General features: G+C 35.9%; 2 protein-coding genes across 2 annotated transcripts; one reads left to right on the top strand and one right to left on the bottom strand.

Annotated features, from left to right (window-relative positions):
• Window positions 1-39,329: 39,329 nt before the first annotated feature.
• LOC145678386 (uncharacterized) lies at window positions 39,330-50,786 on the bottom strand. The gene is made up of 4 exons (XM_081748467.1): window positions 50,110-50,786; window positions 43,532-43,703; window positions 41,756-41,852; window positions 39,330-39,474 (listed from the first exon to the last, which is right to left on the bottom strand). The coding sequence occupies exons 1-4, from the start codon at window positions 50,239-50,241 to the stop codon at window positions 39,429-39,431; spliced, it is 447 nt and encodes a 148-aa protein (XP_081604593.1). The 5' UTR covers window positions 50,242-50,786; the 3' UTR covers window positions 39,330-39,428.
• An 11,547-nt stretch (window positions 50,787-62,333) lies between these two features.
• On the top strand, window positions 62,334-71,493 carry LOC145678385 (uncharacterized). The gene is made up of 2 exons (XM_081748466.1): window positions 62,334-63,719; window positions 68,519-71,493. The coding sequence occupies exon 2, from the start codon at window positions 68,530-68,532 to the stop codon at window positions 70,510-70,512; it is 1,983 nt and encodes a 660-aa protein (XP_081604592.1). The 5' UTR covers window positions 62,334-63,719; window positions 68,519-68,529; the 3' UTR covers window positions 70,513-71,493.
• Window positions 71,494-72,089: the final 596 nt, after the last annotated feature.

Below are 72,089 nucleotides of genomic sequence, written 5' to 3'. Positions count from 1 at the left end.
AGACTTTTGTGTAAAGTGGTTTGCTGCTACACACTTTCTTTCTTATGTCGATATGACTATAAGTTTGTGGTGAATAGTTGGGCGGTACAGGTCTTGCAATGCGTAAAAGTCTTTTTCGTATAGACTACATTCAATTTTATGTCTTAATAACTTATATACAACAGGTTGAATCTGTGAAATGATTGGGGTTGGAGTTATCGTAAATGTTTTCATAGTTAGGAGCCTGGATATGCAAACCCGCTTAACCTGGGGATTTACTTCTGTGAAATTTGGTACGTCAACATACGAATGAACGTTACTAACCTATATATTGTTTAACTCAGTAAAGAAACAAGTATCATATTGTAATATGACTAACGTTAATTTGTAAAGGGCAAATGATATTTTATTAATTTTGATATTAATATTTTGTAAATTTTCATATTTTAAATGGAAATAAAAACTCAATTCCCACTCTGGTGCTTTTATGTCGTTCACATTTTCAGAACAATTAAAGAAGTCTCGTAACAACTCAAAACTATGTCTGGATAAAACATTCTTTTAGTAGAAAGTATAACTTACGTTATGCAGCAATGTGTCAAGTCAATAACAAACACTTCCGACTTCGAGTCATGAGGAAATTCTTGAAAATGTAATTGAGGGGGTGAGCGCAACAGTGCTCTAACACACATTTTTTTCTAAAAATGGAGAAAAATCAAGTTAAACACATCTGCTTTTTGTACACTCCGCATCAAAAAAATTGCGACAGCTAGGCCACCCAATATGCACCTTGTTATCCCATCATCGTGTCTGGTAAAGAGACCCCTCTCTCTCTCCTCCTTTCTTCTCTCCCCTACTAATATTAGCTAACAACATGGACGCAATTCTAATTTCAAACTACACATATATTAGTATCGATAAAATGAAATAACAAAACCGAGACGAAACAAGATTCATAAGTTGATTTAGGGAGAAACTGAAACACACACAATGAAAAATTAAAGCCAATGGATGTCTATTACACAGAGGTTCAGAAATGAGGCAGAGAGAGAGAGAGAGAGAAGGCGAGAGAAGAAGAAAAAGAAAAGGGAGAACAGATAAAAATGTGGAATTCTAAACTTAGTAAGAAAAGAACCTAACATTATAAAGTTCCGTTACCAGAAGTCCAACAGTAATATAGAAATAACGTTTGTTTTTATATATTTTTCAGGACTATTCGAATATATAGAGGATGCTTGAAACATTCATTAAGCCACTTTCAAAAAGGACAGCATACTCACTATTTTCATTATTATTACTATTGAACTTGCAGGGTGAAATTAGTTCATAGTGTGTTTTCTTTCTGTAATTTTTCCTGGATTGTATGTTGTTTCCTTTATTAGTGGGCACTAATTTCTCTCTACGTCGTCGAATAAATGAATTTCATTGTGCACTTAGGTGCAAATAACTTTACAGGAAGAAGCTTGATCGTTCCAAAGATTAAGGCGAAAGTAAGTAATATTTGGGTTCTGGTTTCAGGTGGCGTGATAGTGTAGCGGTAACGTAATGGAGTTCCGATTAATGAAGTTTTCTAGCATAGATTCAAGTCCTGTTCACGACAAAGTTGCATTTTTACAAACTGATAGTGAAGAATCGATTTCTCATATTCCACATGCAATGCTTAAGAATGTGGAAGCAAACGTCTTTATCATGATAGAGACGATTTAAGAATGTTTGTTGGGAAAGGGCAAGGGATTTACCAGGATATTCGAAACGCTTCATTGATCTGCAGTAAACACTTTTCGTGTTATCTTTCGCAGAAAGAAATATAACAGCATTTGTTGGACAAAGTTTCGGTAAAGCATCCGGTGGTGTAGTGGTTAAGTACCAGACTTCAGAGTGGTAATCTTTGAAAGAAATACAGTTTAAACGCAACGGAATATGCAAAATATCTTTTTTATCATCTGGGTTACCGAGTCTCAGTACAATTACCAGGTCACTACGTACTTGAAACCTCGAACTAGTGGTGGTTCATAAGCTAACCAAGATCATTCGACTGACACTATGATCCGTTTGAGCTCTAGTGTGTTCATTCTATTTGTGCAAATTACAACGTTATATCCGCAACAGATGAAATAATGCTGGATGTTTGGAACAGATAAATCTTCGGAAAAGACTAGAAAATGGTAACCTCTTTGGTTATTTGGAAACAAAATTTTATTTATACTAGTGCGACACAAATTTGTTTCCATCCTATAATTCAATATGACTTATTCACGTTGAAATTTGAAACATGCAAGGTCTGCTACATCTATAAGGAACATCCAATTTTCCATTTGAACATTTGTAATATTTCATTATGATACGGTTTGGACTTTTAATATAGGATATTTCTGATAAAAATTTACTAGTAAAATAGCACTCATTCAATTTTGTCTTTCTTTTTCCGTTTCTTTCTTCTTCTTTTTTTGTTCACTTTGCATTAGTAGTCTGGAATGGCAGATACGACCTACGCTACCTAGTGGGTTTATTAGAATGTAGTTTCCATCAGTACGTCCAATGAACAATACCGAATTTACAACCGAACTACGCGGAAAAAAAGCAAGTGTAATAAACTTTGGACATTACCTTAGATGTATCTAAGATCTACAGTTCTACTGGAAATTGAGTATGCTATCCTTTTTGAAAGGGACTTAATGAATATTTCAAGCATTCTCTATATATTCGAACAGTCCTATATATATATATATATATATATATATATATATATATATATATAAACAAACGTTATTTCTATATTACTGTTGGATTTCTGGTAACGGAACTTTATAATGTTAGGTTCTTTTTTTACTAAGTTTAAAATTCCACATTTTTATCTGTTCTCCCTTTTCTTTTTCTTCTTCTCTCGCCTTCTCTCTCTCTCTCTCTCTCTCTCTCTCTGCCTCATTTCTGAACCTCTGTGTAATAGGCTTCCATTGGTTTCAATTTTTTATTGTGTGTGTTTCAGTTTCTCCCTAAATCAACTTATGAATCTTGTTTCGTCTCGGTTTTGTTATTTCATTTTATTGATACTAATATATGTGTAGTTTGAAATTAGAATTGCGTTCATGTTGTTAGCTAATGTTAGTATGGGGGAGAAGAAAGAAGGGGGTCTCTTTACCAGACACGGTTATGGGATAAGAAGGCGTATATTGGGTGGCCTAGCTGCACGGCCTTAGCTGTCGCAATTTTTTGATGCGGAGTGTACAATATAGTTAAAGCAACCACAAGTGGTTGAATGTGTCATACATTTGCATATATATATTGTACAAAAAACCACATGTGTTTAAGTTTAACTTGATTTTTCTCCTTTTTTAAAAAAATGTGGGTTAAACCACTGTTGCGCTCAGCCCCTCAATTGTAAGCCGAAGAAATGACGCTACCAAAAACTAGGAAGAAAAGCCAGGTGGACAAAAAGAGTAGTGAACTCGAGAGAGTTTTGAAATGGACATCATAGAAGAAGTTTCGACCTCTTAAATCTTCTCCGATCAAAACATTGGTGAGTACATGTTTGTTACGAATTGATAACACACTTCTATTATTCGACTTCAGTACCAATTTCATTCCCATCAAAATCTAACTCCTAATTAAATATGACAGTCTTTATTAATTTTTGTTATAAGGCCACGGCTTCACTTTTGGGTAATTGTCTAATCTGATATCTCTAGTTTTATTTATCCAATTAAAAGATTACTATCTTAACAAATTATTAAATGGTTAAGTTTGCAATTAAGAGTGCAATTTAAATTGCCCCCATGCTAACATGGTTATTATTACATGAGCTAAGTGTAGATATAAATTGTGTATGTCGACGTCCGGATTTCGATCCAATAAGTTGGCATGTAGGAATTTAATGTTTTGTGATTCTTCAACTACCCCTTAACCTATATTGAGTAGCATCGTTTCAGACCTAACACTTCTTAATCTCCATATGCATACTAAATGTCACCTCGATCGGCTGAGTAATTTTTGCTGCAGCAAAACTACATTTGTCATTCCCTGGGAGGAGTCTCATTGCAGTAAAATCAATCAAGTTGTGTTGTAGTTATTAATGAAATATTTTCTTCTGAAGTAGAAGCAAAATTATAAGACGGTTTGGGAAAATTTTGCCCTAAGAAAACTCATCCCAAACGCACACTACTACTTGTGGATTTTTTTAAATAAGATAGGAGCTACTGCATATATTAGAGTTATTAATGGAAACGTTTATTTACGAAATATGAACAAAATCGTGTGAGACATTTTTGAAAAATCGTTAGAAAAAGTCACTCTCAAGAATAAGCTAACCCTCGTAGTTTTTTCAGGACAAATGACTTAATGCCATATTGTCAGAAAATATGTTCATCTATGAAATACGAACAAAATCGAATGAGTAGTATTGGAGAAATCGTTAAAAAAGAGGTCAGACCCGAGAATAAACTACCCGTCATGGAGTTCTCCAGGATAAATAAGTTGTGTCATACTGTCAAGTTATTAATAGAGTATTTATGTACCAAATCTCACAGAAGTAAATCCCCACGTTAAGCGGGTTTGCATATCCAGGCTCCTAACCATGAAAACATTTACAATCACTCCAACTCCAATCATTTCACAGATTCAACCTGTTGTATATAAGTTATTACGACGTAAAATTGAATGTAGTTTATACGAAAAAGACTTTTATGCATTGCAAGATCTGCAACGCCCAAATATTCACCACAAACTAATAGTCGTATCGACATAAAAAAAGTGTGGAGCAGCAAACCATATGACACAAAAGTCTAAAGAAGCTGAGTGAAGACGTAGGAACTGCTCGAGCGGTTTGGGTCAATAGACTCTCAATCAGAAGTTTATGTGTTTAAACCCTGTAGGAAGTGTTTGTTTTCTTTTCTTAAAAGTGTGTTCCTATTTTCATCAGAAGACTGAGAACATTTCTCTGAATAAATCTTTGGCAACTACTTTTCTCTCAAATTCAATTAGAAGAGAACATTATATGAATTGCAAATCTAAAATCCACAGCTGAAAACAAAATATTAAGTATGTTCAATATTTCATTATTATCCTTTGATTTGTCATGAAAAACTAATTACAGTGAAACCTCTACTAACGGACACCTCTATAAAGCGGACACCTCCCGTAACGGACATATTATGTAATCCCCAAACACTGTAATAGGAAAAAACATTGACAAACCTCTCTAAAGCGGACACTCTCTAGTACGGACACGGACAGTCTTTCCTCTCTTTTATAGGTATTATTTACCTCCGTATTACGGACACTTTCTCTAGAAACAAGTTGAAAAGTGCAGTAAAAATAATTTTTTAGTAATTCATATATGTGTCATCAAGAAGCATTGTGACAACGTTTTGCCTCCTCGACTGGCTGCTCAGCAACCCAGACGAAGTCTCTGTTTAACAACACTCTCATGTCCTTTGCTTGCATCCCACTCCCACCCAAGCTGTTTTAGGCACAAAAGTGATTGACAGTTACCCACCGTTTAGAATGACACGTTATGGTACTGTCCCGTTGGTTCTGTAACCAAGCAGAAGACAAGTTTGGTATTTTTGGCCTGCGGATACACATATTGTCTCAAAAAAGACACAACTGGACTGTAGTTAACTCACAAATTAAAACAACATACCGAAAATGTAGTTAGTAATAAGTGTAAAGAGCAGAGAACTATACCATCTTATTTCCATGTTGTGCCTTGAACATAGAGTATTGAGTGGCGGAAGACAATGCAGGCCTTTTGTAATATTCGTAAATACATGATTCCTGCAAAAATATTTTTTCTAATTGCATATTACGTTGTTTCCTAATTTACGTCATAAAATATTGAAACCTCTCTAACACGGACACCTCCCTATAGCGGACAATTTTTGATTCCCCATGGCTGTCCGCCTTATAGAGGTTTCACTGTATAAGCATTGATGACTTCAGAAGATTCTCCCTGGGTAATAGCCAATATATGAATGAGAGAAAACTGATAAAACATTATTGGTTCACTTTAAGCATGATCGAAGATATGGCTACGAAGGGGAAAATTTATATCGACAGGGTCTCATATTCTCCCACAGGTCATGCCTTGAATCATCACTGTTTGAAAGGTTTCCTTAACAAATAACTAGGTAGAATATTACATTTATTTCTCGTTCTACGTTTTGAAATTACAAAATCATAATTTTAAAGAGAATTATAATACGATAAGCATAAAGATTTATAGAACTAATGAAGTAAATATTATTGTGTAAGTTATTGATTTCTAATCGGATTAAAACTAGAATATTCGTTTGCATCGCGCATTAAAGTAAATCCTGCCTAGACATAATTCTTACTGGAAAGCATGTTTAACTCCAATTACTTAATCAATATTTTTAACAATATATTTCTATTGTAATATTTTTACTATTCAATGTCGCATACACTTTATTTCCCAAAGCAAAATCTCGCAAATGTATAGTGGGCTAGTGAATATTATCAAATAAATTATCATTTAGTTTACGTAAATACTGCTTCGCCTGATTTCAAACTTCGTACTTTAACTAATAATAATAATAATAATAATAATAATAATAATAATAATAATAATAATAATAATAATAATAATAATAAAATTCATAGCCATATCTTATAAGAATTTCAGGCTTACTCAAGAAATGAATTCGACGTGGTCTCTATTTGAAGTGTTATTTATTCGAATCCGATAGAATTATAAAGAGAAACTTCGAGAACAGTTAAAAGGAAAATGCTACTTTGTTGGGGCTGGAACTAACCTTTAAGAGTTCCTTACAATTTACAGACAAGTGCCTCAAACACTTTGTTTCTTTTCTTTAAGTTAACTGATTCACTGAAAGTATCCGAGTAACTTGTCTCTATTTTCTACTCGATTATACACGTTTTACAATCATTTCCTTTAAGGTTGAATGACAAGAACACTTATACAAAAACATCTACTACAATTAAAATTTCAAAGTTCATCCTTCGTGGCCATGCTCAAAGTGGACTAATAATGTTTTATCATTCATATATTGGCCATTACTCTGGGATAATCTTCTGAAATCATCAATGCTTATAATTAGTTTTTCATTACAAATCAAAGGATAATAATGAAATATTGAACATACTTAATATTTTGTTTTCAGCTGTGGCTTTAGATTTGCAATTCATATAATGTTCCCTTCTAATCGAATTTGAGAGAAAAGTAGTTGCCAAAGATTTATTCAGAGAAATGTTCTCAGTCCTCTGATGAAAAAGGAACACACTTTTAAGAAGAAAAAAACAAACACTTCCTACAGGGTTTGAACACATAAACTTCTCATTGAGAGACTATTGACCCAAACCGCTCGAGCAGTTTTTTTTTTTAATTCTTTATTAACAGTTCTATCACGTGTACATTGGACAGTTATAAGAAGAATGCAAGAGCCAGTTGATTTTTAAAAAGCTGGTTACAAATCTGAAAGGTTTACAGAATTGTTATGGAGCTAAGGCAACAAAATAATTTGCGAAGTGTTGTTTATACTGCACATTCATTTGCTGCAAATGGTACCTTAAAAAGGACTAATACACATTGACATGATATGGTCGATGTATGGTGAGCACATAAAGAAGCGTATATGCAACGAGCCAGACTACGCTGTTATTTTTTGCTTTAGGAAAATAATTAAAATCTGGATATATCAGAACATCAGTAGCAGTAATATGAGATGGTGAAGAATGACAAATCTTACTTATGAGTGTACTAAATTTGTCCCATATATGTTGAATCTCTGTACAATATTGTGAGCAATGCACAAGAGTATCTATATTGTGACAGTAGTCACACAGATTACAAGACACTATACCAAGCTGATATAGTCTGTCTCGCGTTTCGTATTTATTATTAACAATAAAATACCAAAGAGATCGTTGCTGGGTAGTTAAAAAGGGAGCATTAATATTTTGCCAAGTATAATTCCAATGAAGTTGTGGTTCTTTCAATTGAATGTGGGGCGTGACGATATGTTGCGTTCTGAGATAATGTCGGTAGAGTGCTTTGACAGGCATTAACTCAATTTGTGCTCATGCAATTAATGCATAAGCGATATCTAAGACGGGTTCACACAAGTGTGGGAATTTAAGTCCCCAAGGAAAAATATGAATCGGAGCTTCAAGGTCAATGCAACCTAAACATGCGGAGAAAACAGATGACGACACACTGATCCTATCGTTCCTAAACAATTCAATGATTCTTTTCAGCAGTAATGGTTTTGCCTGGAGGGCTATGTTTACATAAGCTACGCCACCCTGAGCTGGTAAAAGCACAAGTTGATCACGTGCAATTCTTAACAGCTTGTGTTTCCACAGAAAGAACAAAGCGTGACTATTGAGGAAGTTATATGCTTTTGTGGGAAGAGGGAAAATCTGACAGAAATACCACAAAAGACTCAATGCTTTTTGTTTGAGAAATGAATTCCTACTGATCAGGTTCATATTGCGAGGCTTATGCTGTATTAGAAGACCACGTATTTTGTTTGCAATTATGTCAGAATTTTAGTGAATGGTTTGTTTGGTATTATTGAATCATTCAATACCTAGGATTTTAACTGAGTCAGCAATCGTATAGTGCGAACTGTATGTAGTCCGGTATTTGGGGTGTATACATAGCAGTTTTGTTTTGCCTTTATTTAAAATTGCTCCAGAAATTTGTTGATTCCTGTATACAAGGCTCTAAATATCTTCTAAGGTAGAAATGCTATTAACATAGAAATTAACGTCATCAAGATAACTCGCGACAGAAATGGAAGCTTGATAAACTTGTATGCCAGTGAGTCTGGTTTGTGCCGCGTATATGAGAGGTGCAACCGAGAAACTGAATAAAAGGCTGGACATGCTATCACCTTGAAGAATACCATTACAGAAAGGAATGACACAACTGAGACCGCCATTGAGTTTTAATTTAGTTGTCCTGTTATGATATACTCCTTGGAGCATGGACAGAAAAGCATTCGAGAAATCTGTAGATAAAATAGCAACGGGCGTAGGAGAGGCAGTCTCATAATAGGCTATAAAATCTCTTATGTTAGCTAAGGCTTCATGAATTAAAGCTTGTTGCCCATGTCCATATTGACAGGAGCTTAATAACTCTCCCACATAGAGTTTCATACGAAGAGCTAGACACCGTGTTAAAATTTTTAAGTCCGCACTTAAAAGGCTGATAGGACGATAATTGTCTATGAAGTTAGAGTTAGGCAGTTTAGGGATTAGTACAGTAATACTCGTGGATAGAGATTCTCCTAAGGTACAGGTATCTCGATATTCATTGAAGAGATCCGTAAGAAACGGGGCAAGAATATCAATGAAAGTAATATAAAATTCTAATGGTAAAGAGTCAATACCAGTAGATTTACCACGTTTCCCTAAGTGAATTGATCTCTTGACTTCATCAAGTGTAAAGGGACTGTTGAGATACTCTTGAGCATTTACATCTAGGTTTAGAGGAATAAAGTCTAAAAGAGATTCATCTTCAGTATTTACATTAGGTTTTGCATACAATTGTTTATAATACTGAACAAATTGGGGAAGTACCTGCAAACCTTTATAAATGTGGCCATCCTTGCCCTTAATAGAAGAAATTAACTTTTGTTTGTCTCTGAGTCGTTCTTTTTGAATTTGTACGATGTTAGCTTGTTCCGTGTCATCGGTCTGGACAAGTTTGCTTCTAACAAAAAAAACCGCGCATGCGTTGTTTATGCAACGACAATAAATGCGCTTTGATTTCTTGAATTTGAGGCCTGACCGGACGGCCTCGCATTTGTTCTTGCATGTATTCTTTGAGAAGACTCGAGTAATAGTTGTATTGAGTATTGTATGCCTGGGTCCGTTTAATACAATATTGTTTACTTATGGATCGAAATCTAGGTTTAATTCGCTTGTCCCAAAAATACATAAGTTTGCCCTGATAGCGTGATATTAACGGAAACAAGATCCGCCATTCCTCTCGAATTAAATGCTGATACTCAGGGTCCATAAGTATAGAGCTGTTAAAATACCAAAGTGGACTACTTCTAAAAAAAATTGGATACTGGTAGGGTTATTCTCATAATTAGAGCATAGTGGTCACTGATACAAACAGGTTCGAGCTCAATATTGCTTACTTGTGCAACAAGTGAGCGGCTTATGTAAAAACGGTCCAAGCGACTAGATGATTGTGAAGTATGAAATGAGTGACCAGGTTCAGCGGGTCGAAAATGACGCTACACATCCACTAAATCACATGCATTTACTATGCGCTGCAGTTCGGGAGAAAAATTAAAGTTCGGAGTCTGATCAATGGGTTGTAAAACTGAATTAAAATCTCCACCTAATATACAAGGGTGAGTGCCATTAAATAGAGCCTGAGCAAGGTCAGTGTTGAAGAAATCTTGGCGCTTTCGCTTGTTATGGGAACCAGATGGGACATAAATATTATATAATTTGATACGTTCAAGCATACCAAGGGAGATTCGTTTATTTGGGTAATCATTAATTGTCTTAAAAGCTAGATCACTACTTATAGATAATAGCTGTACATAGCCCATTCTCTGTAAAACGAGAATAGCATGTATGATTGGAAACAGAACCATATTCTGGAAGGGCCACTTCTTGAGCGAACAACACATCAATATCTGCTTTGTAAATAAAATCTCTTAACGCTTCTTGTTTAACAGGAGAAGTAAATCCATTTAGGTTAATGGTGGCAAAACTAAAAGTATACATAAATAAAAAGAAAGTGAAACGAAGTGGTAAACACTGCATGAAGGACTGAAAATGATACCACAATAATACAAATAAGATAATTATAAGTCGTCCCCAACAGGGGTACCAGCTTTCAACTTTTTCAAGGTGGCCCGTGTTCGTGCACCTGAAACAGGTGTAACATCTGAAGAACGACCTCCTTTCGAAGTTTTTGAAACTCCAGTAACAGTTGCCTTTAATTTGGAAAGTTTATGTTTTTCATATACAGGGGTACTGAGATCAGATTCACCGGCGGAATCACTTGTGAGTGATTGCACATTCCGGTCACGGGTGGTATTCGAGTCGGCTACCAATTGCACAACAGACTGATTATCGCGGTCCATGGGAGCACTAGAATCCATTTGTAAATCCTTTACTGACTGTTGGTCACCTACCTGAGCTAGTTGTCCTTCCTGGAGAATTTCTTGGGCCTTGCATTCAGGAGTAGACTGGGGTACTGCAGTAGATTCCAGAGGAGCAATAACATCCGGGGCAGTAGTACGAACTTCTTCCATTGGTAGGTCGGGGCGAATGACGGGTTCGTGGGATGTTTCAGGTGCTGGAGCGTCATGACTTGAAGAAATACCAGGGTGATCTGAAGTGAGCAGAGGAAATTCCGTATAGTTATCAGTATGCAGAGACACCTTTTCATGTTGGAGATTATAAGGGGTACGAAGCGGTGGCGGTTGAGAACTTCGAACTGGAGGGTGAACTTTGAAGGGCGGACCTTTTTTTCGGGGGCATTCTTGAACAAAATGGTCCTGTGAATTGCACAACGCGCAAGTTTGGATTTGACCCGAATAACTACAAAAGAGGCGCAAACCACATACTGTAATAACTGAAGGAATATTTTGTTTAACCTTCATTTTAATTAATTTACGTCCAGTACGGGTGACATACACATGATCCGCAGAATACTGTTCGTCTGGGATTGACTGTATTTCACCATACTGAGAAAACACTCGTGTTAACTGTTGATTACTAAGTTCCATGGGGCACAAAGACACCTTAACGACGGTAACACTGTTCTCAGCGAGATCAATAGGAAGTAAATGTTCCTTGTCACTATCGGTGAATTTGACTTCACCATGAGTAGAAGAGAGAATTCGTTCGCACAGAACCTTATTGACTAACTTAATATACAGTTGTTTCTTGATATAATCCATTTCAATGCTGTGTATTTGATCTATTGTTAATTTGAACGTGTTTCGTATCCATTCATGGACAAAAATTGAAGTAGGCTTTTGACTTACTTGACCAACACATCTATTAGATTCAATTGTCACTTGTTGAATGACATTCGGCCTGACCCGGTGCGGCTCATATACCCTGAAATTTGGGATACAAACGCCATCTCGTTTCAAAAAAGGCTCGAAACTTTCGGGGCTACTGATATTACATTTAAAACAAGCATTTCTTTACGAAAGTTGTCGTGGTTATGAAAGTTGGGCAGGTAATGGAATATACATTTGCCTTTTTACTTTTGCTTTTGGCAGGTTTTAGTCTCAAGCAGTCTGAATGATTGAGAAGCCACAAAGAAATTAATTATACGCTATACTGTATTAAAATCTAATAATATTGGTGAAGATCGTCGGTAGAACTATTTTAGTATGGTGTTAATCAGGCATAAAAGTGGATCTGAAAGGGGGACTCATGACGTCAAGCCGTCCCCAGTGCCTATCTTTGCCCATTTATTTTTTTTAGAAAGCGGGGAAACGCGACAGATATTTTCTGGAAATGGGGGACGTCGTTCCCCGCGTTCCCCCTCACTTTTACCCCTGGTGTTAATTTAAAAAGTGAACTAAAGTTTAGAGGAACTTACTCCCTCAAATACCCTCCCTTATGTAATCGATTTTAACTACAACTCATAGTGATAATCGGAAAGCAATAAAATTATATTTTTGTATGTGTTAAAATCATGCTAAAATCAATTTTTTTTAAAGTTACACTGGAGAATTGTTTTTATCATATTATTTTGTATATAGAGACTTGCAATATGGACTGGAGTTTACGCACTTTCCTTCCCTTAGACTATTATTTATGGATTTCAACCCTAAGCAATAGGATATGGGGGAAAATCGTATAGCCCCGGACATCGGGTACCCCTTGACAGGGTTAGTTCAAACAATCATATCAATTAGCATCACTGTATCAGCAGAAAAAGAAAAGACTTTGTTCTCCAGTGCACGTGCAAGTAGTAGGAGTTGGTCTATCAAAAAGTATGGATGTGCTGCGATACGTTCTGTTTCTGTGTATGCGTTGTTCGTGCAGAGGTACATTTCGGAAGAACATTGCTATGATTAAGGAAAGTAAAATAAACAGAAATAGAAATAAGTGTACTGATGAGTGATCGTATGCGAAACCTCATGTATATATTTGACTGTGTTTGAGTGTAAGGTATGTTATTTTCAAATGGTATGTGTCGGGTAGCTTCGGACAGGCGACTGCCAGGTAACACTGGACTAATCATGCAGTTTGTGCATTATACTGTATAACAGAGCGTTCTAAGAAAACTTTCCTTCTTGGTTCCAGATAACATTAACAACTTTAACAACATGCCCAAATTCAAAACAAAGCAAGGACTTTGCAGGTTTTGGACAGATAATGAAATGAAAACTGCAATTGAATATGTTATTACCGAGAAAGTTTGCGAACAGACTTGGTATCCTTAAAAGTTTTTTGCAAGACAGACTGTCACAGCAAAATCAATGAATGGATTTTCGTATAGCACGTAAGTTAGGACGACTCGAAACTACTTTCCCCGATAGGTTTGAAGAAGAGCTGAAATGTCATGTGTAACAATTAGCTGATCACTTAATGCCATTATCTTGGAAAGAATTCCTGAAGCTAGCGTTTGATTCAGCTGAAGAACTAAAAATTAATCACAGGTTCAACAAAGAAAGACAGAGTGCTGGGAAAGATTTTTACTACAAGTTTATGAAGCGATATCCTGATTTGTCTCTTAGAACACCTAACACTACAAGCATATTGAGAACAACAGGTTTCAATAAGGAACAAGTTGTAAAATTCTTCATAAATTTATGCACATTGACGGAGAAACCATTCTTTTACACCATCACAAATATTCAACGCAATTGAGACTGGGGTATCATGTGTTCATGTTAACCCCAAAGTGATACGTGAGGAAAGGAAACGAGTTGTGGGCAAGATGACGTCGGATGCCTGCCCGTGAAGACCCACAACCTTTAACTTCGGCAGCGACTGAGGAAATGGGAGCAGCTTCTTGTTCGTCGTCTACAGCGGATTCACGTTTTCTACATGTCACCGAGGAATCAGAATCAGAATCAACTAGTAAAGGTTTTACCATTATTGAACAGTTATCACCATTGCCGGAAATTCGCAAGAAGCATATGGGGTCACAAAGCAGAACTGAAGTGTCTGCACATCTAACGTCTTCATTATGTAAGAAGCAACTTGAAATAAAAGTGACTTCAACACACGAAATACCAAAGGAAGGACGCAAGAAGCTAATGAACTACGACACGGTCAAAGAGGAAATACGACCAGACTAACAGGAAAGTACACTGAATGCATCATTTGCCGTGAAACGTTCAATGAAGGCTGGATGCAGCGTGAAACCTGCGATGGTTGGGTTCATGAAAACTGCATTCCTATCCAGTCAACAGATATTCATTACACATGTGATCATTGTCAGCTTCGTGGATAGCTGTTCCTATTATTCCTTCTAAGTGTAGAGTATGATGTATTGCAAATATACGTGTCCGGTGGTACCCGTCAGTATTCGAAATATGTAAAATGTTGTAATCTGTATTTTCATTTATTTATTTCATTATTTTTGCATTTATTTCGATATCTTTGGTTTGTCAATAAAGTTCGTATTCCAAATAAATATTTCAGGCTTATTTCGAAACAATTTTGCATTTTATTACCCTGAGGCGCCTCAATGTGTTAAAATATCCGGGGCCACCCCATTTTCCCCTATTTCCTAGGCCTGGAGGAAATTCGTAGTAAGTTAGGTTAAAATTCGATGTCTTAGGAGAGTTATCGTAGAATAGACGGATTGCTTGGATTTGAAGTACTTCAATAATGAGGAAGTGAAATATACCCCTTCCCGATTTCAGAAAAGGTGTTCGCGAAAATGTTAAAATTACTTAAAAACTTAATGAAATCACTCAGTGAGGAAAGGGTGAAATCATCTTATAAAAGCATTTCAACGAATACTTTTCGTAACTACATAGATTACTCATCTACAGTGGTCGAAGTCAGACGGTATGCGATGGTATGCCATACCACCTCTAGTTTTTTAATGATGAAGGCATACCGTCTCTGGTTTTTCAGTGATCAAGACATACTGTCACGAGAGTGTAGAGTGTATACTAAATACCTTTGATAAATCAATTTTTATACACAGTAATTGACGAATAGTTTTGCACGTAAAAAAATTTATCCTAAGACCAGTACAGATAGATAATAGTACGACATAATAATGAAATATACAACAACATACAACATACCGTTGTATATGGCGTCACGAACATGGATTTCATTTATTGATTAACAATAAATGAAAAGAATCCTGGACCGTAATACAATACACATTTTGAACGACCCTTGTATATATCTAAGATTACATTTTACATCAATATCACATATATTAATCTCATAATTAAGCATATTCTTTAGCCTAACGTCATAATATTGATAATAAGGTGTATCAACTGAAAAATGACAATAATGATACGGTCTACAATTATTTTTACATTCATTGGGATATATTTAATATAAGGTATATAGTTTAATGCATGAAATTGAGCATAATTACAAAGAGTTAAATATAAACATATTCTCTATTAAAATTGGTCCATTTTATCATTAGGATGTAAACACGGAATAAACATACTACACGAATATACATATAGAACGTATAGAATATACATATAGAACACATAAAGTGATTATGGAGTAATTATAGTTTTGTAAACGCAATAAAACAATATAGTATACATTAACATTGAAAGAAATAATTGCTATACTAGATAAATAGTTAAAGATAAAATAACATAAAGAAAAATACAATAACTAAGTTATATAACTATAAAATACTGCGTTTATCTCATTTGAGATTAAGTTCGCTCTTTTAGACATTATTTATATTAACTTTACTTATAATCTCAGGATACAAACATTTTAGTTTAGTTTCCTTATCAGATAATTGATTAGATAAACTTAACGCTGACATGGGTTTAACCCCTTCCATATCAGCACCATCTAGTTTAAATTATGATTATTAAATGGTTCTATTAAATCACATTGTACTCCGCATTCTTGAGTAGAATCGGATCGATTGCATGTAGACAGAATTTGGATTTCTGTCATTATAAATACTACCACCTATGAAACGGTTTTGTGCAAAATTACGATAATTATTATTTCGATTATAATTTCGGTGATTAATTCTGAAATTCCTATTACTATTTCTATCATTAGGTTCAGTTGAATTACCAGTACTATTTAGATTACTCGCTCGGTCATTAAAACGACGATTGCCATTTCCTTGTGTGGGAGCTATTTCCATTCTGTACACTTAGATTGTGAATATGAGCATAATTAATAGGATGGCGGCTAACATTACCCTGACCTCTATTGGGATTTTTATTGTTCTTCTGCATTAAATATTGGCTTTCAAAGTTCTGCACCAGCATGACCATATGACTAAAACTGACGCATTGTGCAGGCATCAGCATTTGTTGCAATCGGAACGGCAATAGGATGCGAATAGAAGCAATTATACGCGCTTCGGGATGATTAGGATTTAAAGCTTTTAATTCATTATACGTCGATACTACAAATTCAGTGACATTCTTATGGCTTCGCGGATCAAAGACCTTGGTACGTAATAAAGCATCTCTGTTGGCAAGCATAAAGTCATTTTCATAATTGGATAATAAAGCAGCTTTAAAATCCGAATAAGCATGAAGATTTTCTCGGATTGCTTTGAACCACGTTAAACATGGTGGCTGTAGGACGTGCGGAAGGATCTTCAAGAATTTTGACTCATTTATTCCTTTTAGTTCACATTCGTCCTCAAACTTTTCGATAAATACCCGTGCAGGAATATCATTGGGCCCACCACTAAATTTTGTCAATGATTTTACCTCGCTAAATCGCAAAGGTCGGTCAGTATTATGGGACTTTAAATGTTTATATTTACCATAATATTTTGGATTCCTACATGATGAATATTTCTTTCTTCTTCCATCTTCGGTACTTCCTTCGCTATATCCCGACGACTCACTGTCCTCAAAAACTCGATGAGGTGTTACTAGTTCTGGTTCCTTAAAAAGAGGCTGATTTCTATATCCACCATCGTGATGGGTTACTGGTTTTGATCCATTATGAGGGGACTGATGTCTATGTCCAACGTCGTGTTCTTCCTTAGTAGAATTGTACCACTCTTGAAAACAATTCATATTCTCTCGAAGTTCTTGGATGTGAAAGGTGTGTTTATCAATTACAGATTCCATTACTTTAACCACATTCTGTATCTCTATATATACTTTTGGGATACTTGTTCCATCTTTTGATCATAATGCTTAAATTTCGTAGAAATTTGCTCCTCCAATTGATCTTCTATTTTGCATTGTAACTGGTCCATTTTATCTTCAAGTCGTTCCTCGATTTTAAGTTGCAGTTGTTTTATTGAGTCCTCAAATTGTTGGTGAGTTGCCTGCTGGAATTCCTCAAACTGCTGATGAGTTACTATTTTCTGCTGGAATTCCTCAAATTGCTGATGAGTCACCATTTTTTGCTCGAGTTGATTCATTTGACAAGATATCTGCTTTAAGAGATCTGTCATACTTTCAGGAGCAGGAATCTCCCTTTGCATAAGTCTGTCTTGGACGCCTTCGGTTTCCGACATACCTCTGTGTATTTGTTTACAACTTCTTAGAACGGTAACATAAATATTGGGCTCAATTGTGTTCGTTGTTACTCTACTTCGAAACGATACATTAATTCCCGGTGTGAAGGCACCATTTAAATATGGAACAAAAATCTATAATTTCGTTCCTTTCCCGTGGTTCTTAATAAGTATTACTTGAGCCACAATATATGTAAAAGAACATTAGAACGTAAATATTATTTATTTTTACCTTCGATTAGTATCCAGGATACAAACTTTTAATCCCTTTAACATCAATTGTTCTGATGACTTCCTAATCTTATACCCATCCACTTTCTATTTATTTTATTCAATACCGTAACTAAAGAAAAAAATAATAATTAATAAATTACAATTTCCTTTTCTTCCTTTACAAAATCTGCTCCGTTATTGCACCTCTGATCTTATTCCTAAGACCAGTACAGATAGATAATAGTACAACATAATAATGAAATATACAACAACATACAACATATCGTTGTAATGCAATCTTTTAGGCAACATACCCTACTCGGTGTGTCGAGTCAAAATCGTAATAAAACATATCGCCTATGCTTTTTTCACACTTCGAACACTGCTCATATATAAATCATATATGGGTAAATAAGGGGAATATGGGCGGACGGGGTATACCGACAGAAAGAAAGTTTCCTCCTCGTAGCACAGCAATTACAAGATGAAATTTCTTGTTGCATGGGTTGGTAGCACTGTTAGAGTCTTGGTTGCGACTTAAGTTATGTGAAACGTGGAAGCAGAAATTTAAGAGAATATTAATGATTGGAAGATAAGTGATGTACAATTTTCTTGCCTCATAAAATGCCTATTGTTATTCCGCACCTACAAAACATAAGATTTGTCCGAATATATAAAAAAAAATTACGAAAAATTGGTTACTCACGTGTAGAGCTCAAGGTGTTTCCCTTTGTTCGTAAGGCACGGCGCACGTTGCAGAATCATGTACGAACAGTGTTGCAAGCTTAAATAAAATATTGCGTGATGGATTAATATGAGTTAAGTCATTCGGGGAAATATGGGCAAAACTATATTTAAATAGCTTATATAGTAAATGGAGGCAAAGAAGAGACATGTCACAGGGTATAATTGTCAATAATCAAACAAAATTTTTAAAGTATATTACATCGGCAAGGTATGAGATTCAGTGTAACACCCATCGATGATGATCATATCATAGTCACATATAAAGACTTATATGATTCTTAGGGAATAACAAATGACCCCTTTCCTTCTCTCTAGGTGAACTTGGAACACTATGTTGGCTACAAAATCTATGTACTCTGTGTGTTACTTGGATCTCCAGAAAGAAAAATCTTTCCTTGGTGCGCTCTTCATACTACATTCTTGCAAGTAAATTTCATGTTATAATTCCAATAAATGCCGTTACTTCCCCGCCCAAAGTATGAATACGTAGTTAACTAAGCAATGAATCCATATAAAAACATACTGCTATATTACAAAAAATAACAATATAATTTACCTTCTGAATAAGTACAGTCGTTGAAGTCAGACATTTATGTTATTTAAAGAATAAGAAAATTTAAACAATTATAGGGAAATTGCATTTGCATTTTGATATGCAGATATTCAGATATGATTGATATCTAGCTACATTGATATGCAAAATGCTATGTACACAAATCTGCACTTCACTTAGTACAATGGTTTCGAAAATGAATTCTGCTCACATAAAATATATTTAATTTGTGATTCCTGGTACAATGGCGTTTCTTTTCTATCGTTCGAGCAAATAGGAGAGAAGAAAATTTAATAATTGTAAAAACAAATCGAATTCGAGATTTCTATGGATTCACATGTTTCATGCCAAACGTTTTGTCTGTCTGTCTGTTCGTCCGTTCGTTCGTTTATCCCTATGAAAATATGTTCACTCTCCTAAAGGTCATACCGTTCAATGTATCGAGATCGAATTTTAAAATAAGGTTTTATTAGATTCAGTGGGATGTGTATCGAACTTCCTTTTTACTATCCCCGTAATGAGACCTTTTTTCTGAAGAGTGAAAATCAAAATTTGCGATTGTATCGAAAATAGCTCGAACAATGTATTCATATTTCATAAATTAATGTTTCAAATTATTTAAAAAAATACTCAAAATTATTTAACAACGTATTAATTTGCAATAAGTTTTCTTTTCTCGGAAAAATACAGAAGTTGTTTTTGAAAGACATAATTTAAAAAAGAACGAATTACACAAAAATGACAGGTTATTTTTATCATATTTTACTAATAATTTTCATTAAGACTTGACAATGTGGCACAATTTATTAATCTTAAAAGATCAACATAGAATTGGTTCTTTCCGGAACATTTTCTCAGAGAACTACACAGACGATTTTGTTCACATTCATAAGTAAATATTTACTGAATAATCTGATCATAGGACTCATTTCTGATTAATAAAAAATCCACAAGGCGTAGTTTCTTCTTGATGTGAATTTTTCCCGGACATTTTTTTTCAAAAACGACTCAGATGATTCTGTTCAAACTTCATAAACAAATGTTTCATTAAAACTCTAGATTACGGATAAAGGCATTTCTCATTAATAAATTCACAAGGGGTAGTTGCTCTTAGGAGTGATTTTTTCCGGATCGATCTTCTCAAAGAAGACTCAGGCGATTTTATTCATACTTCATAAATGTTTCATTACCAACCCTACAACATGGGTTAAGTAATTTCTTATGAATAAATTCACACTAGGTCTTCGGGATGAGTTTATATTTTTGGATGATTTTCTCAAAAATGACTCAGGCGATTTTCTTCATATTCCATTAATAACCCTATGATATTGCGCTAATCACTTCTAATGAAAATATCCGCAAGGTATAGTTTACTTCTTATTTTTAAAACTTTGCCAAACATGAGTGATGCAATTTTCTTTATATTGCACAAGCAAAAATTTTATTAATAATCCTAATATATGGATGAAGTCGTTTCTTATGAAAGAAGCCACAAAGGGTAGTTTACTTTTGTAGCAGCTTTCTTCGAACAAAGTTTTCGGAAAACATAATTTTGTTAGTATTTGATAAACAAATGTTTCAGTAATAATTCCAGTATAAAGTTATTTTCTTCAGGAAATTGGAGCAAGAAAGTTTAGTGCGATGTTTCATATTATTAAATTTATCACAACTAGCTGAGCCTGCGCTCTCTACACAGCACAGCATTCACATATGAGCATGAATCTCCTTGTCATTAGTCACAATATCTGTGCATGTCCCTTTAGAGGCACAAGTGAAAGACGTCTTGATAAAAATCGGCAAGGGGTAACATAAAAGGGAGATTTGTTAAAATTATTTTTTCAATATCTCGCACCGTTTGCAAAATTTGAGTCTACTTCCGATTGAAGTTTCTAATTCATGTATAACCAGTTTTTCTTCTTCTTGCATGCAGTACGTAATAAGCAAATACATTACACACACAATTAATCATCATGTCAGTGATATATGATGTTCATTGTTCAAAACACTCCTCTCAATAAAGATTCATCTTAGACTAGAGAAACGGTAATCCTTCGTTTTTCATTATCATTTGGCCATGAAACAAACGTCTGAAGAATATACAACCCCTGTATACACCTATGTGGTCTTGGAATATATAACTCGTAGGATATGATGCTTTACTTTTTTAAAATTTCAACACTTCCAGTGTACCCCTAAAAAATGTAATAAAGAAATAACGGTCATGTGTTTTATATATTCAATTAGAACTGGACAATCTACACAAAATTCGGAATCGAACAGTGAAAACGGCACGTTTCTAGCACTTGTGGTTTCCAAGATCTCATTGTCGAATGGATTGGAGACAAACATATAAACTTTTCTTTGGAGACAAACATATAAACCAAGCATTTTAATATATAGATAAATCAAGTACTATACAGTCACGTTCATGAAAACTTACTCCCGAGAAGCTCTATCCTTAGCTCTACGTAAGATTTCAGAGAAATAATTATATAGTGTATTTTAAATTTTTTAATACTTTTAATTTTTACTAGCTGAACCTGTGCTCTTTATACAGCGCCTCATTCATATATGAGCATGAATCTCCTTGTTATTCCTCACATCTGTACATGTCCCTTTGCAGACACAAGTGAAAGAAGTCTTGGTAAAAAATCGGCAAGAGATACCGTAAAGGGGATATTTTTTTTCGATTACTTTTTCAATATCTCGTGCCGTTTGCAAGATTTGAGCCTACTTCCGGTTGTAGTTTTTAATTCATGTATGATCTGTTTTCTTTCTTCTTGCATGTAGTATGTAATAAGCAAATACATAAACTAAGTAACTCTATGGCATATGGAACTCGGATGTTCAGTGCCGCGTTCACAAAAGCTCTCCACTGACTTTTATCCTTAGCCAATTGGATCCAGTTTCTATTTTGTATTCCTATTTCTGCGAGATTCATCTTAATATTGTCCTCCCATCTAGGTCCGAGGTCTTCCGAATGGTCGTTGTCCGGCTGGTCTTCCAGTTAAGATTTTGAAAGCGTTCGTTCTTTCTTCCATCCTGGCTACATGACCTCCTCCTAAATTTGATGACCCTAACAATGTTGGATAAACCGTATAAATTATGTAGTTCCTCGTTATGAAGATTCCGCTATTCCCTATTCCCGTTTCTCTTGGGTCCGAATATTCGTCTCACGATCTTGTTCTCAAATACTTTCAATCTATGTTCTTAGTTCCGAGTAAGAGACCATATTTCGCAACCATACAGAACAACAGGCATGATTATCGTTTTATACATTTTAAAATAAGCTAATACATTACACATACAATCAATTATAATGTCAGTGATATATGGTGTTCATTGGGCAAAACACTCCAAACAAAAAAAATTCAACTTAGATGGAGAAATGGTTATCCTTAGTTTTTGATTATAATTTAGCCATGAAACAAACACATGAGAGATATGCAACCCCTATATACAATTATATGGTGTTGGAATGTATATTAGCTAGTATATGATGCTTTAGTTTTTTTTTTTTTTTTTTTAATTTCAATACTTCCAGTGTAACCACAAAAATGTAATAAATAAATAATTACCAGTTTTTTTTTTTAATATTGAGTTAGGACTGGACAATCTACGCAAAATTTGCAATCGATCAGTAAAAACGTCATCGTTCTAGAGCCTGTAGTTTCCGAGATCTCATTGACGAAAGGATTTGCCAGAAACATATAAACGTCCACAAATGCATGGTTTTAAAAAAAAATTCAGAGATGGCAGGACAATTCATTTGCATTTATTTCCGAGAAGGCTTATTAAAATGCAAAGGCTTTGAACAATAATTTAAAAGGATAAACTTTCTGAAAAAGATCTCTTTAAGTAATTTATTTAAAGTACACTTTTTAAAAAATATTTGTCTTTGTTATAAACGTAAAATCACAAATAACCGTAAATCAAAGGTTTGAAAGCTAAAGTTATAGGTTGGAGCTCAGTCGCTCTTAACTGCTATTGTAGCATTTTAATGGATAGCTTCTTTTACCTGTTTCTCGTTAGCATATGCATCGCAATTTATCTGTGCATGTCAAAAGGAAGTATTAAAACAAGTTGATGTTTTGAGATTTTTTTAAAAAAATTATTACTGAGCTTGGCTTAGTGGACTTGTTAACACGCATCTTTAGTGTGCCAGGTTCCTTCTCCTGTTCCTAGTGGAAGCATTAACATTTTCTGGTGTTGACCCAGAACTATGAAGCAAATGGGGAGCTACCGAGTTAAGAAGTAGCGAAAGAATGGAGTCCAGAAAGCCAGAAACAATAGAGTCGGAGAGCCGATTGATTAACTACAAATCATTCAGTTGAATGAGCCCCAACGCCATCTAGCCGACAATAGTCCTTCAACGGCTGAAACGAATGGAAGAGTGGTTTAATACTTCCTTCTATTTGTTAGCTAACTTGATTAGTATTTTACCTTGTAACTTCGGAAAACTGGGGTTTGCATATATAATGCTACATAATTCTCGATAGTGAGGGGCGTAGTGGCTCAGTGGTGAGCGTTCACCTCTGGTGCGTGGGGTCCCTGGTTCGATCTCAGCTCGCACCAAGTGAACTTTGTGGTTTACAAACATCGTGTTCGTGGATTTTCTCGGGGTTTTCCCGTTTCCTCCCACTTTATTCTTTACACCATTCCATTCATTTCTCAATATTACCATCTCCTTTAGACTAGCCGGCATATCCGTGGGACGTAAAACTAAAACATTTCATTTTATTTTTTCTCGATAGTGGCACCTATTTAGTGTGTGTGCGTGGGATTGTACGACATGATCCCATCTGAGCCCACCTGAGCCTCCTGCCCACCAATTTCTTAAATCCACAGTGACGAATCGTTCTGTTTGTTTCTTATTAATACTGTTGTTCCCTTTAGTATTTCCCCCTCCTCTTGATGTGCTTCTGGCTACGGTACTGACTAGAAGTTACGTCTCATCGAAGTCTTTTTTTTTTTCTAACTTAGAAAATGAAATTTTAATCAAGGTTAACAACCAATGCCTAGAATCAGAGTGCTATTTTTGTAGTAGATCTTCCCAGCGAATACCAATATAAAGAACTTTGATGGCTAAAGAGAAAAAATCCTGATTATAAAAACTTTATTCTCCTCCCTCACTGTCTTCTTTATTTGGATGGGTCGTCAGTCAAACTCTAATTCTAGTCTTCATTTTATATGTATGTATACCCATCTACAGTTTCGTTCACTCTCGTCGCTGAAGAACTGGAGTGCTTGTATGCAAAACAAAGCAGTAAATCACTTTTAATGCGACGTTAATTAAGGAGAGTGCTAGAGATAATGAGACATAATCATTACCTATATTTCTGGAGAGAAATAGTTATATGGCTTGTTTATCAGATAGCTCACGAGATCTTATTTAGCCTGCATTTGTAAGTTGTTATTACATCATTTACTATCTCTGGTTCTTTCATTGGAGTTTAAAAAATGGATCAAAGGAAGTATATCAGCTTCTTTTCTTGCCAAACTGTGTGTTTTTCCGAAACTAAATCGTGCTCACAGAATGAAAGCTGTTCGAATTTCTTTAATATTGAAGTCGCTTCGTATCTATAGGTACTATATAAATTATCATATCATTCTTTTCTCTCATCTCTGAATGTAGACGCTCCTCATACATTTAAGCAGCTCAGGGGAAGATAATGATATATCATATTTCTAAGTTTCGAGTAAACTGGAAAAGAAGGCTCAACGTTCCCATGCAATTCAACGCAATAACACATACCAAATCAGCTTCCTCTGCTATCTGCAGGTACATTTTTGAAATTAAACTACCTACATACTGTTCTGTGTTTCGTTTTAGTGTTTCTCGCAGGTACACATTAAGGGGCCTTGTCTCCCAGGTGCTCGTCAACCACCCCCGGACAAAGCTGTAAACCAAAACAAACTAGAAACTTGTCTGGATGTCGTTGTTTCGTTGCATTCGACCGTATTACTTTGTGTGGCGAATATTTTTGATTTCCCTTTATAAATAACAACAACTACATTGAAAAGAACTATTGTTACTGAAGGAAAAGGTTGTCTTTTGCTAAAGAAAAACAACACCAACACTTGTCCAATCTTAAGGCCAGCATACACTGACATGATTTTCGGTACGTAATTTCAGTCCGTAAAATGATGTAAATTTTCGTCCGAAAGCTGGCCCATACATCTAACGTAAAAGTAAGCGCTTAAAAGAAAAGAAAAAAGAAGCAGTCACTGTTCGCTTTTGCTTTTGCCCGTTGTTTGAGCAGGCGGTCATTCTCCAGTTCACTCAAATTGTTTGAACAGGATGGATCAATCTAAAGCCATGCTTTTAAGTGGATATGCTAGATAATTTTGCTTGTCTCGTTGCACAATTCTAAAGAACATCCATTCTTTCTTTTTAAATATATCTCTATACGGAGAGACGTACAGAATCCCAACTTTTATCAAAATTTAGTTTAATTTTAGGGATAATTTTATGAATTTTAATATAATTTATCCTCATTGAATTTTCCCCTCGAAAAGCTTTATCCTCCCGAAATAAATTTCTGTGTGCGTCCCTGACTATACGAATTTACTTCTGATTAGCTTTCAAACGAAATTAATCATATTGAATTTGAGATGTTCTAATCTGACTCATAATTTGTCCCTATTTTAACGAATATAATCAGAAATCGAGTAAAGCTTCACCCATGATAACTCAACAAATATGTATATTTATAGTTTTTAGAATTTATATTATTAACAGAGCTAGGATTTTGTTGAACTATAAACTACTACAATAAATTACCTACAAGTTTTATAGAAATAATCTGTAAAAATACCACTAAAATAATATAGTTGGACAGAAATGATCTGCATTATAAGGGTTGCGGACATATTTTTACAGTAAAAATCTCACGACAAATAATACCGTTATTTTATAAACTAATTATTAAATAATAATAATAATAATAATAATAATAATAATAATAATAATTGCAATAATTAATACACTATTGATTACTGATAATTACACTAATAAATAATCAGCGATGGTGTTGCAAAGAAGTTGAAAAGCCTCTAAAATCCTTCATGGTGAGAAATTTCACCGCAGAGGCTGGACGAATCACATCGACAAGTTTTCTAGAAACTTTATACAAACGTAGCATATATTATGCACACAACAGCTTCCGAGACAAATACAAAGGTGTTTTGGTTTTCTCACTGTACATAGTAGATAAAGCACACAGTTCACAATAGGGTCTATATTTAAAACACGCAAAAAAAAAATAGGCCTATTCTACTCCAGGAAGACATGTATAAATGCAGAATATGTCACCTACATGGAGAATTTGTGCTACAAACAACAAAATCATTAAGGATTATGAAGATGTAGATATATTTCATTGTTCAGAAAAGTAATTCAAAAACCTAATATTGAGTGTTCTGTAAAAAAAAAAAAAAAAAAAAAAAAAAAAAAAGACGTAAAATGTATTATTTTAATTTAATATTCTATTCAAGGATCAGGTTCATTTTAATTTAATTTTTTGTATTCAAGTTGTACATTATGCTCTAAAATCATGTATTTAAGTTCAAATGTAGACACTGTAATTGGGCAGTAATGTCTGTTGTGTTGATAAATAAATAAATAAATAAAATTATTTGAATTAAATGTAGTTTGAAATACACTATTGCAGCGTAGCTTTGTCCAAATGGCATATCATAATATGCAATAAATAGATTGGGAGTCACACAGAAGAGGATTAAAAATTCACATTTTGCTTTATTACGTGCAAACAGCTCAATCCAATCGTCCTATTTTTGGCACAGTCTTAGATCGTTAGACACCAAGGGCCTTATGCAGAGTCTTCTGACGCGTGATTAGTGCCATTCTATAGAGTTCGACTAACATATATTTCCTGCAATAGTCATGCCTTTAGTATGATGCTAATCATACGTCAAAACGATTCTGCATAAGGCGGCAAGGGACTTATGCAGAGTCGTTTTCACGCGTGATTAGTACCCATACTAAAGAGGTCGACTAATATATTTCCTGCAGTAGTCAGGCATTTAGTATGACGCTAATCATACTTCAAAACGCCTCTGAATAAGGAGGCAAAAGTTTATAGGTTGGAGAAGGAGGAGACAGGACAAGGAAAAATATGTTATTCTTTTTTTTTAAAAAAAAAATGATTATAATGCTGGCATTTATGTTCATTACCGACGCGCTTTACTATTAAATTTAAAGTGAAGGAGGGTAAAATCTACCAGAACTTGCAAGTTTGCACATATACATACAAATCAAGTAAGGTGTAGTAAGGGCTAACTCAACATCAGATCATTGCCTTTAATTTCGAGTGACGATAGAAGATAAGTTTCTAAACTTAATACTTTTATAAGATTTTCCATCCTCAAAAATAAGGGTAATTTACTGAAGAGTGAAAATGAAAATAAAAATGTATTTTTTTTTTCTTTCGGAAACGACTCTAACGACTTCGTTCATACATCAATATTTCATTACCAGTCTTTTAATATGGTATAAGTCATTTTGTCCTGAAAAGATCCACAAAACGGGTAGTTTACTCTTGAGGATGAATTCTTTTCAAATTTCTGAAAAAATGCTCTAGATGATAGTTCGTATTTCATACATAACCGTTCAATTAATAACCCTACAATATAAAAAAATTCACACGGAGCAGTCTTAGGGATGAGTTTCTTCTGCGTTTCTTCTTCTGTAGTATATACTCTATATGAAAAATATACATTATTAAGTAGTAGACTGCGTCAAGCGATGATATACATATATACTACTTATAAACATATTCATGAAACATGTTCATGAAACAAACTATTTAAAAGACAAGTACTCAGTGTTATGCAATGCTTTATGGCAATATACTTTAAGTTAACATTTATCCGTAAAGAGCAGATAGTAGCCCCACAACGGAGATAGTGATGAGCAAATGCAAGACCAAGACCAAGACCGGGGTGGTCTTGGTCTTGGTCTTGGTCTTGGTCCTGGTCTTGCACACCCAGTCTTAGTCTTGGTCTTGCATGCAAGAGTCTTGCAAGTCTTGCATTTAAGAAATCTCAAGCTTTTCACAGGTAAATTTTACTATGGATATAAGGGATAATAAACTCTACAATGCTCCAATAATAACGGAAATATAATGCATGTTTCTAAATGTAATATAGATTAACTTTGTGTAAATATCATGATAGCGTACAACATAGGTGATGGCCTTTCCTTTTTTAATGGGTGCCCACGCTTCACTACTTGTAAGATATGCCTAAATCACAACGTTTCGTAATCTGTTTATATTTTTTAACAGATCCAACACTCCACTGGTTCCCAAACTGGGGAGGCTACCCCTGAGACGCATGCAAGAAAATCAAGACGGCACAGATTATTGAAATACCATGAATTGCAAAATTATTTTTACACTCTAAAGGCGCCAGATTTTTCTTTTCAACCACGATTAGCTAATCCTTGTATTAATCAAAATTCAAATATTGAGATTTTGTTTTACAGATTCCAATATGTACTCTATGGGGCAGAAATATTGACATTACGCAAAAGTGATGAAAAAATTGCAGACTTTCGATACATGGTATTGGAGAAAAAAGGAGAGAATTAACTGTGTTAATCGGACAACGAAAGAGAAAAAGTTAAAAAAATAGCAGTTGGGAAAAAAAGAGGAATTTTAGATATTGTTAAGAGGAGGAAGAGGAACTGGTTAGGATATTGGTTGAGGAGGAACTGTATTATGAGGGACGTGCTGGAGGGTATTGTGGAAGGAAAGAGAGGGACGGAGCGAAGGACTAGTTGAAGAAAGGTATTGAAACAGAAAATTGATATGTCAAGGCGAAGAGACTAGCTGAGGACCACTGAACGTCGAAGCTTCTCAGTTGCAACAAGTAACCTGCCAATAATGGCAGAATAGCTATTATGAAGATGATGATATATTTAGCAATATTGACTAAAAAAAGAGAGAGAAAATTAAAATAATATTTATTATAATCAAACCTCTTAATATTTTAGAATAATTTGAGTGAAAACTGAAAACGATTCAACTGTCTATGTCTTTTGTGTAAATTCAAGCTATATACAAGTACTTTTGACCTGTATTGGAAATACAAAATAACGGCATCAAACTCCAAGTTATTTGAAGTCTCACTTGTGAATATGGATTACTAGCATCAATTACCCACTTCGTTGGGTTAATCTTAATAATAATAATAATAATAATAATAATAATAATAATAATAATAATAATAATAATAATAATAATAATAATAATAATAATAATAATAATATATTTCGTTAGTCAGTCACTTTTTACTGTTAGTAAAGCGCTCTCTGATATCGGTCATTTTCGATTATTTTTATTTTTCTCTCTACTCCTCCTCCCCAAGTTGCGGGGCTGAATTTGAATTTAAACGGCATCAGAAATGCCGTTCGTCTAAGAGACCCCAAAAACTAAGGATTCGGCACAAATATCCGTCATTTTCAATAAACTTACAGTATATATCTAATTCACCCCCATGTTGCGAGGTATCCTCATCCGCAAAAAAAAGTTCGCATGTACTGTAACTTCCACATTTTCATTAATAACTCGCTTTTCTGACTATATTATCGCTTCTTTGTGCTTTCCTTAACAAAGCAGTGTAATAATGCATAATTATTTATTATTTTAGAGAAAAAATAAAGCAAAATAAGCAAATTATAAGCAAAAAACCTTTAATCTTATGAAACCTTAGTGTGTCAAATAATTACACGAAGAATATCCCGTGGGAAAAAAGAGGGAAAATGACACAGGTATTAGGAAACACTCACTAACATGTGAAGCTATTGAACAGAAACATGAACTGAAGAGTCAACTACGTATTTCTGCGTTTAATATGCAATTCACACTTCATGCACAGTTCCAATATGCAAAATCAGTCAATATCTTCAGTTGAAATTACTGATATAGGGAGAAAATGACTATTTAAAACTTCAGGTGTGAACGTGCGCTTGGAGCGATATATGAGCATTATTACAGCCTCGGTGTCTCGGTGGTCAAGCGTGTTTAGTAGTGTTCTTGAAAGTCTAGCATCGGAGGGCGGCGGTTCGAATCTGCCTCCCGGCAATTTTGATTTTTTTCAACATATGGAAACATTTCTTTAAATATAAAGTTCTGCTTTGAAGTGCTTGAAAAAAAAAATCAGATGAACTATCACGTTTCAAAGCCTATTACATTTGTTCACCCTGTCATCATTTATATACGAAGGCGCTAAAATGAGGAACGTTAACATTGTTATAATGGGAACAACTTTCTGATTTGAATACCAACCTTAAATCACACGTCCAAAATGAAAATTATTCATGTTCTGATACCTATTGTAATATACAGGTGTGTATATATAGAGAAAGAAAGAGAGAGAGAGAAAGTATGTGAGAGAGATAGAAAACAATATATGCTGTAATTTTAATTACAACGTAAAAAGTTATTGCAATTCATAATCTGGATTTTTACAAAGCGATTTGAACGCTTGAAGCGACTTAATATTCATAAAGCATCTTTTTCTTGAAGTGTCGCAAATAGTCCGATGCTTTGTAATATGTGCCAAAGAAATAAATGCATGTTTTTAACAGGATAGTATCGTCTACCTTTTGCTTCAATTGATGGTATAAAATAATGTTGAGTTGATTTTAACATCCCTTTCAGCATCGAGGCTATATGAGACGTTTACCTACTGATTAGCGTGAAATCCGAACCACATGAGCTCACACCGGGAATCGAACCGGGTCTCTTACGTCAAAGGTGCGTATGCTAACCGCTTAGCTACGAAGGAACTCGGTATGAAACTAGAATAGCACACAGTACCCCATATTATTTCACCGAAAGATTTCTGTTTTATGATCAGTTAAAATAGTATTTCTGGACACCGTAGCGAAAAATGTATTTGCTTTTTCAAGTAGTGTACGAAAAATAAACACAGTAGAAACGAAACCAAGAAATGAATTCAAAGTAAAGTGCTTTGCCTCTCTCGAATAAATCACTCAATGTATTACAAGTGCATATCTCGTGCATTTCCAGTAGAATTATTAAAACGCACTGGCTTCATAACTTGGCTGTGTGGTCTAGTGGCTAGCATGTGTGTCTGTGGTGTACAGGGTACCGGGTTTGATTTCCGGTGGGAGAACTTTTGGAATTTTAAATGTTCTCGACGTGTCTGTGTTTGTGTCCCTATCATTCAAGGTTACTGTAAAACGTGTATAACCGAGTAGGAAATATACAGAAAGTACTGATAAGGGGAAAGTAGACTTTGGTAAGTGAACTTCGGGGCCGCCTTTCGCGACGTAAATTATGAAGAAAATAAGTGGGTTTAGCGAGGCGCTTGAAATTACAGTAATATTTGACGGTTCGGTTCCTAGTCCGGTTTTCTTTCAATATAAGGATATTTTATTTTTTCTAAATACAACGTTACATTTTTAACATTTGAATTGGTTATAAAAACAAAATCAGATAAACTGTCAGCTTTCAAACCTCTGTCACTTTTATTCATCATCTGTTTGTATACGAAGATGACGCTATGGAAATGCTAGCACTACCAAAGTTCAAATAGATTTCTAAGTTAATATCAAATTGAAAACACACGCCGAAAATGAGAATATATGTTTCTGCTTTATATGTATAGTTCAATTATACCAAACAAAATCAGCTATCCCCATTCCCTTTGGCGGTAGGGGTAACTTTAAAATTTTAAAGTGGGACCCCCATTTCTTATTGGACATTTCGATTCTCCAGAAAAAAGTGACTGATTTCACCCAGAATTGAAAACAATTCCTTCACGGATGGCACTTTAATCGATACGGGAAAAGGAGGGGTAGCAAAACGTTATGAAAATGTTTTTTGTCAGATCCGTGCTCTGTGGTCATACAGTTAGCATACTGGACTGCACAGTCAGAGATCCTGATTTCAATTCCTAGTAACCCTAGGGGAACACCAAATGAGTACATAACAAGTAGTGACTATTTTCATGAATATATGCATCATATAAAAATCGCTTAAAGTTTGATACTAAGATATTATTATTATTATTATTATTATTATTATTATTATTATTATTATTATTATTATTATTATTATTATTATTATTATTATTATTATTATGTTACATATACTTGAGCTTATAATTAGGAAGACCTAGGCGCAGATGGGAGGACAATATTAAGATGGATCTCGCAGAAATAGGAATACAAAGTAGAAACTGGATCCAGTTAGCTAAGGATAGAAGTCAGTGGAGAGCTTTTGTGAATGCGGCATTGAACCTCCGGGTTCCATAGGCCATAGAATTAGTTAGTTAGTTAGGAGGGTAAGTGTGCCTAAAGTCAGCCGTCTCCAGTAGTCAGCCATTTTTCAGTAAAAAGCATATTAAATAAACATACAGTAGCTTGTTATCAAACAAATAATCAACTACAACTTAAATCAGAGCTCCAGTATTCAACCTCATTTGTTCTGGCCTGGTGTGACTCCTCGTGGCAGAAAAGAAAAATTATCATTTGAGGTCTGCTGATGCAAGTGAGCAAAGTGCGCATTTTGTTAATAAAAAAAATAAGGAAGAAGCTTTACTTCAAAGTTAAGTTAAAATTATATTATTGTAAAATAGTACGAGTTATTGCTTTCTTCTATGCATGAATGTATCGTAGCTTATCAAAAATTCGTGGTTTATGATACAAAACAAGATATTGCGTAGAAATAAGGGGGGGCTGACTACAAGTTGCATTTTTGATAACGTTTTCCGGTAGTCAGCCATTAGGGGCTGACTACTGGAAATGACTCTTCATTTCAATTTCCAATGGTCAGCCCCCCATTACTTTCAACAGACGACTACTGGATACATATACTCCAGTAGTCATCCAGTTATCATTCATTCAATTTAAATGACACATGACATACAACTAAGACACTTAACTAATACGTAGAAGACTTTTCTAACGATTTAATGAAAAAGTAACTGTTATGATGTCACTAATTGCATCATACAAGTATAATACAGTTATAAAGTACGGGACAAAATTAAACGATCGAAAATGCCATTAAAACTTATGACGATGTTGGTCGTTTATTTTTGTCCCGTACTTTAATATCAGTCTGGTATTGTAACCATTTCAATTCTTGTATTTTTCTAGAACTGAGGGAAAAAAGGTTAAGGATTTATGGCTGGTCTGAATTATTTCTCTAAAATTTAAAAAGGACAGGTAATGAGTATTTATTTTACCCTAAGCATACGCCCTACATAAGCTTTGGGGGCCCGGGCCCCCCAGCCCTAGCAGGATCGACGCCCTTGACCCTGATCATAGCTTAGTCTTTTAATCTAAGGTAGCTATGAGGAAGTAAGGGTTATCCATATCTAATTGATTTATTTTTTTAAATTACTCCGCACAATGTCGCGTTTCTGCACGTTTTTAATTCCAAGGCTGCAATTGCTCTTCAACTATTATTATTATTATTATTATTATTATTATTATTATTATTATTATTATTATTATTATTATTATTATTATTATTATTATTATTATTATTATTATTATTATCTGTTCTGTTCCTAGAGTTGCCTGATTGCCGAAACAATACAGAATAATCATAAATATTTACATTCTAACTCACTATGAGCGTGAGGAAAATATGTCTAACAGTTTAAGAACGCGTGATTTAGCGTTTCTTTCAACCAGTCCAAAGACATCTACTGGAATAGACTCAGTGTCAGATGTTTTTGCAATCAGGTGCGTTGAGGATACTCTATCCAAAGAGTCTTCTTATTCTACACTAATGAAAACATATAAGGCTATTGTTCTGTCCGAAGAGGATCGATCTGCTATCAGTAGATACTTGCTAGTGAAATGCTGGATATCTTAGTCCTGGAACATACCAAATTTTAGCAATTGGCCGTCTAGAGCCTACAAATATATTTTCGACTAGCAGCGTTCACCCCGCTTCGCTGCGGTCACCCCGGAACGCAATAAACTTTGTTACTTAGATAATTTTTACTTTTTCGCTTTCAAATTGCAGTAAATGTTAAAATTATAGCGCCTGTCATTTATGTTAACCCGCCGAGTCACATGGTCATGCGGGTTGCATATAAATACGTTTATTTTTACCTATGATGAACTAATAACAAAGGATTTGTACGTATGGACACTTGAATGGTCAATTATCTCAAGACACTGGTAATTAAAAATTAAAGTGATATGATAAAAACCATCTAGGGTCCAAATCCTAATAACCCCCCAAAAATGAAAGAAATTGGTTCAGCCGTATTAGCGTGATGAGTTCACAAAGGATTTGTGCGTTCTCTTTTATATATATAGATATCAGAAATAGACGTTACGTCTGACTCAAACCAGGAAAACAACATATCCGTTATGGCATCTTGCACTGAAGCGACGCAAGGTGAAAGGTCTGCTTCTGTTTCTACAGTCAGTAGAGCCAGAAATAACTCCATATGATCTCAGAAGAAATTCAAAGAAAACCTTCGTAAAATACTTCCATATCATCTGGCTTTGATTAGCATCTTTTCTGGCTAGCTCCAATCAAAAACAAAACTACCAAACATGTGCCCAGAGAAAATGTTCAAAGTGCAGTATCCTCCCAAGCATGGAGAAATTATCAGATGGTAAAGAATGAAAAGAAAAGAAAACTAGAAGAGGACTGTCTAAAATGAAAAAGGGAGAGAATATAAAAGAAAGGAAAAATTTTAAGTCAAACAAGAAGAAAAGGACTGTCAAGCCAAGTAGCACTAGTAGTTAAAAAGACGAGACGCAAGAAGTTGTTGAAATGCCGTCTAAGGCCTGAAGAAGAATTCATAAGTGATATTGAGAACGATACACTTAAATATATTGGGTGTCACTTTTGTGATCACTGGTACCACTTAAAATGCACGTGCCTCAGTGTATTATCGTACGAGGAACCTGCTAAACAAGTGCTTATGTGTCCTGAATGTGCTTAATGAACTTCATATAAAAGGGTTAATGTCATAGCTAAATATAAATATCAATGTAAATATAAATGTAAATATAAATAGGCCTATATATTAGTTTTAAATAGCCTAGTCTAGGCCGAGGCACATTTTTCTTAGTTTATGGTAAATATCATACAAGAAGTCTTTTTTCCTGTATCGCAATATATTTTCCACCAGACCTGCTTCTAGCCACAGAGGTTTGGGGGGGCATAGATATGTTAGGGGGGGCAAGTCATTAAAAATCTCTTACACATATCTAAATTGTGTTTTTTGTGTTGAGGTCTGGAGGGGCCACGAAAAGTTTAGGAGGACCAGGCCCCCTAGCTCCCTCTAGTTGCGGGCCTGCTTTCCACGTAGTTTTTCTTTGTAGGAACTCTGAGTGCAATATATTTGTCCCTTAATTTGTTACTGAGGAATTGATCTCTAAAATTCCATTAAAAAAGTCAATTCTATAATACCAGACAGCACAATGCACGTACAGTATCCGTATAGTACATGTACAATTGCACGGATGCAACATGTGCATCATCTGTATAAATGCACGCCTGTACATGTGATGCACATATACATCACAAGTCCTATTCAACATCTTCACGTGCACAGGACATGTGAAGTGCACATGTCCTGCACAAATGATTTCCACGTTCCGCACAGTTGATTTACACGTTACACGTATGCGATTTACATGTAGTGCACAGGTGATTTACATCTAGGACAGCGGTGATTTACACGTAGCACACAGGTGATTTACACGCAGTACCCAGATGATTTACATGTAGGAAAGAGGGGATTTACATGTAGCACATAGGTGATTTACATGTACGATAGAGGTGATTTACACGCAATACCCAGGTGATTTACATGTAGGACAGAGGTTATTTACATGTAGAACACAGGTGATTTACACGCAGTAAATGCACAATTGCACGGATGCAACATGTGCATTATCTGTATAAATGCACGCCTGTACATGTGATGCACATAAGCGTCACAGGTCCTATTCAACATCTTCACGTGCACAGTACATGTGTATTGGACACGTCCTGCACAAGTGATTTACGCCTTCCGCACAGTTGATTTACACGTAGCACGTATTTGATTTACATGTAGGACAGAGGTGATTTACATGTAGTACATGTACAATTGCACGGATGCAACATGTGCATCATCTGTATAAATGCACGCCTGTACATGTGATGCACATATACATCACAAGTCCTATTCAACATCTTCACGTGCACAGGACATGTGAAGTGCACACGTCCTGCACAAATGATTTCCACGTTCCGCACAGTTGATTTACACGTTACACGTCTGCGATTTACATGTAGTGCACAGGTGATTTACATCTAGGACAGCGGTGATTTACACGTAGCACACAGGTGATTTACACGCAGTACCCAGATGATTTACATGTAGGAAAGAGGGGATTTACATGTAGCACATAGGTGATTTACATGTACGATAGAGGTGATTTACACGCAATACCCAGGTGATTTACATGTAGGACAGATGTTATTTACATGTAGAACACAGGTGATTTACACGCAGTAAATGCACAATTGCACGGATGCAACATGTGCATTATCTGTATAAATGCACGCCTGTACATGTGATGCACATAAGCGTCACAGGTCCTATTCAACATCTTCACGTGCACAGTACATGTGTATTGTACACGTCCTGCACAAGTGATTTACGCCTTCCGCACAGTTGATTTACACGTAGCACGTATTTGATTTACATGTAGGACAGCGGTGATTTACATGTAGTACATGTACAATTGCACGGATGCAACATGTGCATCATCTGTATAAATGTACGCCTGTACATGTGATGCACATAAGCGTCACAGGTCCTATTCAACATCTTCACGTGCACAGTACATGTGCAGTGCACACGTCCTGCACAAGTGATTTACGCCTTCCGCACAGTTGATTTACACGTAGCACGTATTTGATTTACATGTAGGACAGAGGTGATTTACATGTAGTACATGTACAATTGCACGGATGCAACATGTGCATCATCTGTATAAATGTACGCCTGTACATGTGATGCACATAAGCGTCACAGGTCCTATTCAACATCTTCACGTGCACAGTACATGTGTATTGTACACGTCCTGCACAAGTGATTTACGCCTTCCGCACAGTTGATTTACACGTAGCACGTATTTGATTTACATGTAGGACAGAGGTGATTTACATGTAGTACATGTACAATTGCACGGATGCAACATGTGCATCATCTGTATAAATGTACGCCTGTACATGTGATGCACATAAGCGTCACAGGTTCTATTCAACATCTTCACGTGCACAGTACATGTGTAGTGTACACGTCCTGCACAAGTGATTTACGCCTTCCGCACAGTTGATTTACACGTAGCACGTATTTGATTTACATGTAGGACAGAGGTGATTTACATGTAGTACATGTACAATTGCACGGATGCTACATGTGCATCATCTGTATAAATGTACGCCTGTACATGTGATGCACATAAGCGTCACAGGTTCTATTCAACATCTTCGGATGCGCAATACCTACCATGCACACGTCCTGCACAAGTGATTTACGCCTTTCGCACAGTTGATTTACACGTAGCACGTATTTGATTTACATGAACGACAGAGGTGATTTACATGTAGTACATGTACAATTGCACGGATGCAACATGTGCATCATCTGTATAAATGTACGCCTGTACATGTGATGCACATAAGCGTCACAGGTTCTATTCAACATCTTCGGATGCGCAATACCTACCATGCACACGTCCTGCACAAGTGATTTACACCTTCCGCACATTTGATTTACACGCAGTACCGAGAGGATTTTCATGTAGGACACAGGTGATTTCCTCGTAGTGTAGAGGTGATGTAAAAGCATATTAGAGATACAACGAAAAAAAGGAGTTTATATATTTGGTGCCTTACGCAGTTCAATACAACATTGTAAACGTCTTCTTGAAAAGTAACAGAGTTACATGTAACGAAAAAGCAATTATATACTTACCCAAAATTACTGACTCGTGCACTACTCTACCGCACCATTAACGTTCCAGGTCAGTAATCCCAAAGTTCTATATTCCAATCCCCCCCCCCTCAAAAGGCAGCTACAGCATATTCTCGTCACCTGAAGACGAGACAATATGGTACTCTGACGAAACTTTGTTTATCAGTAGCGTATATATTAACAAACCACTGTCACGAGCATTTAGACAATATTTTTCTTTCTTCCTACACATATATCATTATAGACTTTTCATTTTGCTATGCAGCATATTGGGTATCGTACCATTAGGGCCTGGAAGTTGAAGACCTTACCTAAAAAAATTTTTAAAAAGCCTAAACATATTAAGAAAATGACCTAAATTTGGAAAAAAATACTTAAAATATGATAAAATCAATAATGATACACTTAATGTGTATAATATTTAAATAATACACAATTTTGGTGATATGTTGAACAGAAAAAAAAAATTGCAAATTTGCATTTTCGTCGCCCTGTTTCTGCTGTTCATTTTGAACTACTTGGAGGACAATCCTCACAAGCATCTACTGTCTGGTCATACCTACTATACCTGCTCCAGTCATTCAAGGGTTCCTATTGTCAGAGATTATTACAGAAAACTATGTTTAAGAGTTTCTAATTGAGAATGGGCAGCAAAACTGTAGTTGAAAAAAAGTCAAGTACCAAAACCAGCTGTTAAGACTTAAAGGGAAATGGGGACCAATAAGCCAAATATGACTTAAAACTAAGCATTTTCTGGCCTAAAATGACCCGAAATTAACATATATTATGGTGTTCCTCTTACCTTCGGGCACTTGGGAAAAACTATCTTTAACTTCCGACCCCTATATATGATACTGAAAATATTAAGAAAGAAAAAACTCATACTTGTCTGAATAATTAGGTTCTGAACTTATAAACAGTTGTGGTTTGCATATATATTTTTTTCTTTTAATACAGTGCTTGGTTTGTCAACATAGCTTTTACATAGTATGATTTCATCAAAAGCCATCATGGAGCTATTTCAGATTTAAAATATATGCTTGATAAAGCAAAGTGGCCTCAACTCAATCACAAGTGAAACTAGATTTTAAACAAAATCCAAGTGCAAAAATGTTTATATATTCTATTAACCGTAACTTGGTGCAACTCCGCTGTAATTTTATGGAAATAGTAGGTATTACAACATTGATAACAACTGATTATATATATATCTATACATTTATTTCTTATTAAATATAAAAAGTAATCTACAAGATGGTTGTAGTTTTTTTTTTCTTTCTTTTAATTTACTTTCTCCGATAAATCCTTGGCCTCAGTCCTCTGCATCCTGTAAAGAGAAGTTTTAAAAGTAATACAGTAAGTGCAGACACTAAATCAATCTATTTAAACTAAATCAGTCATATTCTTAGCATAGTTTGAGATTAAGAATTTAAATATGGTCCATCCAAATTATACATGCCATACCATTTTCTCCAGAAACAAAGCTAAAGACTACATTTAAGCTCAATAAATCACCACCATCAGCATCTCTGAAATAAGATTTCTTAGGGTATTGAATCAATTCCAGTAAGAGTATTTAAATTAGCAATTTGAAAACGAGGCTGGCTTTTTATCGACAGGTGGCAATCCTGTGCAAACGTGTGTTGAAAACACTGGTAGAACATCTCATGAGTAAATGGTACTAAATGCACTGACCTTGAATGACATTGACAAGTGTGGGTTTAAGTACACGTAAAACTGAGTTATTACAACAGGAGTAAATGTATGAGCATGCTTGTTCACCCCGTGCTCATTCGTACGGACAGTGAAGGATGAGAATAAACTCAAGACTGGATGCAGTAAGAACTATGAGAAGTGAATTTGGTAGAGAAATTGAGGTGAATGTTCACGGATGATCGAAACACTACACTTCGAATGCCTTCTGAAAAGTTCAAAATGAAGACGAAAGCTGTGAGGCAACGCATAACGAAGAAAAATCTAGCACAAATGGAAGTTTTATGTTACCTAAGCTACGGGAAGTGGGTTGAAAGTAAGAAACAATATTCAGAGAAGCAAGCAAGATGAAAAAGAGTTATTTTTGTGGCATGAACAACCAATAAAAACGTTGCCTTTTCCATATTATCAATTGTATATAACTGGCTGATCTCTACCACGTTATGCAAGATAGGCAGAAGTATATACAGTAGTGCGCTCTGTATTCCTCTCTGCGAGCGGCCGAGGATGGTTTAGAGTATGAAATGCAAATAAGTTACGTACCTGCCCTTGAAATTATATTCATTTTCATACAAATTAAACGTTATAGGGGTTCAGATCCGACGGACTTCCTGTCAGTGCGCCCCTGACTTATATGACTCACAGTGAAACAAATTTATAAATCTTATTGCTATCAAGTACAATGGCATTATTAATAAATTTTTTTAGATATTCATATTTCAAGTCATGTTACTAGATACTGAGACACTGGAAGACTAAGTACTGCTTAAAATTTAACCCAAAATATGCAAAAACACAGTGGCAAATTTGTGTAAGAAAAAAAGATCCTATATCCTAGATAAGCGATCGGCAAAATCCATATTCTCTGTCTGCGTGCCTGTAAATCGAATAGTGCAATGACGGGACATCGGATTATCCTCCTTCCTAACTCAGCCTTGCAATCCTGACGTAAAGGTTTCTTCTTTTTTTCAACTAATATAATGTACATTTTGAATTTAAACAATACTAGTAAGATTCTTAAGAAACATTTCTTTTACTATCAATGAGTCAATTTCTTTTTATCATCAGGTGGTACAGTGTTCCACATAAATATCGCAACTCTATAGTAGTACAATACTTTAATTTATGCATTTGAAATCAATATTTCGCTGGTTACCTGCCTATCAGGCGTTAGTTTAAGGTTAGATTGATTATGCAGCAACCTGCAGAACATTGATTTCAAATGTATTGCATAAGATAAAATCTTAAAACTGTAGTCGAGTTGCGATATTTATATTGAACACTGTACAAGACGTAAAAAAAAAAAATGAAATGTTCCTCTCTTTTCCGTCGATATTAACCTTTAAAAAAAAAGAAAAAGTTTGTTTGTGTCATATAAGTCTACAAATTTCTAATAGTTTGTAAAATACATAATCGTTCTCGCAGAATAAGAAAAAAGTCTTAAAGATCATGAAATCTCAAACACCCCCGAATCGCCCAGTTTTGTTCTAGTGTCCCCTTTGAAAATGAGAACGCCGCTGGAGAGCGTTAATATACACGTTGAGAATAGGTGCGTATAAATTATAGAGAATAAAGTTGAAAGAATGACTGCGTCAAAGGTTTTTTTTTTCTGCTTATAAATTACCTACGAGGGCAAACACATTTTATACTCCGTTAGCTACTCGCACATATTTCAAGGTAAAAGCACAGTTCCGCACCTCCTTGCCCGCTAGGTCCCAAGTATGCAAAAATGTCCGCCCTGTTGCCGACTTCTGATGTAGATTATAGTGACAATTTAAAGCTTGGAGACCACTTGTTAACCGTTCTTATTTTGAAAACTGCTGCAAAATTGCATGTAAATATTAAAATAAAGGCTTACGAATACATGAAAACCAAACATCAGAGGTGATACGTACCTTCGTGACCTCCTTGTTTTGGCGTGGTGCAGCCAATCACTTATCGCTTCCCTGATTTGCTCCTCCGAACACTCAGGATATAATTTCTTTGCAGATGCTAGAAAAAAATGTACATATGACTATGTTGATATATATGAAATTATACATTCATTAGTAAACTTAAATCCTAAAATAAGAACATCAAAAGTGAGAAAGAGAAACCCTAACAACAATTTTGGTATGCAATCCTTTTCCGTCTGAATGATACCTTGGTAATGAGATATTTGCTGTATTTACGAGAGTATAATACTTCACGCAATTTTTATACGGAACAGATAAAGAAAAACTATTTCGCATACAGCATACAGAGAAGTTTATGCTCCGATTTCCCCCCCCCTCCCACTGCCTCTCTGTATTGAAGATTGCTGAAATTGTCATTCCCAGCAGTGAGTCACTCACCACACCAATGACTCCCCTCTCAATCTAATTGACATTTTTATCATTTGCAGCAATTGTCAGTGACTTTTTAAGTAAATAAAAAAGTGCAGTCATTACAAAGCATATACGACGTATGATATTTTCGTCTTACAAGTTTAAATAATGTGGGGAGAGGATTGGAAATATTTTGTGTGATCTGGAATTGAACCAACGGCCATGTTTCACATGCCTTTCAAAATTATTGTTTATAATGAGAATCATTGTTTTAAGGTAAAAAAATTTGGAACAATTCAGCGGTATAATTGAGTAAATATAGTAGAATTTTATGGCTTCTACTAACGCCAGAAAAAGAACCTATCAAATTAAAAATTCCTCACTTATTGAAATAATTAAACATAACTGTACTCATCTCACTTTTCTTCTGTTTGTTTTGTTTTTGGTGGGGTCTGTGTTACTACAAACACTCAACTTACATTCTATTGCAAAACAGTATATTTTATATCAAAGAACAATTTGTTACTCAAAAAGAAACAATATACAGGGTGCTTCAGGAGGAAAGGTCAATAATTTGAGAGGCGGTCAGATTTGTCGACTACAACAATCAAGTTTACATAAACATATACGTTTTAAACCTTTGTTTCAGATATATCACTACATGAAGTTTAATGCATGGTGACAAGGGTACACTGCAATTATGTTGAAATGCGTACTGTGATACTATAAGACACGAGAATGGTAACTAATGTAAAGAGGACTGAGGAGGATACTACAGGATTAACACTACTCATAATTGGCACCAATGGTCTGCGGAAAACCAACATGCTTCATGCGAACAGTTACCAGATGGAACTTTCGTGTTGACAGTGCACCATACCTTCATCTTTTGCAAAATACTTTCCCTCCGTATTTGGAGGATAGTATTCTTTCTACGCATCATGTGATACCAAATGGACGGTGAACCGTTTTCACTCGACTATCACCCAGTGCCTTCACGCAAAATACTAGTCGTTGGATTGGATGTTTTGGGCTAGTCTAATGGCCACCTAGGCACCTGTTCTAACACCCTTGGGCTACTGTATGGGTGGTTGAAAGAAAAGGTGTACAGTGTTGGTAAATAACAGCGGGAACATAAAATTAATGAAACTGTTTCAACGTAACTCCAATGTACACATTTCCTTGTCCACATGTACCAAATTCATATAGTAATATCCCTGAAACAAAGTTTATATGGACTTCTTGTTCTGGACATGCTTGAGCACAACCTAATTATTGCCCTTTCCCAATAAACACCCTATAAACTATCAAGCATTGAAGACAATGCGATCACGATTTTAAAAAAAATGCACAAAAAAATCTTACCAACAATAAACTTGTAGGTTTGTGTCTCCACAAACGACAGCTTCCTCACACAATTTATTCCCGACTTTCCTGTGAGGCTATACAGCTCAGCAACTTCATCCACCACGACACGACGAAGAATATTCTGTGCTAGTTGTTTTGGAGTTTTTCCACCACTCGCCAACATTTGAAACTGAAAGTAACATTGTATCGATTGTGCTGTGTTAATGCAGCGAAAAAATTTCATGCATATAAATAATATTTTTCAATATTTAGTTAATGTTAGAGCAAATAATCACCATAAATTATTTCTTGTGATTAAGTTATCTGCCAAGGTTACATATCTTTTATATGATGTGAAATGTGGTGGCAAAAATAAATCAGCAAATCTGATGAAAACTAGGATCCAATTTGGATAGATTAATACATCTTACTTTTAAACAATCAATGTTATTGGTAGTTTTTTTTTTTTCAATGTTACTTTCGTTTGTTTGCTGAAGAAACCAACCTAGGAAATGCATTACATTTTTTGCCAACTCCACTGTTTTTACTTCATAGAGCATGTGGAGGAATGTAGTACTATCCGAGTTCCCATGATCGCTAAAGAAGATAATTCTTTAATGTGTGACTTTTTGAATGTGTCTTAATTCTGCAAATTTGATAAAATTATACATATACATAGTCAATATACACATACATTCTTAGTTGTTGAAAACTTTTTACACAATTTAACTTATAGAAAAAAACATGCATACGGATGAAACGTATTTAATAACTTCAAAATGTCAACTCTTACGACAATTTAGTATTCAGCACCAATGTTGTAAATGTCAAGTTTTTGTCTTACACATGAATATAGAAGCGAACAGTCAATATAAAAGTGAGCAGAAAGTGAAGTTTAATTTCAGAGCACAATAAGATAAATAACAGACACTCAATATTCTATTATTACAATGAAATAGTGAGAGTAGCAATATAAAAAGTATCATACAAACATCCCTTTCAAATTAATACAATTGCCATGACTTCAGAAAAATATGTATTTCGTAAATTCACAACCTTACTCATGCAAAGCGACGAATTTTTTTTTTTTTTTTTTTTTTTATTTATTTAATAAGTTAGAACACTGAAATAGAAGATTGACGGACTGTGCCATCAGTACTACTTTTAGTTGTTTATATTCACAATGAGGAGTATTAATGGTGCTATCTAGTAGGAAAAAAAAAAAATAACAATGGTAAATCTCATACAGGATGTACGCGAATCTGAACCTATAAAGTGGAGATAATCTATGTATCTCCGGAAAACTTAGGTCAAAGTTAGATCAAATTCAGTCACCAAAAATCGGGAGCATTCTGCTAGGGAGCGCTACATAACTAATTTCTGTGAAAACAATTTATTTTCTGAAATGTTATAAAGTCTATAAATGTCTACTCACGTAATATTGTCTTGGTTGCTCATTATAGGTAACTATTTCAGACTCCTGGATTTTTCACCTTTGTGCTCTAGAAAAGATACAACAGAGCTTCTAACAACATTGAGGATTTTCATTGACTTTCAATGGAAATCTTGAAGTTCCAGAAAGTTCTCGTCAGGACGTTTTCCGTGACCTTTTCAGGACGTTTTTACGAAACACTTTTATTTCCAGGGTTTCCAGGACGCGTGTGGACCTTGCATATTATGTACAGCAATATTGGAAGACGTTGGGATATGTTGGTGAATACCAACACACCTTAATGCCGAAACAATACTGCTGCACACACTGCTGAAAGAAAATGCTAACACAGCTTGCGTTACAAGAGTCTGGAGCACGGTAAGGTTCCTCAGCTAAGCTTCATTGAGGAAGAATAAGCACATAGGAAACAGAAAAAAAAAATGAACAGAGGAGGATAGTAAAGAGCAAATTTTTTTAAAAAAAGTAATAGTGAGAATTAGTGACTTGTCCCTTAAAAAATGCTATGACTTATTTAGCATATTGCTAATATGTAGCAACTTAAATCATCACTGGAACTGTCTTTGGCTTGTATTTTTAATAATGCAATCACTAAAAATATAGGAAATATAGGAGAAGATTAAAATATAGGACAAATATACACACATTTCCAAACAAATAAGAAAAAATAGGAAAAAGAGGACAGCTGGGAGCCCTGCATAACATCACTTAGGAACTAGTGTGTGCCTTATTCAAATATCCATGTTTCAGAATCGTGCGGCATTTGCGCATTAAAGCTTAGAGAGGCATTTCGGAAATGCTCCGGAAATTTGAAGTACTAATCAACTGCCTCTACAGAAATTGATGCGCAAATGCCGCACGATTCTGAAACGTGGATATTTGGATAGGACACATACTAGTTCCTATGTGACGCTTTGACCCGACCACGATTGGTCCCATAGTACTGGAGCCATGGATCCTTAAAGTTAATTTTCTCACGTTTTCGGTAGTGTAACACCTAACAGTTGTACAACGTATTTAGCGCCATACTAATATATATAAATTAACTGGCCCGTGTGGACAAATAATAAATATCTCATGGCGTTTGTCGTATACATAATTAAAAACTTCCTATTAGTTTCCAAAAATAGCGGAAAAATTATAGTATGTAGATACGACCTAGTTTCCCACATTTAAGAAAATGAAAGTATTATGAAAGAAAACACTTCAATTTTTACCATATCTTTCTTACATATTACTACACAGTTATTTCGCGTCAAATCACATTTGTAATATGCTCAAATTTAAATTTTGTGTGTTCTCAAAACAAGTTTTAAAGTCAAATCTAGCACACACAATCCATTTACATTATTGTGGACAATTTAGTTTCAATTCACTATTTGGGAGGCGCGGTGGCTCAGTGGTAGAGCGTTCACCTCTGGTGCTTGGGGTCCCGGGTTCGATCCCAGCCCCCGCCAAGTGAGCTTTGTGGTGGACAAACACCGTGCTCGTGGGTTTTCTCGGGGTACTCCCACTTTCTTCATTCCACCATTTTACTCATCTCTCATTATCACCGTCTCCTTTAGCCTAACCGGCATAACCGTGGGACGTAAAACTCAAAGATTTCATTTCATTTTTTTAATTCACTATTTACAAAGATTCATAAGTGACTATGAAAAATTTAATAGCAGTGAAGGAAAAAATATCCTAACTAGATAACACTCATAAATCATTCAAACTCAGCTCTTTTTTGATAAGATTGTGCTTTTTCTCGTACTACTTTATTTTTTGTAAGAATCTACATAACGGGTTAAAGACATGACTGAACAGAGCTTTGATTTTTTTGTGAAGTGCAAATTTCGTGCATTATTACAGAGAGAGAGAGAGAGAGAGAGAGAGAGAGAGAGAGAGAGAGAGAGAGAGAAAATGACAATAGCATAACAGACAACAGGGCGCAAAATTTCAAAGTCAGACTCACTTGCCAATACAAAAATGATGGTCGCCAGTATCTCTCACGTACAAATTATGAGAGGTCCCCCTCCCATGGTCCTTGGTTTGACAAAGAGATTGCATTCGGGCATAAAATTTGAAACCAAGTTATCTATTCTAGGCACTGGGCTATCCCCCAGCTGTTCTAGCTTCAAAGACATCCAAGAGAAATTGTCCATTTGGACACGAAACCGGGGTTAACTGGTCACAAATGTGATTGCCGACTCACTCACGAAGGACTCTTGATAAAAATACGTTGTACTGATCTTTACATAAGCTTGCTTGTTAATAGCTATAATTGTCAAGAGTAGGGATGGCCAGAACCGGTTCCTGTTGGAACAGTTTTTCGGGTCTGAACGGATCCGGTTCTAGAAGATCCGGTTCAACAACCGGTTTTTCGGATCCAGGTCCGGAACCGGTTCTTCGGATCCAGGTCTGTAACCGGTTCTGGAACTGGGTTTTCGGATCCAGGTATGGAACCGAAACTTTGTGACGATCCCTACACTAAACACGAGCTGCTGGAAGGCTGTGAACAGTGTGCTAGATGAAATGGTGGAAGCGACAGGCAGGCACCCAGGTGGCGGCCGCTTGTCTCATTTAGCTAAATTAACTGGGTAACTGGCAAACTTAATGGTTAAACAGGCAAATTGGCCAACTCATTTGGCTAAACACTCACTGGTGGACCAAAATAAAAACAAAAAACACTGGTGGACCAAAATAAAAACAAAAAAAACTGGTGGACCAAAATTTTTTTCTGGGGGCACAAGAGAGTTTGGGCGGGGAGAGCACAAGCGCATGGTCCTCTTTGCAGTGTTTTGAAGGTGAAATTTGTGGCTCCTTTACGGGTCTTTGGGGGCTTTCGGATCCAAGTCTGAAACCGGTTCCTAAGAACCGGTTCTGGAACCGGAACTTTGTGGCCATCCCTAGTCAAGAGTCATTTCAGAAGGACTAAAAGACAAACAGTTACACAAGTAAAAACATTATACAGAATTATATATATAAATCGGGAAACTCCATTGGGAAAATCCTGTTATTTAAATGTATTTGTGTGTAAAAGTTGAAGGTCAACATATCATAATCACTAGGCTAAAACTGAGGTATTAAATTAAAAATTGGGTATGTAGATATTCAATAAAATTAAAACAAAGTGAAATCCAAGCTGATGTTGGAAGCTACGTAGGCAGTTGATAAATTTTGCCAATTTCTATCAATATGTTTAAGCAGCCTTGGCTTCTTTATAAAACAAGTAGAAATATATAACTTGGTTTCATTTCGTATGTTTAGGCTTAAATTCCTTATGAAATACCAACGTTATCACGGAGAAGACTTTCGCTTAAAGAAACACCTCGAATTGCTACTTGCTTTACACCTGAAAGATGGACCGAGAATTGAACACGGGACCCCTCGATTAAAAGGTGAAAAGTAGATAAACGTAATGCGGATGGTTTGATATGTGGAAACGTCACCATAAAGTTCACACGATTTAAACATTTTTCTTTTTTTTTTTTTTTCTTGTTTAAACCATTTTTTTTTTTCTGAAAAACCAGCTGGTTTAAACCAACCCTGCCTCGCAGAGTTATCTTTTGTGAAGTAAGTCACAGTGGAGATGTTACATGTGAGACCTACAGTAAAGAGTTGCCCTTAAGCTATATCCTGAATCAATTCGATCTATATTCAGATATCCTTTTTAAATATTGCATGTTGCAGTAAGGTCTTCAAAAAAATGCTTGTATGGGTTCACTCGAGCAGGCGGTTCTACCGAAAACAAAATTTATAGGTAAAATACGATGTGAAACACTTTTCGTAAAAGAAGCAGAGTGTAAATATAAGTAATTTCTGTCAGTGGATATCATATTGAAATACATTTTCAATGGTAGTGAACGTATTCTACATGTAACTATTTACTGAAGCGGAAGAATACAAGAATGCGAAGAAGGTGAAAATAAACTGCGGGAAAGTTCCGTTCGTGTTAGCAATGGACGACTGCGATAGATATAATGTAAGCATACGATTAGAGAGCGTCGATACGTGTGATAAAGAGCGTCGTATTATAGTTTTTCAAGCGTCATGGTAAGTGTAGAAAAGTAAAAATTCAGAGCATACGAATTTCTCCTCGCAGCAGACCATTTGTACGCGGGAAAGCAGTGAAGCCATTTTGAAATTAAGAATTACTACTATTATATAAGTGCTTTTGAAGGTAAAAAGTATTGCAGATATTTAATGTATGTTTTCACTATCCTCGTTTATGCGTATGCCCTTGTTGCTGACCCGCCTGCTCCCTACGAACGCACCCCTTTGATCCGCTCGGGCCTCCTGCTGCGCTCCTGCCCTGATTCGGTTAGATAGCATTCGTGCTTTTTAGTGGCCACCTAGACATTTGGAAGGAAAGTTCGTGGAAAATTGTGGAAAGTTCGTGGTTTATGCATTAGCTCCTCATTTAGTGCATGTTCTGCAAAAAGAAACCGGAAAATGCAATAAATGCGTGTAAATTTCATAGAACCGTTTGCTCGAGTAATGCCTTTATACCTTTCTTAAAAGATGGCTCAAGAAAAATACATGCATACGATCAGGTTCTATTTTAACGGCAAGGTTCTTGATTACTGGTCCCTTCCCATTGAGCAGTAATAAAGACAGAAAACAACGTGCCCTGCGGGGTTCTAACCCGCCTTCACTCGCTAACGCTCGCTCGACAATACTGTATAAGTTAAATGCATAAACTTAGTACAGAAAGAAACCTACCCAGCTACTAATCTATATGGGGGACCAGTAATCTAGAACCTTCCCTATTTTAACTATTACCCCTAATTCCCATTCTGGATTTGGTAATGATACTAGCATACCTTGATTTGATTGTAAATTATCTCGGAGGTTCTGCCGTTGGAACACTACCTCCTTTCAAATGTAGGGTTATGTATGCATAATTTATTTCATGTTAAAAGGACTACGTGATAATGACTCTTGCAGATCTTTCTTTAAAGAGATGCAAATCATGACAGTGCCTTCAATGTATATCTATAGCTTCAATGTCCCCTCCAAAAACATAAAATGTCAACTAATAAATACTGCTTGAGAAGAACAGGATGCATGTGTATACGGCAACATTAACACCAGTTTTATTATTTAAACGGGTGCTTTATTAAATTTTACAAATTACAGTAAAATTAAGTTCATCACTCACCTGATTATAATATAATGTTGAATTCTTCGCCTTCAACAACATTGGACAAACACCACCACACCACAGCTCGTACCCGACCACACAAATAAGCGCGCCGTGCATGGCTAATACACAGCTCCAACCAGTGCGCATGCGTGATTCGAAATAAAAATTAAATTAATAACGAATAGAGAAAAATAATATTTTACTTCCAAACAATAATAATCTTATTAAGATTATTATATTTACATATCTTTTTGTATGTATATAATCAGACACATGTCTATTCGGTTCTCACGTCATTTATTACATCAAAGCGAACACTGCACATTTTTTATGCTACTGAGAGAGCCTATTTATAGCGTGTCGATTTATCTGATTGAATATTTATTCCAATGTACTTAAGCCTTCGAAAAATGCAGGTTACATTATATTGTTTATTTAGAATGAGTAATATAATAATTTTTAAAAAATTGAACTTTCAATTAAAAATACTATAGCCATATTTAATGTAAATATTAGCAGAATGAAACTAAATACACTTGCACGGTATTACGAATGTGTCATACACATGTGCAGTAGCTGTGCAAATGCACATGTGCACACAACGGCTTAAGCACGGGTTATATAAATGTGTACTGCATCCACGCAAATGCACATGTGTACATAACGGCTTAAGCACAGGTTATATAAATGTGTGCTTCATCCATGGTAATGCACATGTGCACATGCACTTCTTACTCACGGGTTATGTGCGTGTGCATCATCCACACAACTGCATATGTGCACATAACGGCTTAAGCACGAGATATACAAATCTGAGCTTCATCCATGATAATGCACATGTGCACGTGCACTTCTTAATCACGGGTTATGTACGTGTGCCTCATCTATGCAAATGCACATGTGCATATAACGGCTTAATGACGGGTTATATAAATGCGTTTTTCATCCATGCTAGTGCACATGTGCACGTGCACTTCTTAACCACTGGTTATGTACGTGTGCCTATTCTACGGAAATGCACATATGCACGAAACGGCTTAAACACGGGTTATATAAATGTGTGCTTCATCCATGCAAGTGAACATGTACACATACATAACTTAGTCACATGTTATGTGCGTGCGCTTCATCTACGCAAATGCACATGTGCATATCACGGCTTATTCACGGGTTATATAAATGTGTGTTTCATCCATGGTAATGCACATGTGCACATGCACTTCTCAATCACGGGTTATGTACGTGTGCATCATCCACACAATGCATATGTGCATATAACGGCTTAAGCACGTGATATACAAATCTGTGCTTCATCCATGATAATGCACATGTGCACGTGCACTTCTTAATCACGGGTTATGTACGTATGCCTCATCTACACAAATGCACATGTGCATATAACGGCTTAATGACGGGTTATATAAATGCGTTTTTCATCCATGCTAGTGCACATGTGCACGTGCACTTCTTAACCACTGGTTATGTACGTGTGCCTATTCTACGGAAATGCACATATGCACGAAACGGCTTAAACACGGGTTATATAAATGTGTGCTTCATCCATGCAAGTGAACATGTACACATACATAACTTAGTCACATGTTATGTGCGTGCGCTTCATCTACGCAAATGCACATGTGCATATCACGGCTTATTCACGGGTTATATAAATGTGTGTTTCATCCATGCTAATGCACATGTGCACATGCACTTCTCAATCACGGGTTATGTGCGTGTGCATCATCCACACAACTGCATATGTGCATATAACGGCTTAAGCACGTGATATACACATCTGTGCTTCATCCATGATAATGCACATGTGCACGTGCACTTCTTAATCACGGGTTATCTACGTATGCCTCATCTATACAAATGCACATGTGCATATAACGGCTTAAGGACGGGTTATATAAATGTTCGTTTCATCCATGCGAATGCATATTTGCACATGCACTTCTTAATCACGGGTTATGTGCGTGTGCTTCATCTAAGCAAACGCACATGTGCACATAGCGGCTTAAGCAGTGTTATATAAATGTGTGCTTCATCCATGCTAATGCACTTGTGCACATGCACTTCTTAATCACTGGTTATGTACGTGTGCCTCATCCACGAAAATGCACTTATGCACATAACGGCTTACGCACGTGTTATATTAATGCGTTTTACAACCATGCTAATGCACATGTGCACGTGCACTTCTTAATCACGGGTTATGTGCGTGTGCTTCATCTACGCAAACGCACATGTGCACGAAACAGCTTAAGCACGGGTTATATACATGTGTGCTTCATCCATGCAATTGCACATGTGCACATGCATGACTTAGTCACGGATTATGTGCGTGTGCTTCATCCACGCAAATGCACATGTGCATATCACGGCTTATGCACGGGTTATATAAATGTGTGTTTCATCCATGCTAATGCACATGTGCACGTGCACTTCTTAATCACGGGTTATGTGCGTGTGTTTCATCTACGCACATGCACATGTGTACATAACGGCTTAAGCACGTGTTATGTAAGTGTGTGCTTTATCCATGCAAGTGCACATGTGTACATGCACTTGTTAATCACTGGTTATGTACGTGTGCCTATTCTACACAAATGCACATATGCACGAAACAGCTTAAGCACGGGTTATATACATGTGTGCTTCATCCATGCAATTGCACATGTGCACATGCATGACTTAGTCACGGATTATGTGCGTGTGCTTCATCCACGCAAATGCACATGTGCATATCACGGCTTATGCACGGGTTATATAAATGTGTGTTTCATCCATGCTAATGCACATGTGCACGTGCACTTCTTAATCACGGGTTATGTGCGTGTGTTTCATCTACGCACATGCACATGTGTACATAACGGCTTAAGCACGGGTTATGTAAGTGTGTGCTTTATCCATGCAAGTGCACATGTGTACATGCACTTGTTAATCACTGGTTATGTACGTGTGCCTATTCTACACAAATGCACATATGCACGAAAGAGCTTAAGCACGAGTTATATACATGTGTGCTTCATCCATGCAATTGCACATGTGCACATGCATGACTTAGTCACGGATTATGTGCGTGTGCTTCATCCACGCAAATGCACATGTGCATATCACGGCTTATGCACGGGTTATATAAATGTGTGTTTCATCCATGCTAATGCACATGTGCACGTGCACTTCTTAATCACGGGTTATGTGCGTGTGTTTCATCTACGCACATGCACATGTGTACATAACGGCTTAAGCACGGGTTATGTAAGTGTGTGCTTTATCCATGCAAGTGCACATGTGTACATGCACTTGTTAATCACTGGTTATGTACGTGTGCCTATTCTACACAAATGCACACGTGCATATAGCGGCTTAAGCGCGTGTTATATAATGTTTTTCATCCATGGAAATGCACATGTGCACGTGCACTTCTTAATCTCGGGTTATGTACGTGTGCAGCATCCACACAAATGCACATGTGCATATAACGGCTTAGGCACGGATTATATAAATGTGTGTTTCATCCATGCAAGTGCACATGTGCACATGCACGACTTAATCACGGGTTATGTGGGTGTGTTTCATCTACGCAAATGTACATGTGCACATAACGGCTTAAGCACGGGTTATATAAATGTGTGTTTCATCCATGCAGGTGCACATGTATACATGCACGACTTAATCACGGGTTATGTGCGTGTGCTTCATCCACGCAAATGCACATGTGTGTTTGCCCGGGTTCTGTATGTGTGCTTCATCCACGCAAATTCACATGTGCGGCTTAAGCACGGGTTATGTATGTATGCATCATCCACACAAATGAACATGTGCATATGTACGGCTTATGCATGGAAAGTGCACATGTGCCGTACAGGTACGTGTTGTCTGGGGTTATATAAATGTGTGCTTCATCCATGCTAATGCACTTGTGCACATGCACTTCTTAATCACTGGTTATGTACGTGTGCCTCATCCACGCAAATGCACTTATGCACATAACGGCTTACGCACGTGTTATATTAATGCGTTTTACATCCATGCTAATGCACATGTGCACGTGCACTTCTTAATCACGGGTTATGTGCGTGTGCTTCATCTACGCAAACGCACATGTGCCCATAGCGGCTTTAGCACGGGTTATATAAATGTGCGTTTCATCCATGCGAATGCATATGTGCACATGCACTTCTTAATCACGGGTTATGTGCGTGTGCTTCATCCACGCAAATGCACATGTGCACATAACGGCTTAAGCACGTCTTATAAAAATGCGTTTTAAATCCATGCAAATGCACATGTGCACGTGCACTTCTTAATCACGGGATATGTGCGTGTGTTTCATCTACGCAAATGCATATGTGCACATAGCGGCTTAGGTACGGGTGATATAAATGTGTGCTTCATCCATGCAAGTGCACATGTGCACGTGCACTTCTTAATCACTGGTTATGCGCGTGTGTCTATTCTACGCAAATGCACATATGCACGAAACAGCTTAAGCACGGGTTATATACATGTGTGCTTCATCCATGCAATTGCACATGTGCACATGCATGACTTAGTCACGGATTATGTGCGTGTGCTTCATCCACGCAAATGCACATGTGCATATCACGGCTTATGCACGGGTTATATAAATGTGTGTTTCATCCATGCTAATGCACATGTGCACGTGCACTTCTTAATCACGGGTTATGTGCGTGTGTTTCATCTACGCACATGCACATGTGTACATAACGGCTTAAGCACGGGTTATGTAAGTGTGTGCTTTATCCATGCAAGTGCACATGTGTACATGCACTTGTTAATCACTGGTTATGTACGTGTGCCTATTCTACACAAATGCACATATGCACGAAACAGCTTAAGCACGGGTTATATACATGTGTGCTTCATCCATGCAATTGCACATGTGCACATGCATGACTTAGTCACGGAGTATGTGCGTGTGCTTCATCCACGCAAATGCACATGTGCATATCACGGCTTATGCACGGGTTATATAAATGTGTGTTTCATCCATGCTAATGCACATGTGCACGTGCACTTCTTAATCACGGGTTACGTGCGTGTGTTTCATCTACGCACATGCACATGTGTACATAACGGCTTAAGCACGGGTTATGTAAGTGTGTGCTTTATCCATGCAAGTGCACATGTGTACATGCACTTGTTAATCACTGGTTATGTACGTGTGCCTATTCTACACAAATGCACACGTGCATATAGCGGCTTAAGCGCGTGTTATATAATGTTTTTCATCCATGGAAATGCACATGTGCACGTGCACTTCTTAATCACGGGTTATGTACGTGTGCAGCATCCACACAAATGCACATGTGCATATAACGGCTTAGGCACGGATTATATAAATGTGTGTTTCATCCATGCAAGTGCACATGTGCACATGCACGACTTAATCACGGGTTATGTGGGTGTGTTTCATCTACGCAAATGTACATGTGCACATAACGGCTTAAGCACGGGTTATATAAATGTGTGTTTCATCCATGCAGGTGCACATGTATACATGCACGACTTAATCACGGGTTATGTGCGTGTGCTTCATCCACGCAAATGCACATGTGTGTTTGCCCGGGTTCTGTATGTGTGCTTCATCCACGCAAATTCACATGTACGGCTTAAGCACGGGTTATGTATGTATGCATCATCCACACAAATGAACATGTGCATATGTACGGCTTATGCATGGAAAGTGCACATGTGCCGTACAGGTACGTGTTGTCTGGGATGTGGCTGAGTACTGGTTAAAGTAATGGCTGACCTTTGGTTTTCATAGGCCGACTACTGTTTTTTTCAGGGTTTCTGGTATTTTCTTTTTCCTGTGTAATTATGTATAAAAGATTTCCTATGCGAGCTACACAAACGTAAAATTTAAACACTGTTCTTTCTAATGACATATGCAGTAAAATTTATTAGTAAAAAATGATTTTTTTATACTTTAACAAAGTTGAAAATCTCCTTAAATGGTCGACTACTGGCACATTTACCCTATTACTTGAGATGCAAACTATAGTTGCAATTTTTTGAAGGAATGTTGCCTAACTGGAAAGTAGAACTTTACATATTGTTTTGTCTGTGAAACATATGCTTGTTTAGCTTTATTTGAAAGTGTTAATTTTGCCAAAAATATTGAACGTTGGAAAACCGCAATAGCATTTCCTTATACGGGCCAAAAAAAAGAGAGCTGATATTTCTAAAGGAGGCAATCGTAACAAAAACGGATAGGAGATAAACATAAATCGAAAATGTTATGTTGAAAAACATTTTCATTGATTTTGTCTTCTGCCTCAGGCACTGACAAGGTCAGACAAATATTGTCTATTACGTTTAAAATTGCCTAAAGGAAAGTTGAACAGAATACCACAGATCTTATCACTCAGTAATCAGTTGTGAAGTGCTCCCTTGTAGTCAAACAACATATATCGAAATAACGTGTTTTCTGCCTTTTAGCAAATAAAAACTACGATCTTTCTAGCTCTTGGAGTAACCAACTGCGCATGTCGTTTTATAGCTTCAACTAAAAGGGGTGCTCATTCAACGTGCAACTCTTGAAAAGGGTAGAAGTCAGAAATGGCTGAGAATAGAAAAGAGCGTGTTCTTGCTTTAGTGCAAGAAGGCTATTGCGCTGCACAAGCCGCTGAAAGGTGTGGAGTTTTACCAAGAACAGCACAGAAGTGGATAAAGCGTTTTCGAGAGACTGGAAAAACTATGCGGCGCCGAGGTAGTGGTAGGCGTCGTGTGACAACACCTGAGCAGGATGCCCAGCTTGTTGTTACTGCGCAACTTAATCCCAACATGACCGCCAGACAACTTCGGCACGCATCATCTTTTCCAGGCTCTCGAGATACTGCTGTACGGCGTCTTAGGGAAGCTAATCTTCACGCCCGTCGTGCTGCGGTGAAAGAATTCCTCTCGGAAGAGCATATAAGACGACGGCTTCAGTTTGCGGAAGAAAATGTGAACCGTGATTGGAGACATGTTGTCTTCACAGACGAATGCACATTTTCTTCCTCAAATAATGGCCCAGTAGTCGTGTATCGTCCGAGAGGCTCCAGGCATGATCCCAGATACGTTTTCCACAAACGTCACTGTGGACGCGTATCTGTATCTGCTTGGGGTTTCATGACATCACAGTGTCTTGGAGTACTCCATAGGGTAGAGGGGCGTCTTACAGGTGAGCAATATTTACATATCCTTCGGGATGTTAAGTTGCCATCTGTGCGTTTTATCTACCCCGATGGAGTAATCCAGTTTCAGCACGACAGGTCTCCGGTTCATATGTGTCAATTAGTTCAGAATTGGCTCTCGCAGCAGGCTGATTTAGAGGTCCTAGATTGGCCACCGCGTGGAGCCGATATGAATATAATTGAGACAGTATGGGCAGAGGTCAAAAGGGTGATTAAAGAGAACTGGCCTAACCCGCCTCCATCCACAAAAAATCAACTATGGAAAATCGTTGAAAACAGCTGGGAGGAAGTCTCCCGTAGTGAACGCTTTCTCCGCAGACTTACCGAAAGCATATCCAGAAGGCTCCAGGCAGTCATCGATGTAGAATGTCATTGGACCTCCTATTAGACACTTATATATAAACAGCCCTTTTCAGGGCTACGTATTCCCTTTCATTCTTTTTTTTTTTTTTTTTTTTTTTTGAATGTCAATGAAAATGTATCTACGTCACTTTCACCGTTAAACAATGAAAATGAAAAAAAAAACATAATAGCAGTGGACAAGACTCGATCGTGCAAACTTGTGTTTTGTAGTCTCTCACTTATCCCCTGAGCTACGAAGTAACACGTAGATTTTTTGAAAAAGATATTAGTAGTTCATAACAACACACTCCCTTTTTATGTAATTCATGTGCCCCTTGCTGCTATCGATGGCTTGAAAACAAAATGCTACACATTATCCCATATCATTTCACCAGTAGATTGCTGTTTTCTGATCAGTTAAAACAGGATTCCTGGATATCTAAGCGAAAAATGTATTTCTTTTTCATGTATTCTACGAAAAACCTAAAGAGTAAACAAAATCGAGACAAGCAACTTTCTCGAACAAACCACTCAATGTATCAGTGTCATTGCAAACAACGTCTCGCTGATGTAATGAATAACAACATGTAGTAAAGATCATGGGGTCTTCAGATCAAATACAGCTTCTCATATGGTTTTGTTTTCTACAGCACAATAGAATTTTTTAAAAAAAATATCCAGTCATGTGAGAAAAACAAATTTTGCAGAAATATAACATTTCGTTTTGAGAGGCGTATTAGCACGAAGAAATAGTTTTATTTCTTGCAATCCAAACCGTGAAGAATGAGCTAATGAATAGCGTTTATGGATCTTCCAATAAGCACCATCCAGTGTGTTGTCGTCGGCAACGTTATGTTTTTCCTTTTCTTTTTTTTTCTCGTTTTCGCGCATCACATTCTGTTTTTCAATGACTTCTAATGCTAAATTTTAATCCGCTGTTACTTCGTTCGTCGTTTTCACTTCCACCTACAATATTAGATTTAGGCATAGCTGACTATCCTCTAATTTGTATCGAAGTTTTGTCAAGTTTCTAGTGAACGTCAGCTAACCATTTTCTTCCAAGTACTAAATGTATTCAAATATTTATTTCAAACGACTGATTTGATTTCCCGTGATGATCGGACAGACAAACACTACGTCACTTTTACATATTGACCGCCTTATTTGGAACTTGCCCCATTTCCTCCTCAAAAGTGGATTTTTAAGGACAACGGAAGGTGGGCTCACATATTTTAAAATAAGGTGTTTATATCCATCTGTTCCTCTTACCAGATATGTGTTAATGAATCCGACTGGACCAAATGCTAAATACCGTATATTTAAAAGATAATTTCAAGTGCTTCATCCGTTTTGCTGTGAAGACAAGACACAATCTCGATGTCATCATTCTTAAATATTGAGCAAAAACGATACAAATTGCCCCTCTTCTCCATTTAGTACCGAAATTTCTAAACACGGTCGGACACGTGCACACTCGTTTTAAATAAGGAATTTATGTATCATATTTCATCTCACAAACGTGAGAGATTCTATTTTTGGCATACATTTTAACCCCCTCTCTTCTGTTTGGATCCGCATTTCAATAAAAATGGCGTGACAACAACCCAGTCCGAGGTAGGTGTTAACTTTGTTAATAAAATTCATTTCAAACGGTTCAGCCATTTTTCGTTATGATAAACAACGTGTTTTTAATTTATATACTATGCAAATATAGGTTAATAGTATTGTTCTGTCTTGTTATTTATTTATTTAAGTTATTTATTGATATAAAATTGAGGTGTTACGTTTAATGTTTAACAATACCTAGCATTTACCATGTTATCAACCGTGAAGTAGCGAATTTTGTGTCTAATATTTATATTATATTCAATTTAATATGTCACGCTAGTAGCAAATTAAGCATAAATGCGAAAACATTGTTCACTTTCAGTTCTCAAGAGAATTTCTTTCCTGTCTTTCTATTATTTTGTCAATAGCTTACAAAACACTGGCATCAGACTTTTGGAATTATATTTTTTAACGTTTTTCCCATAAACTCCCCTGAAAATTTAACCTGAATCGACCCTTACCGGGAATCGAACCCGAGACTACAAGAACCAAAAACACTCGCGCTAGCCACTAGACTTTTTTTATTTTTATTCCACGTTAATTAGTAAGCCCACGTTTCATATAGCCTCGCTGTTGAAAGTGTTACGTGAATATAGACTAGACCAAAATTAATTATTGGTGTCCATTTCAGGATCACTCAGTATTATGTTTTTAAGTGTTAGAGTGTTACAAAATCCAACACTTTTCAGTGCCTTATTAAACAACTTATTTTTTAAAAAAAGTCTTGAATGTGTATTCACGGATACATTAAGAATAAAAATCACTATTAGAAACAAACATTTGCAGTAAAAGGAAAAGCAGAAACTATTTGTGTAATAAAAATGTATATCTTTGTCAAAATATTTGTGACTTGGTGTAATCCATATTCACGTAACATTCCTCCACTAAAAACATGCTACCGAGTGATCTTGAAATGAACATCAGTAAAAAATTTTGGTCTAGTCTCTATTCACATAACAAAAGGAGCAAGAAACTAAAAATCAACTCAACACTACTTTTATACCACCAATAGCAGCAAGGGGCAGACGATACTATCCCGAAAAAATGCATTTATTCCTTTGACCCGCATTGCAAAGCATCGGACAATTTGCAACATCAATTACAAAAGCTTGAAGAGAAAGAATCTTTATGGACAATAAGTTTCTTACATACAATATTCAATTATAAAATGCCTACTACTTATCTTTCTTATTTAATTTATGGGGCGCGATGGTTCACTGGTAGAGCGCTTACCTTTGGTGCATGCGGTCTCTGGTTTTATTCCGTTCAAGTAAGCTTGTGGTGGACAACATTATGTCCGTGACTTTTCTCAAAGCATTTCCTTTTCCTTCCACTTTCTCATTCCACCAATTCTTATATCATTTTCTTACTTTAATTATCTTCTCCCTTAGCCTAAAATAGCAGGATTCTAGAACACTGGTCCGTATACCAATTGAGTGGTGATGAAGAAAGCAATCAACCTGGTTAATCTGCCTTCACTCGCTATCGCTTGCTCGACATTACTATATGAATTGTGTATTGAGATTTGATAAAGAAAAGAACCAAACTGGTTACTAATCCAAATTCTCCTCTATGTGAGGACCAGCAATCTAGAACCTTCCCGCCTAAAGGGCGTAATAGTGGAATGTTAAATATTTCATTTCATTTTCTAATTTAATTTAGCTCTTCCACATAATATTTTATCTGAAATAATAATAAGATATTATCAAGTGCTCGCAAAGCTGGGAGCGATCTCGGAATCTACCGTAATGTGCGGTAATCTTATTAAATATGTTTCACTACTAGATCAGTTGTTGAATGTTTCATAATGCTATACTAAATTCCATAAACATTCAAGCGAAATAAGTAAAATTGATGAGATTGACAATTTAAACCGCACAGTATTGCAAAGCTGGCGGTGTAAATATTTACTCCATTACGCAAACTCTGTTTCAAATACAACCATTATTATACAGTTCATTTTCATAAACTTGTTCTTATAGCAACTATATCATTTCTTATTTAAATTCAATTTATAGATAATTTTGTGTTACATATCAGCTGATACTCATGCTATAAACTATACAATAAGTTAACATTCGATGTAAATAAATAAGAAATGTATAATGTTACAGATTCTGGAATTGCAATTTAATTCAATTTTAAACTGTATACATTTTCTATATGATTGTTTCATTTACTTTATAAAAATCCAGATTATGATTTACACTAACTGTTTTAATTAAAAATACAAGCTTATACAGGGTGCGAGGAAAGTCACGGAACGGTCGAATATCTCGCGAAATATACAGATCAGCAAAACAAAAATAACACGTGTTAAACAGTTTTGAAAAATCTATCCAATGATACCAAACGCAACCCTCCATTCCCACACGGGGGGTAACTTTAAAATTTTAAATGGAAATCCCAATATTTTGTTGCACATTTTGTGTTCAGAATAAGTAACAGTGATTTGATCCAAAATTGAAAACAGTGCCTTCACGGATAGCACTTGAATCGACACATAAAAAATGGAGGCGGCAAATCTTTATGAAAATGTGGCCTCTCAGTGTCGAGCTCTGGGCCATGCGGTTAGCGCACGGGACTGCGGCATGAAAGGTCATGAGTTCGATTTCCACGCAGAGTAAAATTTTCATGTGATTTTTTTACCCACATAACGAATTCATACATTTTAACTTCCATAAAATAATGCATTTGTCCATATTTATTAATTTGCAAGAAAATACAAATGGTGACAAAAATGGCTTATTTTTGTTGTAAAGAACCCTACTACTAAGAACTACTTCATAAAGCTACTTTGCAAAACAATTATCGATATTGTATTCCATGTAACTTCATCTTCGCACACACTGTTTTCAATTTTTGATCAAATCACTATCACTTTTTCTGGAGAATCCACATATGAAATAAAAAATAGGGGTTCCCATTTAAAATTTTAAAGTTATCCCCCTTAGTCCCCAAGGAGGTAGGGATAGGTGATTGTGTTTTCTATCATTGGATAGCTTCTTTAAAACTATTTAACATGTGTTATTTTTGTTTTGGTGATATTTATACTTCGCGAGATATTGGACCTGTTGTATGAACATATATTTACTGTTATTTTTTTTCTTTTTCTTTTTCTTATTTTGTTTATCACCTTCGATGCACCTCCCCTCTTAGCAGTACTTACCTGGAATGTCACTGTATATAGTGTATATAAAGGATCGGGGTTCGATTATAAGTTAGTGTATTTCATAGTTGTTATATTATTATTTTTGAAGTCAATGTTAATATTGTATAAAAGACGAATCTTTGTTCTTTAAGCTATTGATAATGTGCCAGCCAAGAACAGGATGTAGGGTCACTGAAGGGTCACACATATGTGATGATAGTGTATGTACTTTCAAAATACTCTCTTTTGTAATGGTTTCTTTTTCAAGGAAGTAAGATAATGTACGCGTGTGTACATCACGCAGTGAGAGCATGGATTACTAAGTCCAGTTTCAAAGTCTGTATGATAGGTCTCCACGTGCATCCACGTGTCGACCTAAACTCATGTGATTATTCGATCTTTGTGCTTACGATAGTTTTATATACTAGTTGCTATACAAGGCTCGGCACATTCCGGGGAAGCACTTCGATATTGTTACTAAATTCTTCGCGGTCTGTATCGGCGACTTCTGTATCTAGCGTTACTGTATCTGAGACTACTGTATCTAGAATTACTGTATCTTGATTCGTCACAGTAACTTGTTTTATAACATCTTGTATTTTCGTCTATCTTATTAACGACATTTTTACATCGTATATTCTTATATTTTATCGTATCTGGTGTCTTGTTTTCTATCTGAAGTGGAACTTTAATAATTTTACTGAAAGAACAGTCAGTGAGATTTTGTAGTTGTTTGTTGTGGAATTTGTAACTTCTGTTTTTCTCATTAACTTCAATAAACTTATCACGCCTACCAAAAAGAGATCCTATTTTATTTGAAGAAAAAGAAGAACCTGCGCGAAACGCAAACGTTAATCATACAACAGGAAAATAAAGTGGTGGCAGCTAGGCAGGATCTCAACCGAAGTACACGAAGTTCGATTCCAGTGCACGTTCCACAGTTACCAAGTTGAACATTCATCATTGTAGTCAGAGTTCGTTCTTCGACACGAAGCTGATACGTTTTAAAATATCGTTACGTCCAGATACAGACCGCACTTCGTCGAGAATACCCTTTTTACTGTGAGTGCAAGAAGCTTGCCTGTTCAAGGTGTAGCGGATACCTCGGCGTACACACCGTTCCAGTGTTCCAGTTTTATTGCAACCAGTTCCAGAGATCCAGTAAGCAGTACCATTCTCAAGTGTGGCTGGTCCCAGTTGAGCAACATTCCAAGCCGAGATCTTGTGGAAATCCAGAGGCCTCATCTTTAAACCAACATCAGGAAAGTACCAGGATCGACGCCAGCAGCACCCCCCATCACAGGAAATTCAAGGTGGGTTACAATTTTCATTGCTTGTTTGAACTTCCAAAATTTGAAAGTGTTACGCCTGGAGATAGAAAAGATTTGTTCTTTGGTCACCGCGGTTGTTGTTTACTTGTGAAGTGAATAACGTAAAATCAAGACAAGAACAGTCTAGGATAGAAGGCTTTAGTATTCACCGTTCCTCTAGGGAAGGATTAAAATATTTCATTCGTTTAATCTTGGGAATACTTGGCAAAACAGAAGGTGTAAGAAAGGTATTGTCGCTAACAAAATTTTTGTAAATTTAAATTGTATAGTTTAACGTAAGTACTAGTTGCCAATGGCTACCACTGGTAGTGCTGATTCTTCTGATACAGAAGTAGAGTATTGTAGTGTTTCGGAGGCACTAAAGTTAATTTCAGTACCATTTTCGGGAAAAAGAGAAGCATTAGAAGAATTTCTGTCTAATGTAGATGCTGCTTTTGAATTGGTTGACCCAGCTAAGCATAGTACCCTTTTGAAATTTGTTAAAGCAAAAATAACTGGGGATGCTAGATCTAAATTGTTAGTTAGAAAAACCACTACTACGTGGGAAGCTGTTAAACAAATATTAATAGAAAATTATTCCATTAGACGAACTATTGATTTTATGCATGCCAGCTTTTTAGTGCTAGACAAACCAAAGCTGATTCAATTGCATCATGGGCAAGTAAAGTAGATACTCTTCAAAGTCAATTACGCGAAGCCGTTGCTCGTGTCATAGATGCATCTAAATTGCCAGGAGCTATAGCACTTGTTGAAATTTTAGCTAAAGCAAGTTTTATTCAGGGGCTAACAAATGACAGAATTCAGATGATTGTAAGATCCAAAAGCGATGATGATACATCCTTAGGATATATTATCGAACTCGCTCTAGAAGAAGAAACACAGATCACTTCCCACACTTCTCTCCCCTTTCCAAATGTAAATAGTAAGAAAGCTCAAAAGAAAGAATTAGTATGTTACCTATGCCATAAGCCTGGTCACACCAAAGCTCAATGCAAATTACAGAAAAGAAAGGAAAGAGGAAATTCTTCTAATCAGTTTATGAAAACGGTACATGTTTGTGAAATTTGTCCTGAGATCGCCGCGAGAGGCACAGGATGTAATAATGGTAATTCTCCTGAGATCGCCGCGAGAGGCACGGAAGGTTATAGCAATTGTTTGCAGGTTGCTAGTAAGGTAAATACTAGTGGAAATACTAGTAGGGTAAATACTAGTGGAAATGAGAGAATTTGTGATAAAGAACAAAGTTCTCTGCATTTTAATGAAGTAAAAGCCTGCAGTAGTCAGATGTGCTCAAGTTGTAATGGTCAGGGAAACCGCAAATGGATGTAAATAAGCAACCTGTTTGCATCTCAGATAACACGAAGGGTTGCATAGTAACAAATCAAGAAGAAGGTACTATTACGGCATTCATTAAAGAATTGCATGCTGATGCAACTTTTCTCTTAGATACAGGCAGTGATTTAAGTCTTTGGCAAATCCATGCACTTCCATGCAGTTTTAGAAAGAATATCGATACAACACAAACTGTGACATTGAAAGGATTAAACAATGTTAAAACTAGGTCACTAGGTACTATTTATCTAACGTTAGTGATAAAAGGAGTAGAATTCTCACATAAATTTCACATTATTTCGGAAGGATGCTTATCAAAAGGCAGACACATTCTTGGACGTGATTTCTTGAAACAAAAAAATTGTTTGTTAGAATTCCATCCTCCTCCTCCTCCTCCCTTGTCAACACATGCTTACCAGAAACTTGACCTTAAGGGCAGCGATAAGCTTATACTACCGTTGACATATAGTATTCCAGCTCGATGCGAGAAGTTAGTTTTTGTTCCCACAAACAGCACAGGAATTGGAATTGTAGAAAAACGAGAAATTAAACCGGGTGTTTTTCTTTCTTCTTGTTTGACAGTAGCGAAAGAAAATAAATGCATAGCTAGTGTGTTAAATGTAAATTCTTCAGTAGAGAATATTACCTTAGATCCGATAGACTTAGAGAAATTAGAAGAAAACCATGTTTTAAATATTCAGTGTGAAAAAGACAGGGTTCCACAAAAGTCAAATTCAGAAAGTTTAACTGAACGTTTAAAATTACTTCATAAGCTTTTAAGGCTAGGTCATTTACCACCCAAAGAAAAAGAAAGTATACTTGAACTTTGTGATGAATTCAATGATGTTTTCTTTCTACCAGGAGACAAACTAACTGCTACAAATGTTCTTGAACATGAAATTATTATTGATCCTAAACATGTAGGCAAAATTGTTAACAAAAAGAATTACCGAGTGCCAGAATGTCATAAGGAAGAATTAAATAGACAAATAGAAGAGTTGTTAAAACAAGACATTATAGAAGTTTCTACTTCTCCTTGGAACAGTTCTATTTTCCTTATTCCAAAGAAACTCGATGCATCAGGAAAACAGAAATATAGACTAATAGTCGATTATCGATCTGTCAATGATTTATGTGTCCATTCGTCCTTTCCGTTACCTAACATAGACGATATTTTGAGTAATTTAGCCAATGCGCGTTACTTTTCCAGTTTAGATCTCCATAGTGGGTACCATCAATGCTATATTAGGGAAAAGGATAGACCTATAACTGCATTCAGTACACCTGAAAATCATTATCAATTCAAGCGACTTGCTTTCGGTCTGGCGACAGCACCGGCCACTTTTCAAAGATTGATGAATACAGTGTTAGCAGGGCTGACAGGTACGAGTTGTTTCATCTACCTGGATGATTTAGTGGTCTTCTCTAGTTCTTTAGAAGAGCATAATAGTAGATTACGTGTGATTTTGCAAAGATTTCGCAAAAGCAACCTGCAGTTAAGTGTAGATAAGACTGAATTTTTAAAGCCAGAATTAACATACTTAGGACATGTCATTACACCTAACGGAGTAAAACCAGATCCAAGATTAGTGGAGAAAGTTCAGGACTTTCCTGTTCCTCAGAATAAGAAACAAATTAAGGGATTTCTAGGACTTACTGGATATTATAGGAAATTTCTAAAAGACTACAGTAAAATTGCTTTACCCTTAACGTCCTTATTAAAAGAAGACGTCCAGTTTTCTTGGGGAGTCAAACAACAACTTGCATTTGATTCTCTTAAAGAGAAATTGACAACTCCTCCAATTTTGCAGTATCCTGATTTTAAAAAGCCTTTTATAATCACATCGGATGCTTCGGCATTTGCCTGCGGAGCTATTCTCTCACAGGGTGAAATAAACAAAGATCTTCCAATTGCGTATGCTAGTAGAGTTTTCAATAAAGCAGAGAGATCGTATTCAGCGACTGAACGGGAACTGGCGGCTCTAGTGTGGGCTAGCAAAGTTTTTAGACCGTACATTTACGGAACAAAAGTAACTTTTGTCACAGATTGCAAGCCACTAACGTGGGTTTTTAGAGTACAAAATCCGACATCTAGACTTTTAAAATGGAGAATACTTTTAGAGGAATATCAATACGAAATTGTGTATAAGAAAGGAAGCTTAAATACAAATTCTGACGCCTTGTCACGAATGTATTCTTTAGATGTTATTGAAGAAGAAGATAGGGTATCAAATTGTGATTCACAACAGAAAGAAAAAGCTGAAGCTTTAGACTTAGAAACGAAAAACAAAATTTTAGAAGAGTTTCATACCCAAATTCTAGGTGGACATATAGGAATGAATAGATGTTATGAAAAGATTAGGAAGTACCTTTCTTTAAATAATATTGACATTAAAGAATGGCCAAAATTGAAGGAAGATGTTGAAGATTACATAAAAGGGTGTGAAATATGTCAAAAGAATAGGAACACACAACAAAAGGTAAAAATGAAGATGGTAATAACTGACACGCCCAGTACAGTTTTTGAAAAGGTCTCTTTAGATTTAGTCGGGCCTCTCCCAGAAACTTTAGAACACAGAAACAAATATTTATTGACTGTACAAGATAACCTTTCAAAATTTGTTATTGCGATTCCCATCCCTTCTCAAGATGCTGATACAATCAGCAAAGCCTTTGTCGAGAATGTAGTGCTAAAATTTGGCATTCCACACAGTATATTGTCTGATTGCGGAAGTAATTTCTTAAGCGATGTCTTCACGCGTATTTGTAAATTGTTACAAATAGAAAAACTACATACTACCCCATACCATCCGGCATCGAATGGTGGTATAGAAAAATTCCATCAGTCTTTAAAATTTTTCTTGCGATGTTATGTGGCAGAAAATCAGAATAATTGGGACGAATTAGCATCATATGCTACTTTCTGTTATAATACCACTCCTCATAGTTCCACTCAATATACTCCCTTCGAACTGTTATTCGGGAAACCTGTAAATGTACCAGGTGTATTACAAAGAAAACCCTCTGAAGTTGTATACAATTACGATGACTATGTAAAACAGTTGAGACACAAATTGCAGGAGATGCACGGATTAGCTAGAGCAAACCTCATTGACAAAAAGGAGAAAAGTAAAGAATATTATGATAGAAACGAAAACGAATGCATTTTTCAGAAAGGAGATAAAGTGTTATTATATGATGAGTCAGTCCGCCGCGGCAGATCAAAGAAACTTGACAGTCTCTGGCGCGGACCGTACGATATAATTCGAACAAAAGGTGTAAACTGTACCTTAAAGGTTGGCAAACAAGAGATGACTGTGCATGCCAATAGATTAAAGATGTATTATTAAGTAACTCAAATTCTTCATGTTATCTTGTAAAAAAAAAAAAAAAAAAAAAAAAAAAAAAAAAAAAGTAAGGAAAGTAAAATAACGTTTCTATATTTACAGGATTGTTCAAAATGATAGGACTTAAAGCTATTCTACTGGTTTCTCTTATATGTAGTAGTCTAGAGCTTGGAGCACGCATAAAGAAATTTGAAAATACGGCAGGTATTTATTATGACTCTTTAGGAGAGGTTCAGTTATATAATACTTACTGGCAATTGGTCTCTTACGTTAACTTAACTAAGCTAGATATAAGCTTTCGTAATTTGGAAACTTACGTAGATAGGACACAAAACCTGTGTAGACACTCAGTGGTAAAATCAAATAAAACAAGTTGTGCTACAGTGTTCGTAAATCAAGTTTTGACTAAGGTATCTGATATCAAAGAGGTTAAGGAAATAATAAAAGAAGTAACAAAAATTTCTTCGCAAGAAAGTAGAAGAAAACGAGGGTTAATAGATGGTATTGGTCACCTTGCTAAATTTCTATTTGGCACCTTGGACGATGAAGATGCCAATTATTACACTCAAAAAATCAATAAATTAGAAAAAGAACAGTTAGATTTCTTGAAATTGAGTAAAGAGCAGATGACTATTGTTAAATCTACCCTACAAGGTATTAATAAAACTCTTCACACAGTGGAGACTAACGAAAATATTTTGAGTCAAGGTTTAGAGCATATAAGTAAAGAGATATCAAAAAGAGAGAGACATTTAAATGAAGCATTTTTGGATTTAAATTTAAAGTATACAATAAATGAACATATCGCAAAAGTTGAAAGGTATTTAAGAGATTTAAAGGATCAGTATGAAATTGTTTTGCAAGCAATTTTAAATGCACAGAAAGGTGTATTACAGCCTCACATAATCACTCCTTATCAAATAATCCAACATTGGAAGGCTAGTCAAAGTGACCTCCATAGTGCGTTATCTTTACCAATTGGGACAAGTACTAGGAATAGTTACTTGTTATTGAAAATAATTAATTTAGATGTGTTTATCAATAATGGAATATTAGCCTATGTAATTCGTCTCCCTTTGACAGATTCCATTCGTTATCTAGTATATAAGTTAACTCCCTTCCCCACTAAAATAAAGAATACAACAAATAAGTTTGTTTTTATTCAACCTGAAAAACCTTACCTTTTAGTTGATTCAATTAAGCAATATTACGCAAAAATGACTGAAATTGAGTTCAATAAATGTAAGATTCTTAAACAAGATTGGTTTTTGTGTAAACAAACGTTTCCTATCTTGTCTAGTCATATAAATCAAGAGTGTGAAATGAAATTATTACAATATGTTCATTATGTTCCCATGGATTGTAATAAACATGTGATACAAATTGATCATTGTATATTCGTAACCTTAAATAATAATGAGTGGATTTTTGCTGCTCCACAGGAAGAGAAAATGACAATATTATGTAATGGATTTGAACCTTATGATTTAATTCTAACAAATTCAGGTATTATTCATCTAGATAATAATTGTAAAGCTTATGGTTTGAAGGCGATCCTCCAAACACAAACATGGTATGAAACCAATGTTACAGGTAAAGACTTTACTCCGAAATTAAATCTTACTGATAATTGTTGTGAAATATTAAATTCTCATATATACCTGGAAGATATGCAAATTAACCTACCTATTCAGCATGTAATTAATTCGGTTAGTGACTTAAAAGTAGCAAGCCATAAAATTCAGGAAGTAGAAAAGAAAATAGATGATGAACAATGGAAACTACTTCATTCTGAAAAGGTAACCCATCTCTCTTGGTTTTCATATTTTGGTACAGTTCTGATAGCTCTAATATTAATATTTTGTTGTTGTTACCGATGTAAATGTTTTCGCTTTTTCAAAAGGTATTTTGATGATGATAGCTGTTGTAAACAAATATGCATTAAACCTTTTATTATTACCAAAATAAATCAAAAACAAGATACCACTGAGCCTGTAGTCATGTCAAAAATTGCAGAGCAGCTTACTGAGATTACAGATGAGTTACAGGTAGCTGTTCCCCCTAAGAAAAGTCCTAATCTACGTAAGGAAAGGTAAAAAGAAAATCTTTTAATGTTTCATATCAGACTGTGAATTTTCAGTATCCAAATTCGCAACCAAATTCGCAATTTGATATGAAAATTCAAAAAAGGAGGGAGGTGTTGTATGAACATATATTTACTGTTATTTTTTTTCTTTTTCTTTTTCTTATTTTGTTTATCACCTTCGATGCACCTCCCCTCTTAGCAGTACTTACCTGGAATGTCACTGTATATAGTGTATATAAAGGATCGGGGTTCGATTATAAGTTAGTGTATTTCATAGTTGTTATATTATTATTTTTGAAGTCAATGTTAATATTGTATAAAAGACGAATCTTTGTTCTTTAAGCTATTGATAATGTGCCAGCCAAGAACAGGATGTAGGGTCACTGAAGGGTCACACATATGTGATGATAGTGTATGTACTTTCAAAATACTCTCTTTTGTAATGGTTTCTTTTTCAAGGAAGTAAGATAATGTACGCGTGTGTACATCACGCAGTGAGAGCATGGATTACTAAGTCCAGTTTCAAAGTCTGTATGATAGGTCTCCACGTGCATCCACGTGTCGACCTAAACTCATGTGATTATTCGATCTTTGTGCTTACGATAGTTTTATATACTAGTTGCTATACAAGGCTCGGCACATTCCGGGGAAGCACTTCGATATTGTTACTAAATTCTTCGCGGTCTGTATCGGCGACTTCTGTATCTAGCGTTACTGTATCTGAGACTACTGTATCTAGAATTACTGTATCTTGATTCGTCACAGTAACTTGTTTTATAACATCTTGTATTTTCGTCTATCTTATTAACGACATTTTTACATCGTATATTCTTATATTTTATCGTATCTGGTGTCTTGTTTTCTATCTGAAGTGGAACTTTAATAATTTTACTGAAAGAACAGTCAGTGAGATTTTGTAGTTGTTTGTTGTGGAATTTGTAACTTCTGTTTTTCTCATTAACTTCAATAAACTTATCACGCCTACCAAAAAGAGATCCTATTTTATTTGAAGAAAAAGAAGAACCTGCGCGAAAGGCAAACGTTAATCATACAACAGACCGTTCCGGGAATTTTTCCGCACCCTGTATACAGTATTTTATCTCTCTCTTTCGCACTCTCACTCTCTATATTACAACTGAGTGTTGCAATAGGTATCAAGAACATGAATAATTTTCATTTTGGCCGTATGGTTTAAGGTTGGTATTCAGATCACAAATCTGTTCTCATTATAACGGATGTGGTATTAACGTTAATAAGGATCGTTAACGTTCCACATTTTAGTGTCTTCGTATATAGCCTAATTGATGAACATAGTGAATAAATGTGACTGAGCTTTGAAAAGTGATTGTTCATCTGGTCTTGTGTTTTTAAGCACTTCAAACTAGACATTTATATTTTAAAAAATATTTCACTATATTGAAAAAAAAAAAGCGTTCCGCACTCAGACTCGAACTACCACCCTTCGGTTCTAGAATTTCAACAGCATTGCTAAACCCGCTTGGCCACGCAGGCATGTTACGAAATAGCGCGTTCTGATATTAGAAATAGACTCGCTCCAAGCGCAGGTTTACACTTGGAGTTTTAAAT

The sequence above is a fragment of the Thermobia domestica genome, chromosome 2 (genome assembly GCF_964235325.1).
Source record: "Thermobia domestica chromosome 2, izTheDome1.hap1.1, whole genome shotgun sequence".
In the NCBI taxonomy this organism is placed as follows: Eukaryota; Metazoa; Arthropoda; class Insecta; order Zygentoma; family Lepismatidae; genus Thermobia; species Thermobia domestica.
Note: the sequence above shows the minus strand (reverse complement) of the source record. Positions and strands in the feature narration are given on the sequence as shown.

What these genes read in the sequence shown, in the direction of transcription:
- LOC145678385 (XM_081748466.1), top strand. Translation starts at nt 68,530, where the DNA reads ATGATAGGACTTAAAGCTATTCTACTGGTTTCTCTTATATGTAGTAGT.
- LOC145678386 (XM_081748467.1), bottom strand. Translation starts at nt 50,241, where the DNA reads ATGCGCACTGGTTGGAGCTGTGTATTAGCCATGCACGGCGCGCTTATT. An exon ending in CAACATTATATTATAATCAG is followed by an intron (nt 43,704 to 50,109) that starts GTGAGTGATGAA and finishes TGTTACTTTCAG; the next exon opens with TTTCAAATGTTGGCGAGTGG. An exon ending in AACCTACAAGTTTATTGTTG is followed by an intron (nt 41,853 to 43,531) that starts GTAAGATTTTTT and finishes ATTTTTTTCTAG; the next exon opens with CATCTGCAAAGAAATTATAT.